This window comes from Gymnoscopelus braueri, assembly GCF_963280865.1.
Source record: "Gymnoscopelus braueri genome assembly, chromosome: 22".
In the NCBI taxonomy this organism is placed as follows: Eukaryota; Metazoa; Chordata; class Actinopteri; order Myctophiformes; family Myctophidae; genus Gymnoscopelus; species Gymnoscopelus braueri.
Window position 1 is genome coordinate 36,642,052 of NC_137624.1, and position 53,433 is coordinate 36,695,484.

Genomic DNA, 53,433 nt, shown 5'->3' on the forward strand with positions numbered 1-53,433 from the left:
TAAAGATGCTGGCCCAGAACAGACAGGAGTGGAGATCCTTTGTTGCTGCCCTACATGCCAGCCGGCATAAAGGGCAGTAAGTAAGTACTCCTGCCAATACCCTTGACCGAGGTTCTGGCATTAAAACTGGAGCTGGTCCCCAAGCACCGCATGCTGCTCACTCACTGCTTAGGATGGGGTTAAATGCAGAGGACAGATTTGTCCAAAGGGACAATAAAGTCAAATCAAATCAAACTCTTTGTGAATGTGTGCTTAGGCAATTCATGTCAGTATCCACATCATGTGCCCATGAGTGTTTGTGTTCATTCATGTGCATAATGTGTTTGTGTACATTGAGGTGTATGTGTTTGTGTGTGTGTGCGTGATGTGTAGCTGTCTGACTGAGGTGTTTACTGAGACTAAGGAGGGTTTGAGCCCTGAGGAAACAGTTCAAACTGTTTACCTCTCTGTCTGTGTACCTGTCTGAACACATCCAGTCGGCAGCAGACGTGCATGTAGTGAAATTACGCGTTTACGTAATTTGTGTGAGTACAGATACATACAGTGTGTGTGTGTGTGTGTGTGTGTGTGTGTGTGTGTGTGTGTGTGTGTGTGTGTGTGTGTGTGTGTGTGTGCGTGTGCGTGTGCGTGTGCGTGTACGTGTGCGTGTGCGTGTGTGTGTGTGTGTGTGTGTGTGTGTGTGTATGCGTGTTGACACCACACAGTGCTCCTTAAGACAGTCAAATTACTTTTCAAGATTTTCAACAGAAATGCACTCAAGTCCAGAGAGTGATGCATGGTGTCACACGATGGTGTCAGTACCAGTCTGTTGTAGTCTGAAGTTACGCGTTTACGTAATTGTGTGAGTACAGATACATACAGTGTGTGTGTGTTTGGTGTGAGTACAGATGTCTGAAGTAGTCTGAAGTAGTCTGAAGTAATCTGAAGTAGTCTGAAGTAGTCTGAAGTAATCTGAAGTAGTCTGAAGTAGTCTGAAGTAATCTGAAGTAGTCTGAAGTAATCTGAAGTAGTCTGAAGTAGTCTGAAGTAATCTGAAGTAGTCTGAAGTAGTCTGAAGTAATCTGAAGTAGTCTGAAGCAGTCTGCTTGGTGGAGAGTCACCTTTAATGACTTATCTTGGAACTAAACTCTAAACACACAAATAACCTCATACTGTATGTTTGTGTTTCAGACTCTGAAGAGTCAAAGCAGAATGGTTTCAGAGCTGCTGCAGGGTGTGTGGGGGACTGCTGTGTCTTCTTCTATTATCTGTCATCATTGTCCTGGTCATATAACTGTGATTATCATTCAATAAACAGTTTATATATCTTGTGTTTGAGTCACAAACAGTGTTGATGGATGTTGATTGACATACTTTGAGCGTGCGTGTGTGTGTGTGTGTGTGTGTGTGTGTGTGTGTGTGTGTGTGTGTGCGTGTGTGTGTGTGCGTGCGTTGACACCACACAGTGCTCTTTATAAGACAGTCAAATTACTTTTATAGATTTTCAACAGAAATGCACTGAAGTCCAGGGAGTGATGCTCAATTTAGGCTCTGTCACAAGATGGTGTTTTGAGACACATCAAAAACTGAGCAGGGAGTATATAACTCACAGTGGCAAGATCATTTTGCATAATCTGCTCTTCTCTGTCTGTTTGGGGTGTTGTAGATCATTTGATCAGCTTGCTTTTAAGAGAAATTATGAATTTTCTTCACGAATGACACTGTAGAAATGACCAGAACGCCGTGAGCAGTGTGCTCTGCTCTTAAAGCTAATGAAAAGCAATCATCAGAGTGACCCTAACTAAGTGGGTAGAGAGATAATCTGGTAATCAGAGAGTCACCAGTTCGACCCTTGGCTCACCCAACTACAATACGTGTCGATCCAAGTGTCCCTGAGCAAGACACCTAACCCCTAACAGCCCCCCAACTAGCGCTCATCAAAAGCCATAGCAAACCATAATCCATAATCCCACCTCGCCTCACTTATTTCTCTCTCTATAATCGTACCATCAAAATCTATAATCGTCCCAACCCTCATGGCATGCTGTGCTAAATGTATACCGTAGTTTTCCAAGTGCAGCAATTACACACACCACAAGGAGTACAATGAAACACAAAAAGTACCACGGAGCACAACGTGTACAAATTGGTGCGATGTGGCGCGCAACTCTGTCAGACTGCAAAGTATGAATTAAGCATTAGCTGCAGTACTCTAAGCTACGATGACTAAAACCAAGACTAAATGTAGTGGCAATTTCGTCAACAAATAAAAACTAGACTAAAATGTTAGTGAGGGACTAGTGGAGAAGAGATCCAGTAGAACTAAAAGACAAAGTCATTTTATGTTTAGTTGCGCTTGGGTGTTGCGCTCTGAAAATAGCAGATCTACAAGCTCACAACACGTCGCGCTGTAACGCGTTGTCAGCTTGTAGATCTGCTATTTTCAGCATGCAACCAAGTCTAAAATCAGCCTTTACGACGCCATCAAGGCCTGCCAACATACATTTTAGTCAACTAAATCAACTGTAGATTTAGTCGAATAATCTAATGATATTAAGTCAACTAAAACTAGACTAACAGTAAAACATTTCAGATGACTAAAATATTACTAAAACTAAATGGAATTTGATTCAAAAGACTATGACTAAAACTGAATCAAAACTTGCTGTCAAAATCAACACTACTCCCCACACACCAAAATCCAAAGTGTTAAAGCACCAACCCGGGACTTATTTTAATGAATATAACATTAGTTTATACAATATGACGAGTACATCTGCAGTGGTTGGAGGTGGTCTCTCTACTCTTCCATTGAGACATTTTAGACCCTGATGTCGGGTAGGAGGACACCGACCTACTGGTTGACAAGTTGTACTGCCTGAAGCTCAGAAGATCTCTAGAGTTTATGAATGTGTTGCATTTGGAAAAGCTGAGGTTTTCAAGCAATAGTAAGACTCACAATTTCACTCAAATTTGGAATCCTGCAATAGAGTTTTTCATGAGAAATGAGCAAACGGTATAAATGATATGTATATTCCCTACTGCTGCTATATAACCTTTCCATTATGAATGCTGAATGTCTGGATATTTTGTGATTATGAAGAAGTTCAATATCTCGTTCTGCTTGCCTCTTGGATGAGAGTGGTAGATGTTTGGAACAGTGACACTGTTTTGGACATAAAAGTGATGGATTGCAGCTTTAATTTTACTTTGAAAGTGTAAAAATAGCTGTAAAATTTACTGTGCAGCGTGTACAGTATAGCTCAATGGGGAAAAGATAAATGGGTGTGTGGATTTTCTGCATGTATTTAGAAGGAAAATATATGTGTGGCTAAAGATTGTAGCCACACAGTTGGGCTCCATATAGCAAAGCATGGTTGGGTTTTGCAGTGGTCGAAAAAGTACTCACATATTTTAGAAAAAGTATCAATACTGCAATGTAGAAATACTCTGTTTCCAGTAAAAGTCCGGAATTTAACAAAAGTACAAAAGTATTGGTATAAAAATCTAGTTAAAATACCAAAAGTAGAAAGTACTCATTATGCAAGTTTTCAAATGAATACAAATCTTTTGAAAATGCAGATCTACAAGCTCACAACGCTGAGCTTGTAGATCTGCATTTTCAAATGGCTGAAATGTATATACAGGGGTGAAGTGGGCAATGTTTTGTCATGATAATCTAAATCTAAAGTTTTAAAATAATTGTAGTGGAGTAAAAGTATAATATTTGCCCCTGAGATGTAGTGGAGTAGAAGTAAAAGTACAGAACATTGGAAATACTCCAGCAAAGTAAAAAATACCTCAAAATTGTGCTTGAGTAAATGGATCCAATCCAATCCACTGTATTTATAGAGCACATTTATAACAGTGTTGAACCAAAGTACTGTACACTCAGTAACAACAAAATACTCAATTATACAAGAGCAAAACAACACACAATAAACAGGACAACATATAGAACCTGGGAGCGCCATGAAAGACGGCCGCATCCGTACGCGCTCTGTAACATCGCAACGTTTTTCCATCTTTTTAGTATTTTTTAGCCTTCTCCTTTTTCCCTACACCGTCGCGTGTCTAAGGAGTTATGACAGACAAGCACTTATGGACATCAGCACAGCGATTACACACAGAATTCCGGACTTTTTCGCTGAAAACCTTCCACTCGGCTGGGAGGGGGGAGGGGTTCCCTTTGTTCCGGCAGGAACAGAAAGTTACCCGAGGCGACGAAAAAGACCGTGGCGTCGAGGGACAAGAGCAGGTCTCCTCGTAAGGACAACAAAACGTGGATATAAACCTGCACTGCCTTCAATCCTGCTAGCGAACGTTAGATCTCTGTGTGAATCAAGAACTGTGACCACTATGGACGACTTACTGGCGCGCGTTAAATACAACGCAGAGACGAGGAGCAATTGTATTGTTGTGCTAACAGAGACGTGGCTAACGGAGTTAGCATCTGATTCTTCCATCACTCCCCCTGGTTTCACCGTGTATAGAAAAGACAGAGACACTGTACTAAGCGGTAAGCAACGTGGGGGGGGAGTTTGTGCCTTGATCAACAACAACTGGTGCAAAGATGTTAAAATCCTAGATAGTCACTGCTCACCAGACCTTGAACTTTTAATCATAGCCTGCCGTCCTTTCTACCTACCACGCGACTTCAGCATTGTGATTGTAGCCGTTGTTTACATTCATCCTGGAGCTAATAAGGACACAGCTATGAGGGAATTACACCAGGCGATCAGTGCACAAGAAAATCGCCACCCGGACTGCGCAGTCATCTGCCTAGGCGACTTCAACCGGACAGACTTAAAAAAGGTCTTTCCCAAATTCCACCAGCATGTCGCCTGCAGTACCCGTGGTGCCAATATTCTTGACCACTGCTACACGCCCTTCAAGGATGGATACAAAGCCCTCCGACGCCCACCGCTAGGAGCCGGTCGTTGAGAAGGAAATCCGAATCTGGTCTGAGGACACAGACGCTATGCTACAATCCTGCTTCTACCAGACTGACTGGGGGATGTTTAAGAACGCCGCTGGGAATAACATCAACGAACTCTCAGACTCAGTCACTGGCTTTATCAGTAAGTGCATAGATGACATAGTCCCAAAAAAGACAGTTCGGATCTATCCCAATCAGAAACCATGGATGGACAGCGGAGTACGTGCACATCTGCATGAACGGGATGCTGGTTTCAAATCTGGCGACGTGGAAACGCGCAACACGACGCGCGCGGCCCTAAACAGCGCCATCAGGAAGGCGAAAAAGGCCTACACAAAAAAGATGCAAGACAAACTCAGCAATGGCGACATCAGGAGCACATGGCAGGCGGTACACACCTTGACAGACTGCAAAACAAGAACCAGAAGCGAGGTGAACCCGCCTGCCTGCCTCCCCAACGAACTGAACACTTTCTACGGCCGGTTTGAGATCAGCTCCAACCGCGGCAGCCAAGCGGGGCCATCAGCAGCACCAGCAGAGGACAACCCTCTAACCATCTCGGAGAGAGAAGTGCGTACAGCCTTCACACGGGTCAACATCCACAAGGCAGCCGGACCTGATGGGATTCCAGGCCGGGTCCTTAAGACATGTGCAGACCAGCTGGCGGGTGTCTTCGCTGACATCTTTAACCTCTCCCTCTCCCTGGCTGTGGTCCCTGCAGGGTTCAAAATGTCAACCATTGTGCCCATTCCCAAAAAGGCCAAAGTGACATGCCTGAACGACTGGAGACCTGTTGCTCTCACCCCGATCGTCAGCAAGTGTTTCGAGAAACTGGTGAGGGAATACATCAGCTCCACGCTACCTGCCTCGCTGGATCCGTGGCAGTATGCATACCGCAAAAACAGATCCACCGACGACGCTATTGCCATGGCTCTCCACACCGTCCTCTCGCACATGGACAACAAGCTGCTGAAGGACAAATATGTACGTATGCTGTTCGTGGACTACAGCTCAGCATTCAACACCATTGTCCCAGCAATACTTGACAAAAAGCTCAGAGACCTAGGGCTACACCCAAGCATGTGCGACTGGATACAGGACTTCTTGTCCAACCGACATCAGGTGGTGAGAATGGGCAGCATCACATCCGACCCCCTGACCCTCAACACCGGAGCACCCCAGGGATGCGTGCTGAGCCCCCTCCTCTACTCCCTGTACACGTATGACTGCATAGCCACACATGTCTCCAACACCATCATAAAGTACGCGGACGACACGACAGTGATAGGCCGAATCGTCAACAACGACGAGTCTGACTACAGAGAGGAGATCAAATCACTAGCACGCTGGTGCCGGGAGAACAACCTCTCTCTTAACGTCGACAAGACCAAAGAACTGATCGTGGACTTCAGGAGGCCGCGGAGAGACCATGCGCCCATCCTCATCGACGGTGCTGCAGTGGAAAGGGTCAGCGAGTTCAAGTTCCTCGGAGTACACATCGAGGAGGACCTCAAATGGGAGACGCACTCCACACACGTGAGGAAAAAGGCTCAGCAGCGACTGTACTGGCTCCGCCGCCTGAAGAAGCTCGGAGTAGGACGTCGCATCCTCAGGCTGTACTACAACAGTTCTGTCGAAGGCATCCTAACAGGCTGTGTCACGGCCTGGTACGGGAACTGCACTGCCCGAGAAAAGATCAGCCTACAACGAGTAGTGCGATCGGCAGAGCGGATAATGGGAATCGAGCTCCCAGCGCTCCAGGAACTGTACAAAAAGCGGTGCGTGCTCAAAGCCAAGCGCATCATCAAGGACAAGCACCACCCAAGTCACAGACTGTTCAACCCCCTACAACGACCGCGACCGGGCAAGGGGCTCTACCGCAGTATCAAGAGTTCCACCACCAGGTATTGGTGTAGTTTCAATCCGGCTGCTGTCAGAATGCTGAATGGGGAATAAGCCTGGATGAGGCATAGGCCTTGTTCAGCAGCCTTTTCTTTTCTGGCTCTTCCTGAACACACCTGTGGATTATACCAGGGACAATGACTTGGACTTTAGCCCCCCCTCGGACACACCTGTGGACTACACCAGGTACAAATGACTTTTTGTTGCACTCTCTCATGGAGCTACTTGCGGATTATACTAGGGTCAGTCCACTCTAGGTGGACACGCACTGACCTTTTGCACCTTAATCCCTTGTATAACGCACTGACTTTTTTTTGGTCTTTTTTATTGTGCTCCTTTTCCTCTAAGCACCTTAACGTCCATTGTCTATCATGCACAGTATAAGTATAACATGCACAGTATACAATACATTGCTGCTATGCTCAGGCACCTTAGTTTAGTTTTTTTTAGTTTTTATTATCTCAGGTAATTTGTAAATATGTAGATAACTTGTCTGGCCTTCTGTTGCTCTCTTGTTTTGATCTCCTTCCCACTTACCCCCCACCCTCTTCTTCTCCCCCCCCCCTCTTCTTTCTATGGAAACTAACGTTGCGATGGGAACGATGTACAAAAAAGAATTTCACCCACTCTTTTACCTTGTAAACCTGTGATGTGACAATAAAACTGATTCTGATTCTGATTCTGATTCTGATTCTGATATAGACACAACAATGCCTAGTGGAAACAACAACTTAGAGTCTGAATTTTCAAACACCAAGGAGATAGATCTGCTATTTTCACCTATTATGACATGCACAAAATTGGGACACCAGTGGTTAGAGTGGTTAAATTGATAAGCATGTTAAAAAAGTATATTTTGATGCCAATACAGGACTTTTACTTGCTACAGAGTATTTCTACAGATATACAAGCTCACAGCGCGCAAGCTTGTACATCTGCTATTTTTTTAATGTTTTGAAAAATCTTGAATGCTGCATTTTTTAACACAAATCTTCTCTTCTGGGGGTCCCTGACACAGGCGATTTTCAGATGGGGGTCCACGGCCAAATTATATACATTTGGGGGTGCTTGACTTGAAAAAGTTTGAGAACCACTGCTTTTACACCAGTGGCCAGGAGGCTTGTGTCTGATCACGTTGTGCAGACACCAAAAACCCAGTCACTGGGTTAAAGTGGAACAAATGATGGCCTCAAAAATGTGTGTGTGGTGTGACCAGAGAGAGAGGCCTCCCGTCCGCAGCCTTTACCACAGTACATGCACCGAGCATCTTAAAAATAACGCAGGAAGTACAGTGGCCAGTCACTGCCTGCATGCCTACATGCGGTGACCTCACGTCAACCTCGTGTTTTCAGACGGTCGGTCGCTCTTCGTCCAGGACAAAGAAGCGACCGACCGTCTTCCAAAACATCTGGTGTTTATGAAACTGAGATGAAAAAGAAAAAAGGAAAATCTAACCCTGACACTTTGGATCAAACCACGCATGACGCCGTGCAGTGAAAATCCTCAGTGTTAATTTATCCGTTTGTCACTCGTTTGTACACTCTCAAATTTAAAGGAACACTTCTCCCCCAAAATAACAGTTTTTTTCCAGCAATTATTCAATTGGGGAGGCCATAATAGCTGAGTGGGTAGAGAGAGGCCTTCTGGTAATCAAAAGATCACAGGTTCGTGCCCCGGTTACGCCCAGTATATAAGTGTCCAGCAAGTGTCCCTGAGCAAAACACTATAACACCCTATAACTGCCCCCTACACCCTGAGTGCTCATGATGACCATCTGAGCAGCCATCAGCTGAAGCTGAATTCCCCCTGCGGGATTAATAAAGATTTATACCTTCACCCTGTGAAGCCTTCAATTCATGGAGATCTTTTTGTTTGTGTCGCATTCCTTCACAATGAATGAAGAATGCAAAAAAAATTATATGGGTCCAATATTATAGCTATTGTTTATTTCAGCACTAATCCCCGTTCTGGCAGTACAGGACTGGGTTGCCTCTTTGTTTTCTGGAAAATGAATGACAGCGAAGAGGGTGAGACAGACAGACAGACAGACAGACAGACAGACAGACAGACAGACAGACAGACAGACAGACAGACAGACAGACAGACAGACAGACAGACAGACAGACAGACAGACAGACAGTGTTGTCTTTTATTCCATCAATGAAAACATGAGACAGGTAGAGATACACAGAGGAGAGACAAAGATAGACTGGGAACCAGTGGTGTAAAGTAACTAAGTACATTTACTCAAGGACTGTACTTCAGTACAATGTTGAGGTATTTTTTATTTTACTGGAGTACATCCAATTTTCCACACTTTTACTTCTACTCCACTACATCTCAGAGGCAAATATTGTACTTTTACTCTTTTACAATTATTTGACAACTGCCTACATGCGGTGACCTCGCGTCAACCTCGTGTTTTCAGACGGTCGCTCTTCGTCCAGGACAAAGAAGCGACCGAAAAACATCTTCCCAAACATCTGGTGTTTATGAAACTGAGATGAAAAAGAAGAAGAAAATCTAACCCTGACACTTTGGATCAAACCACGCATGACGGCGTACAGTAAAATCCTCAGTGTCAATTTATCCGTTTGTCACTCGTTTGCACACTCTCAAATTTAAAGGAATACATCTCCCCAAAATAACTGTTTTTTTCCCCGGCAATTATTCAATTGGGGAGGCCATAATAGCTGAGTGGGTCCAGAGAGGCCTTCTGGTAATCAGAAGTTCACAGGTTCGTGCCGGACTTTAACAGAGTATTTCTACATGACAGTATTGATACTTTTACTTTGAGTACTTTTCCCACCACTGCTGAGAACAGAGAGAGCAATAATGGAGAGAAAGTCAGAGGGTGAGACAGGCACACAGACATTGTGAAGCTGCCCTATTTGGCAGGATGTGGTGAAGTGGCACATGTTTGGGTGACTGTCTGTCTCTCTGCCCACCTGTCTGCATGCCTCTGTCGCCACAGCAAAAAATGGCATAGTTTTTGTTTTCCACTACTGTTATAAGTGTACATTTACAAAATTCCACAAAGTGTAACATGTTCCGTTTGGTTTGTGGGGAAGGTCACAGTTTTAAGGTCATTGAAAGAAAGGGAAATCGTTGTTGTTCCTCCATGCCGAGAGCAGAGATAAAGATTCTTCTAACACCCTGTTCCTGTACTTCCTGGACATTATCAACTAGTTTAATTTGACGTTTCTTACATTTCAGAAGCCACAGAAACCGGACTAGGAATTGGACCTTAGGCCAGAGTGACCCAAACCATCTACTGTACATACAACACATTGTTATATAGCTATTTATTTATTTCAGCACTACTAGACAGCTCTCACCCCCTAAATCCTGAATATGAATTCTTGCCTTCCGGCCAAAGGTTAAAGACCCCTGCAGCTAAAAACAATAGGTACAAATTCTCATTTGTACCTACTTCCATTCGTGCCATCAATAATAGCAGCAGGAGGAGATAGCTATGAGTAGGCTAGCTATTATTATCTGGATCTTGTGATTATGTCTATGTCTATGTCTATGTGTGTCCTGTGTATGTATGTTTACTGTGTGTTGGAGTTTCTACTTTCTTACTATCTGCTGTAACATAAATTGCCCAATTTGGGACATAATAAACTTGAACTTGAACTTGAACTTGAACTTAATTCCTGTGATTAATTAATTCCTTATTTCATTCCTGTGAAATAACACAATTATATGATTATCCGTACGTCATTGTACATCAAATAGCGAGAGCAACCAATCTACAAGCTCACAATACACAACGTGTATGCATTTGCAACGTGCTGTGAGCTTGTAGGTCTGCTATTTATTCATTATTTTGCCTCCGAGGCTCCATCAGCACGTTGCGTTTTTGGTCTATCCATTACAATATATCCTAATCCTTGTCCAAACCGCAAAATATTCAGGGCTCTAATTTCACAGTTATATTGTCTGATATCTTGCCTGCATCATTGGGCTTAAAATGCCCAGCGTGGCATTTACCATGCTAAAAAAAATAATTAATTATTTAATTAATTATTTTACTACCTCACAGCAGCGGTTTTACAGCAAATGTCCAAATAACAAACCCTGTTTATTAGAAATTAATTAATTATCATGGTTAGGGGGGTATGGTTGGAAATCTTGTGTAAATGATGAAAGGAGATGGTTTGGGTTCATTTGCTTTGGCGTAATAGAGGGGGAGAGGAGTGTTGGATGGGGGGGAAAAAAACTGTTTATAGGGAATGTATGAGACAAAACACCATATATAGCTCTCAAATGTGGGAAAACACATCAGTGGTGGAACTGCAGTATAACGTGTTTTCTTTCTTTCTTTCTTTTTCTGTCGTGGTGATGTCACTGGTGTCTGGGCAAGATGCTGTAGCTCGTCTTCACTTAGCATTAGACCAGGGGTCATCGCCATGCTGGCGTGGACATTTTTGTCAAAATGATAGTATGTGTATTTGTAATGATTTTTTTTGTGCCATTATTGATCGATACAGTAGACTGATAGGAAATGGGGAGAGAGATGGGGAGTGACACGCAGCAAAGGTTACACATTTGGTTTGCTCTCTCTCTCTCTCTCTCTCTCTCTCTCTCTCTCTCTCTCTCTCTCTCTCTCTCTCTCTCTCTCTCTCTCTCTCTCTCTCTCTCTCTCTCTCTCTCTCTCTCTCTCTCTCTCTCCCGCCCCATACCCAGCCCCCCACCCCGACACGGTCATGGCAGATGGCCGCCCACCCTAGAGCCTGGTTCTGCCTGAGGTTTGTTCCAGTTAAAGGGGAGTTTTTCCATGCCACCGTCGCTAAAACATGCTTGCTCATGGCAGAGGGTAAAATGTCAGTCTCTGCTCCATACTGTATGTTAAGTGTCTTGATACAAGTTGTGATTTGGCGAAAATGTATTTGAACCGAACTGAACCGAACCGAACCGAACCGAACCGAACCGAACCGAACCGAACCGAACTGAACTGAATTCAATTATGAAACCACATCCAATATAAATTAGTTGCCAGCATCAATTCTGGATAGCAAATACAACCACCATTTCTGATTACTTTGCACAAGAAAATGTTTGGCAATAATGATGCCCAAAATGGTCCGGAATATGTAAGGTTGGTGTGAGGTTAAGGTTTAGGGTTACCCAAAACATTTTCCTTTGAGAGAGTAGCTTTGCAGTATTACAGCCGGTGGAGAGCCATGTTGTTTGGTCATTGCATTGACCATGTTTCCTGATGTGCACATAGCTGTTTTGTGCCCTTTGCTTCAGACAGCGCTTTGTCTGGTCCACATAATCCTTTCCAAAAAGGGCAGGTTAGTTTGTACACTACAGAGGTGGTGCTACAGTTGATGAACTGTTTGATGTAAAAGTCTTATTTTTTTCCCACAGTCTGTGTGTGTCTGTGTGTGTAGACACATTCATTGTATATGTGCACTGACTTCACCTGCCACATCTGTAGATAGAAGCCCTTTAATTCTGACCTAAAGCATTGTGTTGTCTTTGGTTTAACCTCTTTCAACTTGCTGTCATTATAGGAGTCAATTTTCGCTATTTTCAAAAATAGCTAAAATAGCCGATCTATGCTTGCTATTTTTGTGAAGATGGGAGTTGTTTCAGTAAGACAGTTCACAGACAGTGATTACATCGCACAATTGTTGGTGACGATGTTTGACTTCTGCAATGAAGCATAATCGGTTTGCTTTTGGAAGACCTTCTTTCATTCAAGTCAGAATGTCTTTCTTTTTCTTTTTATGATGAAACTCCTATCAGCCAAAGTCTCTCTCTCTCTTTCTTTTCATTAAAAATGTGGCAGCTGATTTGTAGAGCAGGTCACAGTAATGCCATGTCACGTATAATCAGTGGTGTAAAGTAAGTACATGTACTCAAGTACTGTACTTACTGTAATTTTGAGGTATGTTTTTTTTACTTTACTGGAGTATTTCCCATTTTCTGTACTTTTACTTGAACTCCACAACATCACAGAGGCATTTACTCAACTACAATTATTTGAGAACTTTAGTTACTAGTTACTGTACTTGGCAATTATCAATTATTATATTATAAAACATACATTAACCACTTTAGCCCTATTTTATACATACTGTAGGCTATTTGAAAATAGCCGATCTACACGTCGCATCGCGACGCGTTGTGAATCTGGACCTTTTTGTGAATTCTGGACTTTTACTTGTAACAGAGTATTTCTATATTGCAGTATTGATACTTTGACTTAAGTAAAATATCTGAGTACTTTTTCCACATGCATTTTCCCTCTGGCTTTCTCCTTTTGCTGATGACCTCATCCAACCTCTACTTAAAGGCCTTACAGCACTACACATTGAAATTCACTCACTCAGTCATTTTGTCCTAAACCAACCCCCATTTGCTGGTTTCAATGCAAAAGCATAAAAGTAAACATAAAAAAAAAGAAAGCATAAAAGACCGAAAATCCAAAATGTCATGGTCTCTTTAAAAACCCCACCTCAGCCCATTTTCCTGACAATAAACGGTATACAGCGACCACACTTGTATACCTATAATCCTGTAAACTCACTTTAAGGCCATTGTTCACTGATGACGGCTTTACCGTAACACACCAGGGTTGGTAAAACCACGAGGAAGGGCTTTTCCCAACAGAAGCTAACCACACATTGTGTGCTGAATAACAGCACATGCCAGGGTGGGTTTGGTGTGCATCTCCTATTGGGCCACAATGATACTGTACCAAACCACAGTGAGATTGTATACTGTACCAGATGGTGTTCAATGTAAAATTGCTCTCTGTTAATCTTTTACAGCGTCGGCTCTTTATGGAGAGAGACTCTGACGTATTATTTACCACGATAGCACAAACCGCTAAGTTAACTTCACAGTGACGTAGTTCAGGTGGACAACGCTGCGCACTTCCTATACTCTTCTCCATTCTGGCTCCCAAACTGTGGAATAAACTCCCCCGTGCAGGCAGACCTGCAGAATCACTTTACATTTTCTACCACAGTCAGGAAAATCAACTCTTCAGACTCCACCTTACCCCTAGCACTTCTCTGTCCTTTCTTGTCACCTTTTTGATAAATTAGATGCTTTATACAATGCAGATCTACACGCATGTTGGTTACGTGTTAACATGATTTTGTTATTTAGATTTTTTTGCTTGACTACAAATTATTATATACCTATTACATCAGCTATTTTCAAAAACAATCTTAAAAGCAAGCCCAAATAAGTAACTACACTTCAGAAACAAGCCCAAACAAAAGCAACCAGCAACTATGAATATTTACAAGCGACTTTACAGGAAAACAAGCCCAAAGTCGCTTATAATAAGCAGACCTGGTAACACTGGCAGGCCAGCCTGCCAGCTCTAACGCATTAGCACAACAATGTGCACATCGGCCGACTGCTTATGCTGAACTAAATGCCAACTTTTGCCAACAGACTCTGTTGCAGTCTGAAGTAGCCTAGTCTGAAGTAGTCTGTTGGTGGAGAGTCACTTTAAGTCACTCTCGCTGGGAGCAACTGCTAAATGCCTCAACTGTAAACTGTAAGTGTGCTTGGCATTTCACTGTTTAGATTGTGATGCTGATGCTGCAGATAACAGGAAGTCTTGAGGTGCACAGATTACGATTTAGAAGATTCTATTGACCTCTCCTCCCTTGTCCAGTTCTCTGTTTTCTTACTGTCTTCGTTTTTTAATTTACAGTCATCGAGTTTATTGTGAGTTTTTTTATACAGGAGCTCTTGTGTGTGTGTCTTGTGTGAGTGTGTGTGTGTGTGTGTGTGTGTGTGTGTGTGTGTGTGTGTGTGTGTGTGTGTGTGTGTGTGTGTGTGTGTGTGTGTGTGTGTGTGTGTGTGTGTGTGTGTGTGTGTGTGTGTGTGTGTGTGTGTGCGAGCGTGTGCTGTGCTGTGCTGTGCTGTGCACACTGCAGCACTCAGACTTTGTCTGAACCTCTGTCCCGTTTCCATCTCCTCTCCTCTCCTCTCCTCTCCTCTCCTCTCCTCTCCTCTCCTCTCCTCTCCTGTCCTCTGGCTGTCTGTTTTAATCAGAGTCTTAACCACAAGTGACCATCCTTACAGACAGAAATATCGTACAGGGTTCATCTATGACTACGCCTATAGTCCAAATATAGTAACAAGTATTAAACTCTTATAACCCCAAGTTGCAACTACGAGTTGCAATACCCACCACCAATTTTTATTGTTTTGATTAAACACGTACACCAAATGCAGAGAGACAGTGTAGTGCCTCAGTAAACTAGGATCACAGGTAAACCAAGAACCTAGGATCAGCCTAAACAAAATACTATCAAAATAATAATCTGTACATTGAAACTATATGGTGCAGGTAAACATTAAACAATGAACCTAGCATCTGTCTACATGCTATCTAAATTACATTTCAACCTGGTATTTTTTATATATTTTTAAACAAGCCTAAAGTAACAAAAACATGAGAAATGACCAAGGTACTGTAAGTCTGCAAGATCGGCATAGCAAATACAAGAACACTCACCCCAAAACACGCTAGCCCCGGGTAAAATCCGGCGACCTCGGAATGGTCGCCACCAGGTATTCGTAACCTCAGTAAAACTATGCCTAAACTTAACCTTAGTCCTAAACGTAACCTCAGTAAAACTAAGCCTAGACCTAACCTTATTCCTAAACGTAACCACCTGCAGTAAAACTACAGTATGCCTAAACCTAACCTTATTCCTAAACGTAACCTCAGTAAAACTAAGCCTAAACCTAACCTTATTCCTAAACGTAACCTCAGTAAAACGAAGCCTAAACCTAACCTTATTCCTAAACGTAACCTCAGTAAAACTAAGCCTAAACCTAACCTTATTCCTAAACGTAACCTCAGTAAAACTATGCCTGAAAATTGGGGGGCGACCAATGTGTTTTGGGGTGAGCGTTCCGGCTACTGTCATAACTACGTGCTACGGGTGAAGGTGGTGAGTTTTCAGATTGTGGCAGTTTACTGCTACTGCTACTGCTACTATGACTACTACTGCAATAATAATAATAATGATAATAATAATAATAATAATGATAATAATGACATACTGTAGACTATGGCCATGGAATGCTCTTGCCTGTCAAAAACATGAACCTACAATAAGACAGAGGCTTGAGTAAGAGAACAACAGAGAAGCTCGTCCAGTTGGCACATAACATAAGTACCATTACCTATATGAACATGAATATTTCAATTTTTTTAAATTTGCACCACAATCATCTTTCTTTGGGACACGGTGCAAAATCTAACCGCTTGTTTTACCATGGAGCTCGTTAAAAAACCCACACCCACTCCTTGGTTCACACTGACAGCACCCAGACGGACCAGTTATTATTATACAGTACGCACACAGTCAAATCCTCAGTGTTACTTTAACTCCCAAGAGTTGTACAAATGTAACCAAATGTACCCGTACGGGTCCATTTGGTTACATTTGTACGACTCTTGGGAGTCGACTGTCCTTCCAAGTGGTCGTCTTTGTTATGTAACAAGTTGTAGAGTTTGCTACAGCTTGATACCTAGTATCTCCATATTTAATCTTTTTTATGTTTTTTTTTCTTCATAACCCAATGCTCTATTTTCTACCTACCAGTGTTGCACAAAAGTGGCGAAAATACCCAATCTACAAGTACAAGTTCATGACGTGTCACATTACGAGTAGATCTGCTACAGCAGATCTACAGCATAAAATTCTCCTATGATGACCAAAATAGGGACATCAGCTTGAAAGTGTGTCTGTGGGTTCCTGAAAAGTAACACTTTGGACATACAAGGTTTTTGCCCGACTGCAATGATATACAATTGCATGTTTACTATATTTGCAAGGTATTTAATCATAACACCCATGACCAAAAAGTATAGTGATTTTGTATTTTAAAACAAAATGCCAGACACCAGAGGGTTGGAATTTGTCCTGGTGACATTGATGCAAATGAAAACTGCTCAATATTACAAAGATTCAATATTGTACACTGACTAACCCATAAAAAATAACATTTAAAGCGGCAATCCATAGTTTCACAGAGGCTACTACAGGATTCAAACCTGCGTCTCCCACGTGGGAAACCAAATCATCTACTTCTCATCCAAGAGAGAGTCCCCCACGCCACATCGCGACTTGTAGATCTCATCTCATATACTGGTACTACTATATAAGAGGGCATTGAACGTAACAGATTTCATACAAAAATAGCAATATTTTGGTTTTTGGCAGTTGGTTTGATTCTGAGAGTAGAGAACCAGTAGGGTACCAGAACTATCTGGTAGAATATCATTCACACTCCCAACCAATGGTGGCCAGTATCTGTTGGCTGGCCACATACAAACAAAGGAGCATAATACTACACAAACATGCACACAGTCGCTCACTGTTCTGTGATATCACTGTGTTATTAAAATGCTGTGGTTTTATTAAGTGTGAGTTTGTTTTAATGACACTGTTGACTTAATGTCCGTCCACATGTTGGCCTGGCTGCTGGCGCCCCTCCTCAAGCTGACCTAATCCTGAAAGCTGACAATAAACCACTGAAAAAAAACCTCTCTAAACACTAAACATGACCTAAACGTCAATAAAATAATAGCTGTGGTTTGTCACTAATGGGTGAGGAACAAACTCTAAAAATGACAAATGTGTATAAGAAAATAAATGTCATTCTCATAGTTATTGGGCGGTAGAAACCTTCCAACCTGCCAACCAAGCAAACCACACTCAGACTATCAGCTATAGGCTGGAAAATACCTAACCTGACTCTGCCAGATGGAAGACGCTTGCGTCACATTTGTTTCACAGGCTACTTCCATCTGGGACCTCGGTAGCACCATCGATGAAGGGGCTACTTGGCAGGCAATCTGGGAACCCATCGCCAACTGAAAATGAAAAACAGCGCCCTCTGCTGTTTGTTCTATGTCTGTTGGCTCTGGGCGGAAGAAAACGTAACGCCAGAGCGCAAGGAAACCGGTGTTTGTTGTATGCCTTCAGCGCATCACTTCCGGTTGGTGCGACTATGTTTTCATTCCCACTAACAATATTTCTACACGGAACACTAACACCACTTCTCCCAGAGAACATGGATCGTATTGGTTATAAGCCCACTTGTTTCTATGATGAAAGAGTAAGTTAAAATGTGAATATCCTTCCGTGGTTTTGTCTGCTCCGCGGACGCTATTGTTAAATTAGTTTCGGTTTGTTTCGAGGGGGGAAGGATCGACGGACACGTGAATCCCGGCCACTACATTTGATTGGGTAAAGCGCGGCCTGCTTCCTGATCTGAAGGCACGCCCATGCGCACAAGTTATGACGAACCTCCCCGACAGATTCCAACGCAGTGCAGAAACTGTTCTTGAGAGATTACTTGGCAGGTGATTGGATGATCCCGCCCCTAGCAGCCGCTGATTGCTTCGAACATGCAGCGGTGCGGGTAGTCCAGATGGAGGCTGTATTGTGAAGTCAATACCGCCCCCATCTGGCGAAGTCAGGTTAGAAAATACCTGGACAATTATGAGTTACTCAACATAATAATAATTAATATTGGATGAATATTGGTGAATATTAAGCAATTGAAGTAGAGGAAGAATAATAGACTAAATATTGTTAAAAATGATGTGCAGGAAAAAACTAATCAGCAATTTACAGATGGAAATAATTGCCCGCACACGAAAATTAAACTCCCATAATATTTATTGGTTCAGTAATAAGATGGAGGCTTAATTTGTTCAGTACACAATTTATTATAAAAGTAATAGAGCTACGCCAGTTACTTCCTATTACAAGTGCAACAGCTAGTATCAATTAAGTGTGGTTGCCCCAACGCAAGTCGTGTGTTGGAGCCTTTGGAAACGGAGGAATCTGCGGGGACAAAGAGCGTACATGTACCTACAATATATGGTTTTATTTTTCACATTTGTGGCACCCCCAAATGGTCAGAAGAGAAAGTGCTTTCGGCAGCACACTTTAGAGGCCCCTCAACATGCAATTCAAATTTGGGGTTAGTTGGATGTACTGTAGGGCTGTCAAATAACTAATCAAGCCTGGAATAATCATCGGCTTGGGGTGACAATTCTCGATTGCGCACCTCCAAAACCGTTTTCACCACAGGGGGTGCCACAAACATGAACAGTTGCACCGTCTGTCCTACAAACCTAATTTCCCACCAGCAGTTTCTTCGCTTTCTGACGGCTGCACCCCGCGACTGACACAGCCCTGGGTAGGCAACCAGGCCTGGTGGAGATCTGTGCTCAGAGTGCTCTTTTCTAGTTTGATTTATTCTTCAGACCAAACAATGGCACAGAGAAAAAACTAAAACAAACCCATAGAACAGGAAATGGGTGATTCCAATAATCATCTACAAGCATGCCACAAATAATATTCAGCATGTAAGATAACGTTAGTATGCAACTGACCTAAACTAGACTGAATTCACTTACAGTGGCTTTTGTACGAGTATTCACCAAATTCTAATACAACTGATTATCAAGGCATGTGCTATGTGATATGTTCTTTTCAAATTAGACTTTTTTCCAGCATGTTCACCACAAAAAAAAACAAGACAATCTACAAGTTGCATGCCATGACTTTTTATTTAAGTGTCACAAATAGGCTTTCACCAACCAAATGATGAAGAAACATTGTTTTGTATCGATGATGATACTACAGAACAAATTAAGACAGAAAAATGGCAAATCATTTAGTCACAAGTTTAAGTGACTAATGATTCAACAATTTCTATTAAACAAGAGTGATTACATACTTTTTAATTAAAAGTAGATAGCAAGGAACTGAGGGTGTTCTTGTTCTTATTCACTGCTACCAATTTCTTCTTTGCTTCTGCTATTCTCTCATTTATGGTGCCCTTCATCTCGTTCAACTTGCTCCATCCAGCAATCTTATCCAGGAAGCCTTCAGCCATTCCAGTCTCCTGGAAATCTTCTGCCTGCATGTCATTAGCTACAACATAAGAAGAAGCAGAGTTTTGAAGGGTCAGTTAGTGTAGATTAAAAGGATATGATTAATGTGACACTGTTGAGACATTCAATTTAGAGTAATCTTTGCCATTTTTGTTATTATTTGATTATTAATGAATATAGTCAAACTTCTAGGCAAAGATATAGCCTATACACTAACAACATGAAATATCAGCCATTAGCAGCTTAGCCACAAACCATTGACTGCTGTTTTAGTTTTCAACGCCAATGGCGTCTCAGTCAAGATTCAAGATTACTGGTACACAAGAGTACAATTTGCTTCTGGCTCCTCGACATTGTAGCAGCAACAACACATTTTTTTATTTATATTTTGTTATGTTAAAGGTAATATATACTGTGTGTCAAATGTTAACTCAAGCTGATACACATGACAACATTTGAAGAGACAGTGACATGGTATATGACATAACTTCACATTAAACTACATCATATAAAACTACCTGACTTGTCCGCAGCTTTAACATTTCCCACTGCTGCGGCATTAATTGTGGCCAATAGAACCAAAAGCAGGAACACAATTTGGATCTTCATTTCCTGCGAGAATGCAAATCAATGTTTAAATAAAAGCTGTCACTAGTTGTCTGACCCTGTGGGCCATTGGGTCTACTTCAGTGTACATGACCAACAATTACAAGAACATTGAATGGTAATGGATGTAATTCTCATAAGCTGGCATTGTATACTACAGCGATCCCCAACCTGTAGGCTGTTAATATAGTTAATATTAAAAATGATAATAATGTAAAACAATTCTCATGGTATTTCTTTTCTTTAAAATATTGAAAAATAAGTTTCCATTGTGATGCAGATAAATAGTAACTTAAAGTATATTCTGTATATTTATATAAATGTATATGTATATAAAGGCTGCCGTGTTAAGTGGTCAGGTGGGTCGGTCGCGAAGCCTTCGGGATTTTCTAGATGGCCCTGATCCACAAAAGATTGGGAACCGCTGTACCAGTCATGTAGAAACCAGTAAGAACGTATTGACCTCACCTTCAGTAGTTTGTGGAAATCCTTGGAGGTGAGAAGTGATGTCTTCAAAATGCAACTCAACTACTGAAGTATATCTGACCTAGTTACAGGAACGTATAGTAGAGTTGCAAATAGCCCTGAGCAACGGTGAGGGCTATTTGACATTCCACGTAGACAGGTTCTTAGTACACAAAGGTTCCTCTTCACTGCCTTCTTTCAGTGATATTAATGTTACGTTTAGTTTAAACATTATAATTATTGTACGTATACTCCTTCTTTCCATAAATGTTGTGTATGCCTTGAAGATCATAAGTTAAAGTGCTCTTTTAGAGCAGGTCCATGTGGTATACAGTGGAAGTAAAAACTCAGCCAGCATGGACTGGGGTGAGGTTGATACCCAGGTCCGTCGATACCCGGGTCCGACACCTGGCTGCAGTGCCTCTGCCTCGGCTGTACAAAGAATACTTCAATGGAGGAAAACCAATAATTTACGTAAACGGAACGAAATAAATAGTACACACACACACACACACACACACACACACACACACACACACACACACACACACACACACACACACACACACACACACACACACACACACACACACACACACACTCTCTCTCTTAGGAAGAGACACCGTTGTCTGTCACTACAGGCAACCAAATACACCACAGGGAAACGCTATACAGAGCAAGCACACAGAACCACTGCTCCGTCAGTCAGCCAGGACTTGAATGAGAGCATTAAAAAGTTTCTCAGGCCATTATATTGTTGCCTAGGCTTTCCACTTCCTGTGTGTTTTCCACTTCCTGTCGATTTGATCCAATGAAATCCAATGAAACTGGTCAGATGACTAATGATATCCAATGAAATCCGACAGGAAGTGGAAAACATACAGCCTAGGAAACAGGTGAATACATAGATATAGAAACCTAGATACCTCATTGGCCTCTGCAGTTCGTTGGAGCGACCTGCTTGGTATGGTGGCCGCCATATTTCCGGGGGAAACGGGCACTGGCCAACCACAGCGTGTCTTTTCCAGGACTTGTCAGAATCTAGTGTCCCGCCCCCACCTGCCCCCAGTTTGACCCCTCAAATGCTACTTAAAGCAGAATTACATTTTGTAAATGTTTCTCTCATAAGGATCCCAACTTTTACCAGCTGTCACAGATTCCCCTAAGGAAATATTGAATTTCAGTCTTTGTGAGATGTGTCACTAGACACCTTTACAAACACATTGGTGAAGAAAAAACATATTATTATTATTATTACTTTATTTATAAAACCCACAGAAACACTCAAAATTGTTCAAATATGACAAAAAATTGATTGCATCTAAAACAGCACACAATGCGCTATTTTCGCTATTGTTCTTGTACCACAAAGTAGGGCATTAATACAAACAAAAAAAACATAAAAAGTTGAAATATGGACACGATTTCTGCCCGACAGCAGCGACTAGTAGCATGAGGCAATGCAGCAAACAAGCAAAGAAAGGAAGAAACGCGTCTATGTGATTGGTTGAGAATAGAAGCGTGGAGCTGTGGCAGACCAATGGACAGTCGCCAGCAACTACAAAGTGTTGCCTGACTAAACTTTTCATACACATATGTTCATACAATAAGTTTTGACTTGTGTTTGATGTAGACCAAGCTTATGCAACTACACCCTGACCCAACCCAGAAAAATATGAATTACATCCTCAGACTACAAAGAAAACAAGTCATAATATCTTGTCTGAGACGCAGGCCAAGGTAAACAGTGTCATAGACATGTGAGAGGAGTTCCTCGAAGCTGACGCTAATTATTGTGGACATTTCAGCTTAACAGATCTCAAATGGAGGAGGGCCTTACGTACACAAACCCACACACACACGCACACGCACGCACGCACGCACGCACGCACACACACACATACACACACACACACACACACACACACACACACACACACACACACACACACACACACACACACACACACACACACACACACACACACTCAATTTCTCTCTCTCTGTGTCTCTCTTTCCCTCAGATGTGCATACTGTACACATCCACACACATACATGCACACGCACGCGCACGCGCACACACCGCACGCACGCACGCACGCACGCACGCACGCACGCACGCACGCACGCACGCACGCACGCACGCACGCACGCACGCACGCACGCACGCACACACACACACACACACACACACACACACACACACACACACACACACACACACACACACACACACAGACACACACACACACACACACACACACACACACACACGCTTGCACTCAGCGATGGGAGCAAAATTAGACCAGTAATGTCCATATGGGACTGCTAAGGGATCCACCCTCCTCCATTCCAAACATAGGCAGCAGTCTGAACACACAGTCGAGACATGTAATTGTCAATGTCCTGCAGAACCTCTCCATGCATTCACTTGACAAATACCTTGTACAGCGACTACAACTACAAACAGTACCTCAAACACATTACCATACCTGCACAGGCAGAACATAATAGTCCTGCTATGCATAGTACATAGAAAGTACGTAGAAAGCATGTTCTTAACCACTTAACCACTTTCCTCGACCGGGTGGCGGGGTCCCCCAGGGCTCTATACTTTGTCCCCTCCTTTTCCCTTCTACATGCCCAGAAGTGGGACTGGGACGCTAGCCTAGGGTTCATGTGGTTAAATGACCTTCCTGAGCAAATCCACCATATTATCACTTCTCTACTCTCTCCGTTCCACATCCTGCCTAAGGAATGTTCTTCTTTTACTACTACTACTACTACTACTACTACTACTACTACTACTACTACTACTACTACTACTACTACTACTACTACTACAACACTGTAAAAAAAAACATTCAATTGCTTAAGCACCCTGAAAACTAAGGCTACTTTTGTAAACACTTTTAACATTACTACTTTTCAATTGATGGTCTGGATTTAATACATTTTCTTTCTTTTTTATTTTCAGAGATGTTGTTAGAATAAAGTACATGCATATATTTACCACACAAGACCAGTACTGTACACACTGGTCAGAGAATATGTATTTATTTCCACATTGTACAAATTCTACTGTAGACATAGGGAATAATCTTTCTAAGATTAGTGATGTTCACAGTTATTCCCCCAGAGGGACCTCCACCGACTTTGTACTGCCATGCAGATTCAAAAGTTGTATGGGGAGGGACTCGTTTTTATACTCTGCAGCAGTTATGTGGAATGGGGTTACCTGCAAGCCTTGAGTTGATTAACTCTATTGTTAACTTCAAGTCCTCTCTAAAGCGCTGGCTAAATACAGCTGGGCCTAATTATAACCAAAATTTCATTTTGAGTTGCAGCAGGTCCCAAATTTCTATATTGTTTTTGATGTTTTAGTTGTTTAGAATATGGGGTTAGGGTTTGGGTTAGGTTAGGGTTTGGGTTAGCTTTCAAGCTTTGTGTTTATCTTTCGACTGATGTGTGTAATTGTACGTTGTGCCTATGATGTGTCAATAAGGACATCAATCAATCAAAAGTTGTTTTTCACCTGTGCTCTTGTTGATGTCTGACTTACTGTTGCGACAGTGTATCTGCCGAGGTCGAGCTCGACTCTCTGTCCAGCTTCACTCCATGTCAACACGTGGTGGTCAGCCAGTGTTGCTCAAAACTCATTTGATAAATTTGGTCCACATTTTCTTTGTCCGCATGTTCTTCGGGTCTATTTCTTTCCCTCCCTCGTTCACTTCTTTTCCCTTCCCCTCGTCCTCTGTTCTCCCTCTTTCATCCTCACTCTCCCTCTTACTGCAATGTTGTCTTCCTTTAGCGTGGCTCTGGGAGTCTCGGCGTCTATAAGAAGGTGGCTCTGTGTGTCTGTGTGTCCGAAGGTAATCTCGCAAGCCGCTGGACTGATCAGCACCGCATTTCTTGTGAACAGTACCAGTGGGCCACTGAAGTAGCTCCACTAATTTCTTCAATATATGTTTCATATACTATATGAAGACATGTCATAGCAGCCTGATCTCACACAATTTAGTATACACGGACCCAGTGCACGTCATTCCGTGCATAGCCGCCTAGAAAACCCGAAAATCTGTGCACATGTAGTACGGCGAGTCCCACGGTGGGCGTAACCGGTTGCAACCCGGAAGCAGAGCAGTCCCCGCAACATGATTTAGGATTCTGTGCCTATCGGTATATAACTCAAACGGCGCTGAGTAGGCTCAAGTGAACGTCGCAACGTTCGGGACGGCAACTCGTTCGCTTTAGCTCACTCGGTGGTCCCTCACGTGGCTCCAGTTCGCTTGAGACTGCGTGCCTCCGAAATGGTTTGGTCAATGGAGGAGATGCGAGGCGGCTATGCACGGATTTTCGGGTTTTCTAGGTGTCTACTAGGTCTACTAGGTGTATGCACGGAATGACATCAGTGCAATGTATACTAGGTTGTGTGAGATCGGGTTGGTCATAGACATAGATGAGTGATGTCACAGGCTGGTCACATGATGTCCGAGATCCACATAGATTTTTTGTTGAATACCTTTCCCGCCCACCACAGACCAATCAAAATCCAAGGCTCCCGGGCGTCTGAAACCGCGCCTTTCACATTCTGAGTCCCAGACTGAGAAGCAGAGTGGAAAAATCTGAGAGCTGAAGGTAGCGAGTCAGTCTGGATTCCAGTCTAATTCTTATCAATATCTCCATCCACTCCAGGTGAGGATGAATAAGAACTGTGCAGAGGCAATGAGGGGTTGTTCTGGAGTGCGGAACAGTTCCACCCACTGCTTTACACTGTGATGTGACAAATAAAACGTATTCTGATTCTGATGCCAAACTTCTCCATGGTCTCCATGGTGCTAGACGCTAGGTCAGGTGGTCCCTCGAACGCTTAGGGTCCATCTTCCAGGGAGCATAATTGCACTCAGCGTGCGAGTTTCACCACAACGGACAGACTGACCGACATGACCATCCTTATGGAGGTCCTCGTCTAGTGGCGTTAGAAAAGGAAATAGGGAGCGGTGTTTATAGCAGATAGGAAAACAAGAAAGAACAGAGAGAGAGAAAAAAAGAGGGGGAGACAGAGAGAGCAGAGAGAGAGGGACTGAGAAAAATACAAACAAGAAACCAAACGATGTTTGGAGGTCAATTTGTCTGAGAGTTATTCAGAGTCTCAGACTAACGACAACAATTTAACCTCAAAGTATGTAGAAGAGAGAGGAGAGGAGAGGAGAGGAGAGGAGAGGAAGAGGGAGAGGTATTATGAAAGCACAATCAATGTCCCAGTCAGACATGCACAGGTGGGTATGCAGACTATGCACTCATGCAATTACACACAAAACATGCAAAAAAGTACAGACACATGCATGTACACAAAACGTGCAGATGCATGCACTAGCAAACACATGCACACATGTGCGAGTGCACGCACGCACGCACGCACGCACGCACGCACGCACGCACGCACGCACGCACGCACGCACTCTCTCACACACACACACACACACACACACACACACACGACGACGAGACACAGACACAACAAGTTTCTACTAGTTTTCCCAAAAAGTGATGGAAGACAAAACTCACAAAGTGGAAGAAAGCGCCACGCTCATCCATCATCCAATCGGCGTAGAGAATTTGCTGCTATATAATTTCATAAGATAAACAACGGTAGCACAAGAATGTTAGTTCACCTCAGCTCACATTTTCTACTGATTGAGTTTGGCCCAGCAGCTGCGCCCACCATCAGTGAAACTGTTTACATCTGTCACAAACAGTCTGTTGAGAGCTACGCTACTACACCATGGCTTTTCAGGCTGGAAACGCACACATTGTGAAATAACACAGTCAACATTTACTGTAAACATTGTTGCATTTGTGCACTTTTGATGTTATAAATGGATGAATTAACATTGAGGATTTTACTGTTACTGTAAGAGTAAAGGTCCTTACACACCGGGGCGATTTTTTCGTGCGAATAATACGCTTTTTTAAAAAACCTTATAAAGTCAATGCAAGCGTACATGGCGCGAAAAAGCGGAAAAGCGAAGCGAAAAAGCGTCTTTTAATTATTCGGAACGAGTCCGAATTTTGCGTATATTCGCACATTCGCCGGTGTGTAACCGCCTTAAGACTCTATTTATGAATGAAAGATGCCTATCAATTGTGGTGGTGGTTGACCCCAGAGAAGACTGTTATCCTACGTGTTTTGAAACACAGGCTTCTTGTGTCATTCATCTGAACTCTAAAGAGTCCATTTTTACTCTCTCAGATGTATATTAGTATATTATGTTATCAATTATGTCACGACTCACGATCTATGGTGCAAGATGGCGTATGATCTAAAGTGCATGGTGCATATTCGTTGGGGGTGTGCCCAACCCCAATTTATCTAGTTAGACAGCGTATAATCTGGCCATGAAGTAGCCATACTGTAGCGCAACAAGGTGCAACGCTTACTGCAAACATCAAGTAGTAGACCATGTGGACCATTATTGTCTATGTCCATGCTGCTGCTGGCATATTTTTGGCATGCAGTTCATAATCATGCCTTCCTCCTGTCTCCTCATTTATGTCCAAGAAGAGACATTTGTGATATCTTGACATACAGTGTCAACTTGATATTCACATGCTCTGTTGCTTTTTGGCGAAAACAAGTCACATTCAACTGCCCACAGCTATGAAATGGATTATCGCAGCGGCACTTTTTTTTTTATCCGATTCTACGAGACCCTCCTAGGTCTTTTAAAGCGATCGGCGGGTGTATCTTTGTGAAGAAAAATATTCTATGATTTTTCAAAAGTTAGTGAAAACGCTCGGAATCGCTGCATGGCAAGGGCAGCCATTCAGTATTTTGAAAAATCTGACCTGTACAGAAGCCAAGATGATAAGATAATCAGTTGGAAATGACTTAACCAAGAACTTAAAAGAACAAAGAACTTAACTGTAAAAAAGGCCCTGGATGACAAAGTGAAAATATAATATCAGCCAAGGTTTATCTCCTATGACTTGAGCACTTCATATGACTATATTAATGTATGTATTTTTCCTCAACATCAGTTCATTTGTAACTATGAAAGCGTATGTAGCCAAATGATCCATTTGGTTCTGTCTGTGCACTCTCAGAGTAAAATTCAATCTTAGGATTTTACTGTGTATATGTGTGGCAATGCAGACAGGCAGCAGAGATGGAATAATGCAATTAATCTGGTGGAAAAACCCTTGGAAACCGCAGTCAGCCTCTTTCTGGTTCCACACAAAACAGGGGAAAAACTGCCAACAACTCAGTTTCATCCATTTGAAAATACATTCATAGATTTTAACGACATTGCTACAGCTAAATCCTGTCGGGTGTTAATTTAACCGAAAGTGTAAAAATCGAAACTGTTTGCCCCACACTGAATCTCGATGTTCGTTTATCTCTGAGGGTGTACAAATGGAACCAAAATTTTTTGGTTTGGTTCTATTGGTCCATTTTGGGTACACTTTCAGGGCAGAGTTAATCACTTGAAACCCAGCATCCATATTTTGGGGGGAATATTAGCCAAAAATATGTACAAGCTCACAACGCGGCGCATTGTGAGCTTGTAGATCGCCTATTTTTGGTCAAGAGATTTGGAGTAGACTTAAAAAATAAAGCAGCCCAGGTACACAGTGATGTTTTGTGAGCTTGTAGATCGCCTATTTTTGGCAAAGAGATTTTGTGTAGACTGAAAAAAAGACGTCCAAATACAGAGGGTTTAAGTGGTTAACACTCAGAATTTTGCAGTGTGTCTGATGAATTTCATATACATATATATGTATTTTATTTTAAGAGATGTTTTACGAACAAGAATTCCGCGACAAGGAGAAGTGTCTTAAATTTGGAGCAATAATATAAAGTGATGATTTGCGAGGGTTAGGGAGGGTTTGCGGGGAAGGAATGTATGTGTTGTGCATTTGTGAACGTTAAGTCACACACCACTTGTTTTAGTTGAATTTTGACTTTATTTGCTTTTTAAAAATGCTTTGAAGCTGGAAAAAACAGGAACATGTCTCAGAGAATATGATATTGCTTGAGTGTGTGTGTGTGTGTGTGTGTGTGTGTGCGCGTGTGTGTGTGTGTGCGTGTGTGTGTGTGTGTGTGTGTGTGTGTGTGTGTGCGTGCAGGCGTGTGCGTGCGTGTGTGCATGCTGTCTCTGACTTCATTGTTTTCTGTTTCTCTCTCTCTCTCTCTCTCACACACACGCACACACACACGCACGCACGCACGCACGCACGCACGCACGCACGCACGCACGCACGCACGCACGCACGCACGCACGCACGCACGCACGCACGCACGCACGCACGCACGCACGCACGCACGCGCACACACACACACACACACACACACACACATACAGATCTGCAGTATTTTTAGCTTCCACCCCCAGTTTCCACAGTGACGGGTGGCCTTTCACTTCCTGTTTCGGGTTGTTGACCAAAGTGTCTCACGTCCTGCAGGTCCATGAGTTTCCATAGAATATGACTCCCATTCATTGTCTGAGTGAGTGTGTGTGTGTGTGTGTGTGTGTGTGTGTGTGTGTGTGCACGCGCGCATGTGTGTGCGTGCGTGTGTGGGTGCATCTAGGCGGAATAAAACCTTGTAGAATTTTGACAGTAAGTAAACAAACACTAATTGTATAGAAGTGCAGAATAGACTGTTTGATATAAGACAGAGGTGACACTAAGGCTTGTATCAACACCTGAACATTATCACAAGCAAGCAACAAGCAGCAAGCAACGTGTCTTTGAAAGCTACCAGTTAATTGGAACAGGTATCCAAGTCAATCCTGTGAACATTAGGGTAAAAACCCCGCCATAAACATTCATTCATTTAATCAGTTATCCATTCATGCTCAGGTTTGCCGGTTTAAATGTGAATCCCTGCCCAGTTTGAGAAGGTAGACCTTCCCTTCATAGAACTGTGAATGACTTCATGAATGGCCCTGTCCTGGCAGGGTATCAGCAGCGATGTTTATATTCGGTTTACTGCTACCATGGTTACACGACCACATCTTACGAACTGAAGATACAAGCCGAGATGAGCTCCATTGACAAGTTTTCGAGGAGACACAACAATCTTTCCACACCGACTTTGTCACGGAGGGGTGCAAACAAAGCCTGATCTGCATACCGATTAGGGTGATAATCGGTTGTGATCCGTCGGCCATCAACACGGTACATGAAAGGTCATCCTTTAGGTGAAATGCACATGACCAAGCGTTAATAGGACGAGTTGGGAATGATAGATCACATTTCTTCCATTGATTTGCGTCTGGAGGAGTTACAGCATTTGAACGCGGAGGATTTGTCTGTGCGGTAATGAAGGTCATTAGCCATGGTGAGAGACAGACAGTGAGGTGGTCTTGTGGTTGTGTTGTGGGCTGGAATGTGAGTTAGTGTTTATTGGTGAACAAAGACTGACACAATTCTAGAACACCATGTTTTAAAAAATCCAGTGGTGGAAAGTAACTAAGTACATTTACTTAAGTACTGTACTTAAGTACAATTTTGAGGTATTTGTACTTTACTTGAGTATTTCCAATTTCCAATACTTTTACTTCTACTCCACTACATCTCAGAGGCAAATATTGTACTTTTACTCCACTACAATTATTTGAAAACTTTAGTTACTAGTTACTTTTCAGATATAAACTATGATATAATGAAACCTACATTAACCACTTTAAACCTATTTTATACATAGGCTATTTGAAAATAGCAGATCTACAAGCTCACAACGCGTCGCAACGCGACGCGTTGTGAGCTTGTAGATCGGCTATTTTCAAATATTTAGTATTTTTACTTTTGGTACTTTAAGTACATTTTGATGCCAATACTTTTGTACTTTTACTCAAGTACATTTTTAATTTTGGATTTTTACTTGTAACAGAGTATTTTTATATTGCAGTATTGGTACTTTTACTTAAGTAAAGAATTTGAGTACTTTTTCCACCACTGGCAAGTGCAAGCACACACACACACACACACACACACACACACACACACACACACACACACACACACACACACACACACACGCACGCACACACACACACACACACACACACACACACACACACACACACAGACAGGAGAGTATTACGTATATATGTCATGAGATGAAGCCAATGCCAACTCCAATGTACTCCAGGCCATTAAACCAGCGTGTCGTGACACATCCATCCCAGACGTCTGTGTCTGTGTTCCATGTCTCTCTTGTTTCTTCCTCTTTTTTTATCCCCTTTTCAGCCATCTCTGGCTTACTCATAGTGCCCCGCCCCCCCCCTCCCCCCTCCACTACTGTACCAACGCCAACCCACCCCCAAGGTAAATTCCCTGTATGATCCCAAGTTGTTTATCATTCTAATCACATGAAGTATACAAAAACAAACACATTTCTTTGTATATGTTTTGCATTACAGTATCTTAAAAATTTGGGGGGCCCTTTTTGGGGGGGCCCTTTTTCGGACGCACGGCTTGTCTGCTGCGGGGGTTGCTGTGTCAGTCTTTTTACCAAAAAATGCATGCAGAGAGGTCTGCTTCCTTTTCATTTTAACTCACTGTTCACAAGTAAATAAAACAGCCTGTCTGCTATTGAAAAAACGCGCCTCTGCTGCTTGCTAATTAACAATAATGCATTGCACCTGTGTTGAACCTGGGATTCCCAGGCTGGGCCTGGGAATATACCATTTGACAAGATAGGGGAGAATAGGGGAGATACAAGCAGTTGTGAAGAATGAAATACCCTGTGAAAGCAATCATTTTGCATTGGTAGTTATTTTACTGAAATTTAATAACAGAATAATCAACGCAGATAGACAGAGACATTCATGGATTTATTTTTTATTTAAAAAAATATATATATAGGCTATATATATATATAATATTTTTTTTTTCTTTTTTTTTTTCCTGGAGCCAGGGTATGGCAGCTGCCATAGCCTGCCATACCCAATTGACGCCTCTGATCTACTGTACACAGTAAAACGTGTTGTGTTAATTGCATAGCAAGAAACTACACTACATTGCTTGATTGCTTGATTAATTGATTGACTGATTGAATCTTTATTAACAGTTTGCAAATAGTACAGTGGTACGATTATACAATGGTGCGAAAAGGATAACACAAAAAGCCCTAAGGGCTTGTTTCCATTGTGGTCCTGTGTATTCAATTCATTGAGACATTTAAAGACATATAATACACAATAACAACATGATTAATAAGTGGACACTTGTTAATCATGTAGTGAGAGACAGCAGAGTGGACACTTGTTAATCATGTAATAATAATAATTGTGACCTTTATCGTCCGTTTTCAGCTTCACCCAGCTGATTGCTGCCCACAGAGGAGCGCGGAGGGGGAGCAGTTTGGGGTAAAGTGTCTTGCTTAGGGACACTTTGACACATTTGCCGGTCTGGTCTGAAATCGTAGTAAGAGACAAAGGGTGGAAATTTGTTAAAATGTGAGACAACATGCATGGTGGCCAACCAAAGCCCATTCAATCGACTGATAACGTGGGTATCGGGCGGTTTGTTAATGATGTAATGAGACACAACGGGGTGGATGTCTGTTTAATGTGGCGCGTCGACATGGTAATTGGTAAATCATTGTAATAAATGTTGTACTGTCTGAGAGTAATATGTATAAATTATCTGCTAGCTACTATCTGCTCTGACTTTTTGCTTCAGAAAATACACGAGGCGGGGGGGGGGTGGGGGGGGTGGGGGGGTGGCGCTATTTACGATAAAGATATGATAAACCTTTATTGAATCCAGGAGGGGATAGTAAACAAGGTAGAACAAGGTATGAGGTAGATGTTTACATAAGAAGTCTGCGGAAATTAAACCGTTGTGCAACATCAGTGATTCTGTGAAGAAATATTGCTTATATAAACTTAAAAATCAGTCAATGGTTTGCCATTCGGTGTGTGTGTGTGTGTGTGTGTGTGTGTGTGTGTGTGTGTGTGTGTGTGTGTGTGTGTGTGTGTGTGTGTGTGTGTGTGTGTGTGTGTGTGTGTGTGTGTGTGTCTGTGTCTGTGTCTGTGTGTGTGTGTGTTCTCTAATTGTATACTGTAGGCATACCTAAATCATGGTGTCAGACGACTGTTTGACGTGTGTGCGTGCATGCGTGTGTGCGTGTGTGTGTGTGTGTGCGGTGCGTGTGTGTGCTGTATGCCTGCTTCTGATTGTTTGTTGGAGGGAGTGAATGAATTCATGTCTGGTTGTGTATAACTGAGTGTATGTTTTAGTGGCACTAGCAGTGATGCTCTATGGATGGTGATGAGGTCCATGATCCCCTGAGGATGACCCCAGTTGATTTTGGTCATTGGCTAATACAGTAACAGGGGTCTTCCCCGTCTCACCAGCTCTTTAGTAGACAGAAAATAAATGTTCAGATCGGGATTCCAATTGTGTCCAATCAGGAGAGAAATCTCATACAGGATACAGGCAGTGGTGGAAAAAGTACTCAAATTCTTTACTTAAGTAAAAGTATCAATACTGCAATATAAAAGTACTCTGTTACAAGTAAAAGTCCAGAATTCAAAATTTACTTGAGTAAAAGTACAAAATTATTGGCATCAAAATGTACTTAAAGTACCAAAAGTAAAAGTACTAAATATTTGAAAATAGCAGATCTACAAGCTCACAACGCGTCGCGATGCGACGCGTTGTGAGCTTGTAGATCGGCTATTTTCAAATAGCCTATGTATAAAACAAGGCTAAAGTGGTAAATGTATGTTTCATAATATCATAATTCATACTGTATCTGAAAAGTAACTAGTAACTAAAGTTTTCAAATAATTGTAGTGGAGTAAAAGTACAATATTTGCCTCTGAGATGTAGTGGAGTAGAAGTGAAAGTACTGGAAATTGGAAATACTCAAGTAAAGTACAAATACCTCAAAATTTTACTTAAGTAGAGTACTTAAGTAAATGTACTTAGTTACTTTCCACCACTGGATACAGGATAAACAATTGAAATTGGAAGTGATGAAACAAAAATTAGCAAATAAATGCCTATACTATACAATTTAAGCTGATAAATGGGTATTCTCTCCTAATTGGATGAAATTGGCAGCCCACCTGAAAATGTATTTTCTGTTATTAAAGAGCTGGAGAGACACACTATCGCAATGACTTCAAATCGGAATATAGAGCTTTGGGGCACTGCTGGCCTAGTGGTTAAGGCGCATACCACATATACCACATACACCGCAGCCTGACAGCGAGTCGCTGCATGGTTCGATTCCCGAGCCCAATGACCTTTGCTGTGTGTCACTCCCCGTCTCTCTCTACGGTGTACTCCATAAAGGCAGAAAAAGCCTGAAAAAATATATGTATTTAAAAGAATAGAGCTTTAACTTTATAACATTTTTTTTTTGTTTTAACCTTAAAATATCACAATTAATAGCAATGATTACTTTTAGAATATAGAGCATTATCTTTTTAACAGAAAAAAGTATTCATGAACCCTGAAGGATTTTGATACCCCACGATGTATCCCATTATGTACCCCATGATGTTCAATTCAATTCAATTTTATTGTAGTGTCAAATCACAATAAGTTGTCTACACTTTACATATAGCTAGAACAGAGGGATGTTGTCCCCCCGACCCTGACCGTGCATTTTTCCCTTAACTAAAAGAAACCTCAGGCAGAACCAGGCTCTATAGGGTGGGCAGCCATCTGCCGGGTGGGGGCCGGGCGGCCATTTGTCTTGACCGTGTCAGGGGGAAAGAGAGAGGGAGAGAGGAGAAAGAGAGAGAGAGAGAGATACAAACAACAACAATAGCAACAACTATAATGACAACAATAACAATAGTAGCAGGTATCCCTCAGTGATTATGAGTGATGACTGACTGACTGTCATCACTCACTGTCATCACTGTAGTACAGTATATATATATATATATATATAAATATATATATATATATATACACACACACACTCACACACACACACACACACACACACACACACACACACACACACACCGTATATCTAGGTGTGCCCTGGGATCTTTTGGCAATGCCAGGTGTGCCTTGGCACCAAAAAGGTTGGGAAAGACTAGGGGGAAAGCTCTAGGGGCTGCTAGCGCAGCTGTTAGGCTCTTGTTGAGTTCATGTCTACAGCGGCATACTGTGTGAAGTGTGAAAGTGCATGTGTACTGTATGTGTCATTTGCATGCTTGAATAATTGTATGGATCTTATCTCAGGAGTCTTTAAGTGAGTCATCAACCTGTCAAGACTTAAAACATGTCTCTACGTTTATGTTGGTGACACACTCTTTAACCATGTCAACTTATGTATGCTATATGTATTAACATGTCTCCGTGTGCATTGCAATGCGTGTGTGCGTGTGTGTGTGTGTGTGTGTGTGTGTGTGTGTGTGTGTGTGTGTGTGTGTGTGTGCAGACAGCAACACATTAACAAATAGACTCTGAGACTCAGACATCTTAATTGTAGGTTGAAACAGAAAAAATCATTTTAAGATAATTTTCTCGCTGTCTAAACCACTGACTAGCACTTTCAAATCGATACTGCGCGGCCAACTTCTAATTATTATCTTTAGGCACTGAGAGAATGCATAGCTGTCTGTTGTCCATGTTTTGTTTACGTATTTATTTGAATATTTATGTTTTTGGTCACACATTTCAGGTGTCTCAGTTGTTTGACTGAGCTGGGTAAAGAATCAATTAAGGCAATCATGGGTGCGTTCGGAAATGCGCACCGGGAGCGCACTCACGTATTAGTTGGCCAGTGCCGCTCAGTGGCTGCTATATATCCGAACACTCCACGAATTGACTGAAATCACATTGATTGAGAGTTACCTGCCCGCTTCAAATCATCCACCATCATTCATGTTCCCAAACAAACAAAAATGTTTTAAAAAAATCATACATACATTTTCAAAAAATTAAATAGTGATAATAGCCAATCTACAAGTTCACAAGTTGTGAACTTGTAGATTGGCTATTATCACTATATTTCAAGTTCAAGTTCAAGTTTATTATGTCCCAAATTGGGCAATTTATGTTACAGCAGAAAGTAAGAAACTCCAACACACAGTAAACATACATACACAAGACACACATAGACATAGACATAATCACAAGATCCAGATAATAATAGCTACTCATAGCTACCTCCTCCTGCTGCTATTATTGATGGCACGAATGGAAGTAGGTACAAATGAGAATTTGTACCTATTGTTTTTAGCTGCAGGGGTCTTTAACCTTTGGCCGGAAGGCAATAATTCATATTCAGGATTTAGGGGGTGAGAGCTGTCTGCCATAATAGAAGATGCTTTCTTAAGCACCTGCTGGTCATATATATGACTCAGACAGCTAAATTGTACCCCCACAATCTTGCTAGCCCCCCTCACGACCCTGTTAAGGGCATCTTTCTGTCTAATGCCAAGGTTTCCATACCAACAGATGGCAGCAAATGAAATAACAGACTCTATGAAAGCTCTGTAGAATAAAATCATCAATGACTTGTCCACCTGAAATTTGAATTGGGGCTTCATAATGTATTTTTTTTACATTATGGGTTGCAGAGAAACACCAAATGTATGTTTTTTTTTTAGGTCTCGGGCAGAACAATTTGGGAACCCTCGGTCAAGTCAAGTCCACCAGACAGTATGGCGGAGCACCACAGGGCTGTGTGCTCTGTCCCCTGCTCACTCTGTACACCAGAAGCTTTTGTCTCTGAAGCGGTGAGGTTCACAAACAGGCCCCCCTGCCTCTAACTGACCACTGACAGAACCCTGGGACTGGGTTGACCACTAAACCTACCACTTAATCATTCAACCAAGCCGTGAAATAAACCCCTCTCTGGTTTTTCAGCAAGGTGGCACTTACTGAGAGGTAAACTCTGACAGGGTGATACAGGACCTAGATTTGATTGAGGTCTGCTATTGAGAAGTACAGTATAACAGGCCACCGAGTGCCGATTGACCGATCATTCACGGTGGTTCAACCGAGCATTGAACCAAGCTGTGTAATCAATGGTAATAAACATCTCTCTGATTGATTGAGCCCATGCGGGCTGGGTATTTGGGGGAGAGAAAGCATGCTCTTGAATTGTATTATTATATTATCCTATAATAATGAAACCTCTGTCTGTCAGTCAGTCAGTCATCACTCATAACCTGTCTGTTCCGCACGCTTTTTCTCAGTGGCTTGAGCAATTGATCTGAACGTGCACACGGGCATTGACCATTAGCATATGAAGACAACCACAAAGCATGTTTTTCACTTTCTCAAAATGTAGGCTGTTCATTACCGTTGTTGTGTGAATACCTAAGATTCGGAGTTCGGCTTTGGGATCTGTTGTCACGGTATAACGCTCTGTTGTCATGGTTACAGCCCAGCAGGCTATGGGATATCGGCTGGCTACTTGGCGTACACACAGAGAGAGGGAGAACGCCAGAAGAGGCAGATGCTACGAACTTATAAAGGACTTTCATTTAGGGCCCGTGTCCACACACAGCGTTTTATGAGCGCTCCCACAGCACTAGCATGCAGATTGATACGTGCACATCGAATCCACGTTGTGTTAGTAACACACATAGCTTAGTTCAAACAGCATCAACATCAACTTCTAATGTTTGTGGGTGCCACTGCCAACGATTCCACGACAGCACATAACTCAAAGTCTGCAAATAATTTGAGTGCGCATCCCCGGGTATGGACTAGTTATTATTAATAATGTCATTTTTATTCTTTTTTTACAAGAAAATAAAAATGCAAATCTGCCGCTTGTCAGTAACAGTACAATTTACAATCAATTTACAATTTGAGCATTTAGCAGACGCTCTTATCCAGAGCGACTTACAGTGAGCAAGATAAACACAAGTAGATCAAGTGCAGAGATAAGTCAGATGATGTCTCTGTACAAACAGTTCAGTGATTCTTCTTCTCCCCTGACATTCATTCTCCCTCTCTGTGACTGAAGGAGACAAATTGTTCGACTGCAGCAGACAAATGGCCAATTAGTGCTGCTTGGCCACGGTGGGATGATGCAGCTGTGTGTCTGCACCGCGTCTCACACACTTCTGGCGTCTCACACACGCGCTGGAGGAAACTGAATCACCGTCATGCCACAGCTAGCGCTCCATCTCCCAGTATCTGTCATCACTTGTCCTCGAATTAACTTCTGCAACAATACGACAGAGCATGAGTGTGTGTGTGTGTGTGTGTGTGTGTGTGTGTGTGTGTGTGTGTGTGTGTGTGTGTGTGTGTGTGTGTGTGTGTGTGTGTGTGTGTGTGTGTGTGTGTGTGTGTGTGTGTGTGTGTGTGTGTGTGTGTCTGTGTGTGAGATGAGAGAGAGACTGGGGGAGAGAGAGAGAGAGAGAGAGAGAGAGAGAGAGAGAGAGAGAGAGAGAGAGAGAGAGAGAAAGAGAGAGAGAGAGAGAGAGAGAGAGAGAATGAGTGTGCTTGTTTTTGCTTTTGACTTCTAATTTTAAGTGTGTGTACTTTGTGTCTGTATTTGTGTGTGTGTGCATGCAAGCATACAGTATGTGCACATCTACTGTATGTGTGTGGGTATGAGTGTGTACTGTGTACTGTGTACTGTATGTGTTGTGTATGTGTTGTGTATGTGTTTAAGTGCACTGTGTGTTGGTGTGTTTATAAATCTGTGTGTGTGTGTGTGTGTGTGTGTGTGTGTGTGTGTGTGTGTGTGTGTGTGTGTGTGTGTGTGTGTGTGTGTGTGTTTATAAATCTGTGTGTGTGTGTGTGTGTGTGTGTGTGTGTGTGTGTGTGTGTGTGTGTGTGTGTGTGCGCGTGCGTGCGTGCGTGCGTGCGTGTGTGTGCTCGTGCGCGCCACCGCAGGCTCAGACCACAGGAAGAGTGGGAGAGAGAAAGAGTTGGACCACGGGGCGGTTAACCTCGTGACATCACAGCAGCCGCCGCCTGATTGGCCGTCCCCCAGAGGCTGGAGGGTTTATAATCCAATGGGAAGCCTCAGAAACAAGCATCGTTATCATCATCAACACTGGGTCAGTCAGAGGAACACAGGAGGAGCGTAGTGAAGATACCACATCTCTGATACATCTGTCTGCATCTCTATCTCTCTCTATCTCTCTCTCCATTCCTCCGCTTGTCCAGGGAGTTCAGTCCATCCAGCGCACCAGCTGAGCAGCCATCTGAGAAGACGATAAACCAGGCAAACTTACACGACACAACAAAAGGTAAGGATGAAGAGATAAATGTGCTGTTGGGAACACATTGACGTCTAGTGTTAATTTAATACTGAGCATTTTTACTGATAAGGGTGATGATCAGTGCAGCTACGTGTCAACTGGGCTTAGTGCCATTTGTAATTAAAGGTTTAAGCTTGTGACTACTGTATATTTAAAAAAGTTTAATCTCTGAGTATTGAAGTGTTAAGTCTTCCTAAGTATTGTATTTAAAGGGCTTTAAAGTTTGTCTGAATATTGGACTTAAAGGGTTTGGTTTGTCTGAATCTAAGTCTTAAAGGGTTAGGTCTGTTTTAAAAAGCTAAGTGAGCTCTTGCATTTTGAACTCTGCAGAAGACAGTGGTTGGTGCAGAGTATCTAGTATCATAGGTGTGTATATGCTAATGCAGAGATATTAATGTCCTTTAGGACAGTATGAGAATTTCCGAAAAATCGGTCGACATCGGTCGATTCGTATTTCCTTCAAGTAATGTATTGTGAATGAACTGAAGAGGGGCATTTGCATCATGGCAACATGAAAACATTTTGATTCCTTAATCAAAATGTTTGCACCAGCCAAACACAATCTTTTATGGAGAGTTTGCAGTCACGTCTACAGTATATCTAACGTTACTGCAGCGATCTCTGGTCACAACAGCCCTCTATCCTGTCTGTAAGAGCCAATTTAACCCTATACTTAGTAGACAGGGGTCCCCCAGGGCTCTATACTTGGTCTGCTCTTATTTTGTCCCACTCTCTATGCAAAATCTCTTGGTCAAAAATAGGAAATGTGTTATTTTTGCTGGGGTTCATGTGGTTAAGTCTGATTTATACTTCATCGTATGACAGCGCAGCACGCCGAAATTGCACATCTATAAGCTCACAACGTGTCGCCCAACGTGTTGCTTTTGGATCTGCTATGTTTGGATTAGAAATGAAGTAATATTACATGCACCTCTGAAACAATGTCAAGGGCATGCAATCGTTTAATGTCGGCTCCAGCATGACGTTTATTTTGGATAATCTGTTTTCATCACATCTCTTATTGACACACCAACTTTTCCACATGTGAACATTTTGAAATATGTAGGTGTTAATTTCTCAAATATCTGCCATTTCCTTCTAAATTTGCATATAGAAACGGGGCCATAAGTCATGCACAGTAGTGGCAGGGCCTGGTCATCTGGCAGAACACTTGGCACTTTATTCCAGTTTAATGACAAGCTATTTTTAAAGTCTTTATGAGGCCTGCAAACTTCGAAAACCCTGTGATTGGGTCGGAGTTGAAACCAGGACAGCTGTGTTTCATCATGACACCATAGCACAGGAAGAGGAAGCTGTGGGCTAACGGGAAACTAACCTCTGGATTATGTGTCACATGACTGGGCTGGGGGCAAAGCCAGATCAACCACACTGAGTAAATAGACAAGACGAAGATGCACTAATTACCTCTACGAGCCAGCTGTGTGAACTACACAGCACACACACACCCACCTATTACTGACACAGAGAGAGAGAGAGAGAGAGAGAGAGAGAGAGAGAGAGAGAGAGAGAGCGAGAGAGAGACTGTATGTATGGGTGTGTTCTTAAATGCAAATACACAGAGATAAGTGATATATGTAAGTGAATGAATGTGTGCGAATGGTAGTAAATATGCATGCTTGTGGTGTTAGGAGAGAGAGAGAGAGTGAGTGTGAGTGACAGAGAGTGTAATATTATGTAGCCAAGGGTGAGGAGTGCATCTGAATGTACTGATTTGAGTGATCGGTTCGGCCTCCCCCAACCCCCTCATGCCGTTGACATAAGCAGAGTAGCCGTGCCCGAAGCCCATAAACTTAATATTATCAGCCTGGTTTTGGTTTCCCATAAGGTAGACTATCTATCTGTCTGTCTGTCTGTCTGTCTGTCTGTCTGTCTGTCTGTCTGTCTGTCTGTCTGTCTGTCTGTCTGTCTGTCTGTCTGTCTGTCATCTCTAGTTAAACGTGTTACTTGTTTTGTTTCTCATGAGTTACACCTGGATTTAAACCCAGGTAGTTACATTTGTTTCTTTATTTTGTTTGGATTCAGGATGGACCAAAGCCTGTATGTGCTGGTCAGAGTTAATCTGTCTGTCTGTCTGTCTGTCTGTCTGTCTGTCTGTCTGTCTGTCTGTCTGGCTGGCTTATGCGTCTATGCTGTATATTCTCACCACTTTCCTCCTTCCGGTTCTTCATCTTCATCTCCTCCCTTCCTTTCCTCATCTCCTTCCTTCCTTCCTTCCTTCCTTCCTTCCTTCCATTTAATTTGTCATATATACAGTAGAGCCCTGTCACTATTTACTCTTTCTCTATCTCACCCTTAGACGTTAGCAGATGTAATTATCCAGACTTATAACAAGTTTACTAACTTCAGACGTTTAAGAGCTGAAGAACTTTGGAATAAACTCCAGTTCCTAGTGTACTTAACATGATAATCATTCAGTAGGTACACAGCAGAATCCCAAGAGTTCATCTAACTGTGAAGACCCTTATCGTCTGTTTTTACAGAGTATAATCATTTTGTTCGGGTTCCTCAGACATTGTAGCAACAATAATAGTCACAAAAAAACAAGGAATAATCAAGAATCGCAGTATAGCAGCATTATCAAATACAGTTTGACTGTTTGTTCTAGCTCCTACGGTAAGCTACTTGAAGTTTCTGTGTGCAAGATGCATTACCCTTAAGTTAAAAACATCTACCTGCTTGCTGTATAAGAACAACATGAATCAGAGTGATGTCATCAAAGGACTCTGACCCTTATAGTGACTTCTGATGCTACAGAAGATCAGATGAAGGTCTTTATTTTAAATATAAATCATCTATCGGATGAAGGCTTTCATTTAAATCAACCAAATTAGTTAAGTTTCTGATTGAGGTTTTTGAAGAGACATTTTAAGTCTGCAACAGATCTTCACAGTAACACAGAAAGTGTTTTATGCACGGTGGAGCGCATAGATATGTCCATTGCGATTGCACACGTTTTTTGACACGCAATTGACAGCAATGGTTCAAACCGATCAACCATTGCTGTCCTGTCATCTGTGTTATTAGCACAAATAGCTTGGCTGAGACAATGTAAACATGGACTTCTCATGTTAAACATTAAACATCAGGTCGAAAATAATTGGGTTGTCAGACACAATCAGAAGGATCGCCCACCAGTGTGTCCTTACCATAGAAATACATGGCAGACAGGCACTGCCAACTGGAAAAAAAAAAACTTTATGTGGTCAATTTGGTTCCATTTGCACCCTCTCAGAGTAGATTTGACTTTGTAGTATACAATATGCTGACTGTGCTGAATGTTTCTGTCACTAATTGGAGGCCTCATGCAGACAGACATGGACAGCAACTTCTAATGAGAAACTGTCTTGTTCTATAATAAAATACACGCACACGCACACACACACACACGCACACACACACACACACACACACACACACACACACACACACACACACACACACACACACACACACACACACACACAAACACACACACACACACACACACAAATCTGCTCACGTATGCACTGACACACATAGGTATTTATGCATGTTATCTCACTCACAGACTCCGTCTCTCTTTCTCTCTCTCTCTCACAAACACACGTGCATGCACGCACACGCACACACACACACACACACACACACACACACACACACACACACACACACACACACACACACACACACACACACACACATACAGTCACATAGTCACACACACACAGTCACAGTCACACACACACCCACTCATGGGCGTCTGTCCTATATCTACCATTCTGTGGTTTTCTACGTCTTCCAGTTTTAACATGGTGAATTACACAGTGCACGAAGAGCAGTCCGTCATTAGGGGGCCACGACGTCAAGTGTCCTGCCCTGTTCGAGAGGGCCCACGACGGGCTGTTCCCTCTGCCAGGCAGCGTAACACTCTTAATACACTGTTGTTATAGCTGTGGAACTCACAAACGCAGCACCATGTTTCACCAAAAGTGTAGGTTGTTCACAGTAAAAAGAAATGTCAAAACCCACAGCCGCATGCCAACACTAAAGCCACCGCCATTCTGTTTCTACTCTATGGGAAAGGCGGAGTGTTTTTTTTTCTTGAAAGGAACTAGTAAAGTGTAAATGTCCTTAAATGGAAGTGAGTTCCTGTTAACTTTTCTTTGGCTGTTGTTGTTGATGTTACAATCCTTGATCTATGCATTTGTAACACTGAGCGTGTACACATCTAACTAAACAGACATTTATTTGGTGTGTAGAGGGTCCACAATGGAAACAAGTCCCTGCAGGACTTTTTTTTGTTTAATCCTTTTAGACTTAATGTCTTACTGTACCACGTGCTGTTCATTTCTGACTAATAAAGTATTCAATCAATCAAAAAACAGGGGAGACAAGGGAGGGGTTCTAGTATAGACACCTGGGGGACTCCGGTCAATGAAGTATAGGGTTTAAACCTTTGGAGTCTCATATGGCACCGGTGCAGAAAAAGGACAGTCAGTTTATATTTTTAAAACGAAATGCCAGAGGCCAGGGGGTTGTTCAGTTGGTTAAATATGAATTAGGTTTATGATTGAGGTGAGTTTCTATTTTGCAACCAGATTTGTAACTCTGAAAGTGTACACACATGGAACCAAATGGATCCTTAGACGTTTGTAAACTCTCAAGAGTGTAAATTAACAGTGCCAGGCAGCTGCCAGGCAGCGTGACACTCGGATGCACTGTTGTTATAGCTGGAAAAACTCACAAACGCAGCACCATGTTTAACCAAAAGTGTAGGTTGTTTCTCAGTCGAACCCACGTACAGCTGCATGGCAATTCTCATTCTCACCATTCTCTTTCTACCCGACGGGAAAGGCGGAGTTACTGTTTTTGTTTTTCTTAACGGGAGCTGGTAAATGTCCTTAAAAGGAAGTGACTTCCTGTTTTTGGTTTTTTTTTTTTTTCTTTTTTGGTTACATAGTAAAATCCTCAGCGTTGATTTATTCATTTGTAACTCTGTGTGTTGGTCCACCTGTGGGCACTGTCAAATTGTGTCAACAGAATAGATTATTAATAAAGCTTATCCCATTTTATTGTTGACCCCGTTTTGTTTTGATTTGTTTACCTAATTTTTGTATAGTCGTATCTACTGTAAGACCTCTGACATGACCTTTACGTTTTAAATAAATATTATAACCATTTATAACTCTTAAAACCTTTCAGCAAACCTTTTCGACCGACTTTGTGTTTAATTAATCCTCTCTGCCCTATAGTACCAAAGAGAAATGTCATATCTTGGCCTTTTGATCCAGTGCTGACTAAAGCATTTTTCATATTTTTATAATTACCTCTCATTTTCAGGGTCCATACTGTTATCATATCAACTGTAAAGCAACAGTAGAACTTGATGTTGGAGACTCCTATTTCTTGTCAAGTGTGTGTGTGTGTGTGTGTGTGTGTGTGTGTGTGTGCGCGTGTGTGTGCCAATCTCTCAAATTAAGTGATTTCATGACAGAGAGACGATTTGGAGCATTCAGTAGAAACATGGTCATTCGGAAAACCATAACTTATTATTTCAGCCTCTAATCAAGGACTTTAATTGCTAACTTTTTGTTGCCAGGGTCCCGGGCAGGAAATGGGACTGGTTGTTAGATCCCTGTACTAGCGTAGGTGTGTGTGTGTGTGTGTGTGTGTGTGTGTGTGTGTGTGTGTGTGTGTGTGTGTGTGTGTGTGTGTGTGTGTGTGTGTGTGTGTGTGTGTGTGTGTGTGTGCGTGTGTCTCTGTGTCTCTGTGTCTCTGTGTGTGTGTGTGTGTGTGTGTGTGTGTGTGTGTGTGTGTGTGTGTGTGTGTGTGTGTGTGTGTGTGTGTGTGTGTGTGTGTGCGTGTGTGTGCGTGTGTGTGTGAGAAAGACTGTATGTTTTCGGATTTTAACCACATCAGATCTACAAGCTCACAATGCATCGTGAGCTTGTAGATCAGCTGTTTTTAACTAGACCAACTCAAACAAAATCATAAATAACACATGCTTTCCCGGTTTTAATGGGTTAAACTAAAACCCATTCAAACCGGGAAAGCATGTTTAGATTTTGTTTGCATTGTCTATTCAAAAACAGCTGCCATACTGTACAAGCTCTTATACATCTGCAATTTTTGAAAAATCTTGAAAGTGTTTTGAAGTAGCCTGTAAAAGTTTGAGTACTGCTGATTTAGAAGGCATTTGTAGAATTGGCCTCAGGTCTTAGGAAGATTCCGCTGACTGGACACATCAATCATCACAACTCACTCCCTTGGTCGACGTCTCATTGTGTTCAAGGATAAAGATAGAATCCAGACAAAAAAAATATTTATATTTTTGGGGTTGCCGATCTTTGCGAGCTCAGGGTTTCACCATAATGTCATGTTTTCATTCTGGGAGTTGAACCTACGTTTCTATTTTCATCTGTTTTTTTTCTCCCCCCACAGAAACGATGAAAATTGCCGTCATTTTCGTCCTCCTCTTCGCCACAGTTCTCTGCAGGCCGGTGAGTTGCATTCGAGAAATGTCTGGAACGGAAGGCCAGTGGTGGAAAGTAACTAAGTACATTTACTCAAGTACTGTACTTAAGTACAATTTTGAGGTATTTTTTTACTTTAGTGGAGTATTTCCAAATTTCTGTACCTTTACTTCTACTCCACTACATCTCAGAGGCAAATATTGTACTTTTACTCCACTACAATTATTTGAAAACTTTAGTTACTAGTTACTTTTCAGATATAAAGGATTATATTTTATAAATAGGCTATTTGAAAATAGCAGATCTAGTATATTTTGATGCCAATACTCTTGTACTTTTACTTTTTTTGTGTTTGAACACAGGCCTTTTACTTGTAACAGAGTATTTTTTTATATTGTGGTATTGCTACTTTTACTTAAGTAAAATATCTGAGTACTTCTTCCACCAGACCACCACTGCTCTGGGCTTAAATTTTTATGACCCGTGGGAATACATTTTATCTCTGCTTCTGGTCAGACTGAATTAAATACATGCATTCCCATGTTTAGTAATGCTAACAATTTAATATATATATATATATATATATATATATATATATATATATATATATATATATATATATATATATATATATATATATATATATATATATATATATATATATATATGTGTGTGTTAACCAAAAACATGTTCACTTAAATTCTGAGAGAGAATGCCAATTGTAACATTTTGTGAATGAACACTCAGGACTTTATAGTGTAGTGGTGGTAGGCTACATTATGGAGGCCAGTGATTCATCAGGCTGGCCCTAGATCTATTAACATCATCATTAGGATCATCATCATCATCATCATCATCATCATCATCCCATAATCCTTTGTGTTTTCATTGTTATGTCGTCTGTTTGTGTTTCAGGCCAGAAAGTTATCCAGCACAGCTCAGAGAGCTCAGAGGAAGTGGTGAGTATACCTCCACCCTAGAGATTGCAAGGAATTATGGTGTGTGTGTGTGTGTGTGTGTGCATGTGCACGTGTCTGTGTCTGTGTCTGTGTCTGTGTCTGTGTCTGTGTCTGTGTCTGTGTGTGTGTGTGTGTGTGTGTGTGTGTGTGTGTGTGTGTGTGTGTGTGTGCGCATGCGTGCGTGTGTGCGTCACATTGATTAATTTGTCCTCTGCTCACAGGCCAGGCCTGCCAGAAGACCAGCTCCAGCTGCTAGAAAAGCTGCTGTAATTCCACTAGTAAAAGCTGCACCTGTCCAGGTAAATGACTGCTCTGTTTGCATCGTTGTTTGATGTCTATTAGCCATAGCGTCCTAACCAGCCGAGGTAGACTTACCATGAGACGAGATTGTGAAATGATGATACCGTATTATGTTCCTGTAGAAGCCATAAGTCTGTATGAAATCAGTCTAATTAGAAGAAAAACATGTTTTGTTAGTAATGTCTTGGAGAAATACAACACTACAATCCTGTGTTGTTTGCTGTTGCCATGAACCCCAAAGGTTTCTGCCACCATGTTTTAGAGATGAGGACTAGTGTCACTATACTAGAGTTCAGTATACTGTAACACTGCAGCACTATTCTTAACAATAAGCATAAAAGGTTAAATGCATACAAATCACAAAGGTTACATTCAAGAAACCTTTGTTGTTGTTAGGTATTTTTTCCCCCCAATTATTAGTTTAGCCCAAATCTAATATTTTGTGGTCATGATTCCTCTCCTCTCCTCTCCTCTCCTCTCCTCTCCTCTCCTCTCCTCTCCTCTCCTCTCCTCTCCTCTCCTCTCCTCTCCTCTCCTCTCCCCTCCCCTCCTCTCCTCTCCTCGCGGCTATAATCTCTGTTGCACTGAACCCATTTACTTCCATCAGTACCTTGACATTATCACCCTGTAATTAATGTGCTTTGATTGGCATTTGCCCTTTGGCATATATACGCTGAAAACAACGAAAATGAAACTGTAAAAACAGGTCACGGTATGAAGGCGGTGGCACAGTAAAAGTTTTAGGAGCCGTGCGAGTGTGATTTATTGCGTCTGTCTCTGTGTTAATGTTTGCAGAATGTGGAGGCAGCAGCAGACACCAACTCAGACGAGAGTTCAGAAGCTTCAGACGAGGTGAGAGTCAGACAGATTATATTCTTATCATGTCAAATCTTGCGGTCTGGCCCCCCCGTAATTTAAGTTTGATAAATGGATTCTGTCTTCGCAGTAAAATCCTCAGGGTTAATTTAACTCAGAGAGTCTACGAATGGAACCAAATTACGCTCTCCAGATTTAACTCTCTGAGTTAAATTAACTTAGTGTCACTGTCCCTATTCTGGGCCGAACATTCTGCCAAAATAGCAAATCTAAAAAGCTCACAAGCTTTTACAGTAGATCGGCTATTTTCAGTGAAGATATTTAATGTAGAGTGAAAAAAGGAGGGGGCCTAGAATAGAGCCCTGGGGGACTCCGGTCAACTAAGTACAGACAATGGGTTTTAAGTGGTTAGATTTCATTGTGTTTACATTGCACTGAAGAAAGAGTGAGGAGGGTGCGTTATTGTGAACTGGACTTGACCCTAGTGTTGAGACAGCTACTTAATTTTTTTTTTTTTTGCTACAGTAGCTAAAGTATACTAGTTACTCATCATAAAAAGGAACTAAAAGGTATTTTACTAAATTGCTTAAGGGCCATCCACACCAAGCACTGTAACTTTTTATTGTAACTCGTTTATTACGATTATAATCGATTATTAAACTTTTGCCTCGATTACAATCAATGAACGATTATTAAAAAGTGAAAATAGCAGATGTACAAGCTGTGATTGGAATAGTTTCATGTTGATTCATTGATATAATGTATAAGGAAAAATAAATAATCAGCTTTTCGTTTAACCTACATGAGCAAGATCAGGTCGGATCTTGGTTCGACATATTGGTTTCAATATTATGTTTGGTTAATTACTCAGCCTTACTAGTGTCATTATAGTTGTGGTGTGGACTAGTGCCATCCACTTGAGTTTGAACGAGTTGCACATTCTACATGTATGTGTATAAATATTCCTGTTTGTGTGTGTGCGTGTGCGCGCGCGTGTGTGTGTGTGTGTGTTTGTGCGTGCATCAGGCTACAGCAGAAGCCCCTGTGGAGGTGACATCGGACTCCCCAGAAACAGTCTCTGTGTCAGACACAGACAGCGAGGACAGCGCTGATGATGACGATGACACAGATGAGATTGTGAGTACATGCGTGCGTGCGTGCGTGTGTGTGTTTGTGTGTATTTATAGTTGTAGATACTCTAACCGAGTGAACCGCAAACGTTAGGCACAAATTGCCGATCTACCAGCTCAAAACACATAGTATTTCTGGTTGCGAGATTTGGCATTGAGGGAAATACTAGTTTCTACAGACACACAAAACAAATCTCCATGCTCTGTCTGTCTGTCTGTCTGTCTGTCTGTCTGTCTGTCTGTCTGACTAATAATAACAGATGAACATATCATATCTATCTCTATATCTAACATCTCTCTCTGTGTCTCATGCAGGACACGGACGAGGACGAGTCCAGCGACGACAGCTCCAGCGACGAGTCCGGCGAGTCCTCCAGCCCCTCCCCCGCCACGGTGAGCCCGGCGATCGTCACCGACGAGCCCGTGGTCGTCTCCGACCCCACCGACGAGCCCATCACGCCCTCCATCGTGACCGACTCCGCCCGCGGCGACAGCCTGGGAGGCTACCCCAGCGACTACAAGTCCATCGTCTACGTGGAGGAGAAGTCCTACGGGGCGGAGGACAAGTCCTACACCGAGGACAAGTCCTACCAGAAGAACCCCATGCCCTACAAGTCCTACGAGATCTACGGAGCTCCTCAGAATCAGAAGAAGGCGGCCTATGACTTCACAGACGGAAACGACGTGGAGAAGAGCCTGCAGGTGTACAAGGTACGGGTCGGTCTTCTGACCTCTCTCCCAGTGGTGTAAAGTAACTAAGTACGTTGGCAAATATTGTACTTTTACTCCATTCCTATTATTTGACCGCTTTAGTTACTACTTACTTTTGTACTTTCACTCAAGTACATTTTTAATTCCGGACTTTTACTTGTAACAGAGTATTTATACATTGCAGTATTGATAATTTTACTTAATTAATTAAGTAATTGAGCACTTTTTTCACCACTGCTCCTCTCCTCTCCTCTCCTCTCCTCTCCTCTCCTCTCCTCTCCTCTCCTCTCCTCTCCTCTCCTCTCCTCTCCTCTCCTCTCCTCTCCTCTCATCCTCTCCTCTCCTCTCACTCTCTCCCTCTCCCTCTCTCCTCCTCTCCCTCAGGCCCTGCAGGTGCACACCGACCTCCTGGAGGAGGACACCAGCACCCCCGAGGTGGAGAGCCAGGGCCTGGACACCTCCTCCTCCGGCACCACCAGCTCCCAGGACCAGGAGGAGCCCATGCTTCGCCAGGCCTCCATCCCAGAGGAAGAGGACGCCAGCGCCAGCGACACCTCTTCCGCCTCCTCCGCCACCACCAGCGAGAGCGGGAGCTCCAGCGCCACCGAAGAGGAGGAGGAGGAGGAGGAGAGCGCCAGCAGTGCCACCACCGAGAGCGCCAGCGCCAGCCAGGAGTCCGAGGACGAGGAGGATGACAGCCAGAGCAGCGAGGAGGCCACGGCCACGCCCGGAGCCGCCGACAGCGACTCCGACGAGACGGAGGAGAGCTCGGAGAGTGACTCTGACGAGCAGGAGGCGGTGACCGATGCCACCATCACCGACGTCCCGCCTGTCATCACCGCCAAATAGAATAACACGGAGAGGATTGGCGCGTTGGAGAGTAGCACATAAACATCTAGTTGTCTTTCCACTAAAACTTCCAGTAAACTGCCACTTTATAGGCCATGTGCATGACTGTATAGTCCCCGGGTTTCCAGAAGGTGGCATACCCGTTTTTCCCTCTTCCAGGTTCAGTTTCTCGTAGCTTCGTTTGATTGGCTCGGCCAGCAACCAGAAACACGCAGCACCTTTCATAATGTGCTTCTGGGTTCAAATCCGCTGCTAAGCCAATCGAAAGAAGCTATATGGGAGAACGAACCAGGAAACAGGAAGTGGGTATACTGTGCTACCTTCTGGAAACCCCGGGACTACAGTCATGCACAGAGCCTGTTTCCCTGTGAACCAATTTGTTCATCTCAATGTACAGTGAAGCAGCGGTGCTTTAGCCACTGGGTTATCATCGTGGGTTACGATCATCTGAGAATTAGTTTATCTCTGAGAGTGTAAAGATTGACCCTTACACAGTAAAATGCTCAGTGCTAATGTATCTATTTGTAGCACCCGAGAGTGTAAGAATGGAACCAAATGGACCATTTCAGTTTAAACACAATTTTTTTACACTCTCACAGGCAATCTATTACTTTTGATCATGTTTTGGCCCTGTCGGGGGAAACATAGCGTAGCTCTGTGGTGACGTCGAGTACTGCAACCTGCGACAAGAATCTGGGTGACCTCACAACTTCGGTCCCGCCCTGCTCTTTCACCTCCTCCGAGCCGAGTCAAAAAAACGAAAACTAAAACAAACAAAGCCGAGGTTGTGTCCTGATATCTACACGAGCATAGCACAATATTTATTCATTCATTATCAACACATTATGCAAAAGAACGTGTATTTTACTATTGTACTGACTTATTGCTAAACGGGACGGATGACCAAACCGTTTTCTGTTTCAGTGACTTCAGACAAAGCTTTGCTGTTCCTGCAGTTTGATCAATAATAAAACTTGAACCTGAGAGAAGCCATATAGTACCTTTGTTTTCCCGTGTGGCTCAGCTTTGTGCTCATTACTATGTTTGCTGCTGTGGATTGTGGTACAAAATACGCAAATGAATACGGACTCAGGACTCCAGACACACACATGCACACACACACGCACACACGCACACACACACACACACACACACATACACACGCACACACACGCACACCCGGTGCTGCAATCAAGGTCTGACCAAACACCCTGTGTCCCATAATTGCACACACACACAACCCTCCCAGTTCATTTGCACAGCTCCTGATTGCGAACGCGGAAGGAGGCGCGGCGAAGCCGCGCCTCCGACCAAGTGGAGCTTACTATGTAACCCTGCTCAGGTTGTGTGTGTGTGTCTGTATGTCTGCGATTCTGTCTGTGTTCATGCTCTCATTGGCTCATGTGGCCCATGTGACTCACATGCGTGCACTGCCTGTAAGCAGCCTCCAGAGTGCGCCAGAGTGCAGGAATTTAGACAATGCACACCAGCCTGACACACACACACACACACACACACACACAATGTTCTCTCCACATCACGGTGAAATAACACGGATTACAAGTCCGTAAATACACATTATTTTCGAGCTGCGTTCGCTTCCAGCGTTCGCGCGTCTTACTTGTTACACTACATGTTGTTTGTCCCATGTGTTTTACTGCAATGTATCATATTGTACCAATTTATAATATATTAAAAAAAACTTTTTTCATAAAAAGGACGTCGAGTGGTCGTATGGTGTTTTGGTAAATAACGTCAGTCACGTATACTGTGCACACAGACAAGCCTTAAGTTATAAGGCTCCTCCAACTGTGCTTCAGTCAGGGACACTTTTGTCATACATTTAGCTAGCCTTAGATCAAGAGTATCGTAGATGTATTTTACAGATTTTTACATTTTTATATAAAAATGTAAAAATCGATAAAATACATCTACGATAGTATTGATCTAAGGCTAATATATAGCCATGTCAACAAATGGAATACAGTTTACTTGGGTTTGAAGTCTATACACCAGGGGTCTTCAACAGTTTTTCAGGCCAAGGACCCCTTAGCTGAGAGAGAGATGAAGCAGGGACCCCCCACACTACACATAATGTATAAAGTTGTGTTGCAGATTAAACTTTTTAATAGATTTCATAAATAGCTTCATAGACTTGTTTGACAGCGCTATCATTGTGTAGTGGTGTGTTGGATTTGTGTTAATCTGTATATTAAGTTAACCACTTAAATACTCAATACTTATTAAACGTATTACGTATTTGGTCTGCTCTTTTTCCCCTGTACCAAACCCCTTTGCCGAAAATAGCCCACAGTGAGCTTGTAGATCTGCTATTTTCGGCAAACGTTCCCCTCAGAATAGGGAAGCTAGAGTTCAAGTTGTTAATGTAAAAAAAAGATCACACAAAGATTTGGCGACCCCCTTGTAGTAACGAGGACCCTAGTCCCAGACCCCCTTTTGAAGCCTGGTCTACACTCTCTTAACTACTTAAACCTTTCAACTTTGTTGACCTGGGCCCCCCAGGGGTCTATAGGCTACTCTGAACTAGAAAGGTGGACGCTGGGGTGGTGGAGGGAAAGCTTTGTCAGCAGCAGCGTGTGTGTTCCAGCATTGGCTAGCAGAGGTCGAGCGAGCCTGGGAGCGAGCCACCTTTTAATGGACAGCCTTATTCAATCAGCAGACCAACAATGTACTGTATGACTCCTGTGTCCTGCATGAACTAACACCACGCGTCATGCTTTGTTATGATACAGTACATCTGAGAGGGAGACAGCGTAGGAGAGGCAAACAGTAGGAAAGCTGAGAGTGAGACAGGAGTGTAGGAGAGACAGGTATAAGCTGAGCGGGAGACAGACATAAACGTGACATGATCCCCAGCTACAAAGTGTCCTTAACCCATTAAGACCTGAGCTTTGAGCTGTGAGCTTGTAGAGCTGCTATTTTCGGCAAAGCGTTTTGGTGTAAAGGGAAATGATATATAGAGCCCCGCGGGACCCCGTCATCTAAGTATACAGTAGGGTTTACAGTAAGTTATATATGTTTTCTTAAAATGAGGGTTAAATAGCTCTATATTGTCATACTGTATGTCCTAGTCATTGCTATAGAGTGTTTGTTCAGTAACAGAGACATCATCCTGTCTCTCCCACTTTTAAGTAAACCGAAAATGCATTTTCAGGTAT

The 53,433-nt window shown here is 42.6% G+C and overlaps 1 protein-coding gene across 1 annotated transcript; it reads left to right on the forward strand.

Annotated features, from left to right (window-relative positions):
* Positions 1–21,157: 21,157 nt before the first annotated feature.
* On the forward strand, positions 21,158–51,243 carry spp1 (secreted phosphoprotein 1; the record flags this gene model as incomplete). Its single annotated transcript, XM_080420329.1, has 10 exons — positions 21,158–21,235; positions 24,613–24,673; positions 38,968–39,004; positions 45,458–45,516; positions 46,405–46,448; positions 46,670–46,747; positions 47,544–47,600; positions 48,603–48,701; positions 49,010–49,405; positions 49,790–51,243. 10 exons carry the CDS (start codon positions 21,158–21,160, stop codon positions 50,252–50,254), a joined length of 1,374 nt encoding a protein of 457 aa, XP_080276455.1. The 3' UTR covers positions 50,255–51,243.
* Between the last annotated feature and the right edge of the window lie 2,190 nt (positions 51,244–53,433).